Raw genomic sequence first — 53467 nt, forward strand, 5'->3', positions numbered from 1 at the left:
GAAATCTCATAACATGTGGCTATGATTTTACAGAACTTTATGCTATATGATGTAAGAGTACTTTTATATATGCTCATGATCTTTGATCAATGAAATGCTTAAATCTGTCGTTAAAAAAAATAAAAAATAGAGATATAATAAGGGTATAATATATAACATTTCTCTTGCTCTAATGGGAAAATAAACTTAGTATAATCATTCCTTTGCATACTTATATTACTAAACTTTAAAATATGACATTTGAAATCCTCCTACTACCATCTGTTACAACTTACAAGTTCCATTTTCATAAGCATTTGATGATAAAATGGACGAAAAAATATTGCACTTGGGCCACATGTCAATTCGTTTGACTTAATCTTCAAAAATACCCCTAAAAATTATTAAAAAAATAGAGAGAGAAAAAAAACCATGAAGGATTGGCCGAATTATCCCTCGGCCATAAGGGGTTGGCTGAGAGTGGTTCGATCACCCCATAGCCTGTGAAGGTAATTCGCCCGGCCTTTTTTTTTTTTATTGTTTTTATTTTTAATAATGTTTAGGACCATTTTATAAAGTTCAAGTAAAAATAAATAAATCAAGTGAGGCACATGTGCAGCATTTTCCATCAATTTTAATGCCAAATTTTAAAGAAATGTGTAACTTGTATAACAGGGTTGTAATTAGAGAAGGTTTGTTGGTTTAAGTGGCGAAGAGATGATAGTCTGTAATTGCTAAGTGTATCTTCTCCAAAGTTAATTAAACTTAATTAATTTAGATATAATATTATTCTATTCTCTCTATGAGAAAACAAAAGTAAATAGACGTATAAAAATGGACGAAAATAAAGAACACACGTCTGTGTGCCCTAACTTCCTGCCCCACCTATATATGGTGAAGGGGCACTCTCATTGTTTGTTAGCCAAAATGTGAACCCGAAGTGTTAAGGAGCTAGACAACAAGGAGCTCCATTAGCTTTGGTGAAATGTCACTTTCACAAATCATCTTTGTTTTGTGCTTAAACCCATCATTAATTGCCGCTGCGTTCCTCCTCCTTTCAAATGTGCTACGACAATGAACTCATTATAAAGTTTTAAGACGATTTAAAGGATTATTTCGGAGTTTATGTCGCTTATCGTGCTTCTTAATTAAAGAGGTTGAGGGATCATTTGTAGTTCTTGCTCCTTCTCGAGTTAAACCGTCATCAACGACAGCCAAGTATCAAGAATTTATGGGGTTGTGTCATTTATTTGGCATAAAATCTTTTAAATCATGCTTAACTGTGCTGATATATATGATTATATTAGGGCTTATTGTTGAACCCTTTAGTTTTTGTTTTGTTGTAATTTTTCCTTTTCTCTTCCCCTCATACTTGCTTAAGAAAAAAAAAAAAAAAAAAAAACCATCATTAATTTGCAGGTTTAAGTATGAGCTGTTGACAGGGTTGGCAAAACGGGTTACCGTGTTGGGTTTGGGTCGACCCGGTTGTCCCACCAACCCGTTTAAGTCAATCCAAACCCGGCACGATTAGCTAAATTAGTTGACGGGTTAAATTGTTTATAAACGGGTTAAACGCGTTGACGGATCAACTTGTTTATAACTCAAACCTGTTTAGCATAAACCCAAACTTTATAACTTCGTGTCGAATTTACAGGTCGTGTCAAAACTTGACAACCCTAACTACTATAGCAATCTTAAAAAAGACCTTTTTCTTTCTCTCTCTTCTTTTTTACACCGGACATGTCTTGAACCTTTTAAGTAGACATTTTGTTACTTGAGCTTGTCGGTCCTATAGGCCAATTTAGTTCACTTCAGAAATAGGGGACGAGGAGTTCAGCTCCCATTTTGGTACTCTTTTAATTAAAACATGTTGTTGAATCACGTAAATTTTACCGTGTATTATTTTCTCTTTACTTTTTACTCAATGGCATAATATCAATAATCCTAACATTCGTTTATTTGGTTTGATTTGAACCAAATCAGAAAAGAACAAACTTGTCACACAATCATTATTGATGAAGTTAATTGTAGTACAAGCTTCCTAAGACAGTGATCATATCCTTAATAGTTACTTGAAATCTTGTTAAGGCCTAATTAATATAAAGCATTTACGCATCCTTTTTGGAAGCAGTCTGGCATAAGCCCCCCAAAACAAAGGAGATCGATGGAGTTGAAAAGCTCTAGATTTTTTGAAACATAGAAAGTTATATTTAGAGCTTGAAAAAAAAAAACATCAAAACCGGACACTTTCTGAGATTTTATTTAAAAATACGATTTTAGCCTAATAGATTTTAGAACTGTATTGGGGAGCAAAAAAACTACTACTATGTTTATAAAAAAAAAAAAAAAAAAAAAAAAAAAAACCAAGGGAAAACAAAAGCAGACAATTTACACAAGCTAATTAATAATATTCCATTTTCAAACAAGAGGAGCCGTAAGAAATTACAAGAAAATTAAAATTAAAATGCAGACGATCAGTTCATGATATGTGAATCTTAGTTTTAGAAGCGACCACCGCAAACACGACGAACAACATGAACAACACAACTACCACGAATACCACGACCACTACCACCACTACTACCACCATCACCATGACCACAACTAGCTACCACCACCAACAACATCCACATTTAACCCTATGCCGTTTCTCTCCTCTGGAGATTCCTCCTCCTCTTCTTCCTCAAGACTAAGAACCTCCATTATTTGTAAAATAATCGCAAGCTCGTTAGAAGTAAGAACAGAAAACGCAATATCAAAACCAAAAAAAAAAAAAAACACAACAAATATCAAAATCGGACACTTTCTGGGATTTTATTCAAAAATACAGTTTTAGCCTACGAAATTTTAGAACTGAATTGAGGAGTAAAAAATTACTACTATGTTCATATCTATTCGTAATAAGTAGGAAAATTTAAAAAAACAAAAAAAAAAGGGAAGACAAAAGCAAACAATTTACACAAGCTAATTAATATATATTATCTGAGAGCCAAACAAGAGGAGCCGTAAGAAATTACAAGAGAAATTAAAATGCAGACGATCTGTTCATAATACGTGAATTTTGCTTTTAGCAGCGACCACCACCACGAACAATAGGAGCACGAGGAACACCACGAATACTACGACCACCACGAATACTGCGACCACCACGAATACGATGACCACGACCACGACCATGACCACGAACATGACCACCACCATGACCACTACCACGACCACCAACATCCACACTCAGCCCTACACCCACATCCAGCCCTATACTGTTTATCTCCCCTGGAGATTCTTCCTCCTCTTTAGCTTCTTCCTCAAGACTAAAAACCTCCATTATCTGTAAAATAATCGCAAGCTAGCTCGTTAGAAATAAGAACAGAAAATGCAACATCATACTTATAATGGCAATCATATTTTCTAGTCATATGGCTATCACACTTTAATCGGTGTATATTTCTTAAACAGTTAACTAAATAATTCAATTCCAAAACATCAATGCTACAATATCGCTATGTGCAAAAAAATATTTACAGATTTCTTTCGAATGTAGTGCCAAAACTAGAGAAAATTTAGATCAACTTGAAAGATGAAAATCTTTCAATTAAATGCACGTCCATAAAGACTTTTAGATTAATTATAAAATATATTTCATAATTATTTGAAAAACTATTTATTTATTTTAAATAAATCTAACAAGGCCTTACTTGTTGAGGGTACCTAACCGTTATCAAATATCCTTAATATTCAACAGTACGACGAAGTACTGTACATTAAATGGCATTAGTATTACCTGTAGTGCAAGTGTTTCAAAGCACTGCTTCACGTTTTCTCTATTACTTTTAGCACTAGTTTCGAAATACGAACATTCAAGCTCATTTGCTAATGCGATTCCCTCCTCCCGACTTACAGCCATTTCAGAATCCTGAAATCACATATACACACCATCTCTTACAACTTACTTAATGCTAAAGAATAAAATAATTAAAGCATATATATATAGTATATCACAAGATCGTTTATCTTTGAAATTAAGGGAAAAATAGACCACTAACCCTAATCGGAGTTCATTATCAATCTATTTCCGTTTACTAGTTGTGGGTTCGATCTCCTCTCACATGGCGACATGCAGCATCATAACCCATGACTTTTCTTTTACTGGCTGTGTCAAATTATCGGCAGAATGCATATATAAGATATAGGGAATATATATAGAACTTACTCTGTCTTCTGAATCAACTTTATTTGCAACAAGCATATAGACACAATCCGGATTATTCGTGTAGAGGTCCACCTCTTTAACCCAGAAATCTGATATGGCTGTAAAGGTGCTTCTATGCGTTATATCATAAACTACAAAACAAGAAAAGAAATTGGCAATAACTCTGTTTACCCAAATTAAACCCTGGGAATATAATATTGAAAAGGTTATGAACAAATATTGGAGTGGTACGTAATTGAATCTAATAGTTATTGTAGTAGTAATTATATATATATATATATCAATGTTAAGGTTCTATTTGTTTTGACGTAAAATATATTTTTTATATTTTTCGGTGTTTGCGAGATTTTTACCACGTTTAGTAAATATCCTTCATCTTAGCAATGATCAATCTGACACAAGATCGATCGAGCCATGTTGTAATACTTTTATAAATCATATTAGCACAAATAAGAAGATGGTAGCAAATGTACTAAAACACTGTTTAATTACAAGTACGTACGTTGCAACGGAGACATTTTCCGTAAACCAACTTAATTAAGATATATAGTAGATATTTCCATGCATGCATTGAAGAATCACATGAATATATATATTTTGTCGCTAGCATACCAAGAAGAATCCCGTCGGCACCTCGATAAAAAGACTCTGTCAATGTTCTGAACTTGTCCTGTCCAGCTGCAACAGACATCACATGCATTTCCTAAAACAGTGGTTCTTTCTTTCACATTCAGACACAGTCACAGATGTTTTAAATCTCAAATTGAAAGCATAAAGTGGGGTAATGGACTACTGCCACAGCTTACCAGTGTCCCAAATTTTGAGCAGCAATTTCTTGTCACCTACAGTGAGCAGCTTGAACTTCACATCCATATCTACGCATAATTACAATAAGAATCTCAACATATATATTAATTAACCCATCAAAGGGAAAAGATAAGGGCCTCTAAAACGTATTTATTTAGATAAATAAGACTGATTTTCACTGTCACATCATTTCTATTGTACAATAATCATATAGCAGTCTACTAAATAACATTAATTAGTATATATATTAAATATATAGAGTTTTGAAGTTATAGTCTTACATTGTTACTCTGTTTGATTGCTAAGAAATAATGGAAAAAGAAAAGCCACATTACTAATATTTGTGATCAACATAACAAAACTAAAAGTTGGCTTAAACGATAATAGTAATAAAAAAGAAAGTACCAACGGTGGTCGGAGGAGGTTCAATGGAGTCGGAGACGAAGCTGGCTATGAGGCTGGTTTTTCCTACTCCGGCTTCACCGATCAATAAGATCTTGAAGGAGTGATCGTAGCTGTCACTGCTTAATTGACCTGAAGACAAATCCATTGATTCCTCAAATCCAAGACTCTCTCTCTCTCTCTCTCTCTCTCTCTCTCTCTCTCTCTCTCTCTCTCTCTCTCTCTCTCTCTCTCTCTCTCTCTCTCTCTCTCTCTCTCTCTCTCGTGTTTGTCTAAGAAGTTCCGGGAAAGAAATGTATATATATATAAGAAGGCTACCGCCTACCTGAGAGCGCGCAACATCGATCTGGCAACCAATTAAGCAACGTATTTATTCTCTCCATTTGATCTCCTCGTATCTCTCATTTTTCTTGATGCTATTCCGTTTTAATGGAGCATCCTGCATGCATGCTCCTTGTAAGTTTAATTGAATGGCTTTAGATCATGGAATATCATTGTTAACGAATCATTTTTACTTTTGCATGTGACATGTTATTCTCTTTGAAAAATATTAACTGAATAATAATAATAATAATAATAATAATAATAATAATAATAATAATAATAATAATAATAAAATCCTTGTTATCAAATCATCGTTGTTTTGTGCTTAAACCCAACATTTGCATGCTGGTTTATGAGCTGCTGCTGCAATCCTAATGGCTAATAGACAATCTCTTTTTGTTATTGGGGGCAGTGGCTGTGGGAGGGGGCTGCTCGGGCAAGGAGTCAAGGACTATATATATGAGTATTTGTTTAGAGAATACTTGTATGATGATGTAGGACTGAGTGTTAGTTGTTCCTTAATTATTAGATGACTTATGACTATTCATGCCGAAATTAGAATGGTAATTGTCAATTATAAAAATAAAATGCAAATATATATATATATATATATATATATATATATATATATAAAGCTTCTATCACACTATTGTTGAAGTATTAATTAAATGTTAAATTAGGAATAAGTAAATTTAATCATTTATTCAATACTTTAATAACTACTTTCCTCATCATCATTTCGTCTAGTCAATTAAACCACTTTTGGTAATCGGTTCTTTTAGGTACTCGTATAGTTCCAAACTGTTATGGCCAATGTAAAGTTATTGCTTCGAATGACCAAAGCAGAAGGAGGCATAGTGATCACTGACCCAAGTTGACATAGCGAAAGCGATAAATGTGAATGGCAAAATTGTGTTTTCAATATACAAATCAACATTCATATTGACTGAGAAAACTTGAAATATAATTAGTGGTGGCAAAAAAAAAAAAAAAGAGTTGTCGTTTAAATATAATTACTCCCAAACTTATAGTGAAATTTTGAAACTAGAAAAGGTAATAAAATCTTGGAAAAACTTAACTTTAACCCCTTTATTTGTCATTGTTTTTGTAATTACTCTTTTAAACTTCAAAATCTCTCAATCAATCCCGTTGGTATTGGAAAGACCCGGTGGTACGTTCGTATTTATACAAAGATTTCTTCCAAACTGAGTTGGACGAACTTTCTTCAACCTAATTTATAAAAATGGCATGTGTCCCTTTTTTTTAATAACATGTGAGATGCACTTGATTTTTTTTAATAAAATGCATTTCAACTTTGTCCATATTATTAAAAAACAAAAAAACATGTTTTTCACATATTCAAGAGATACATGTCATTTTTATGGATTGAGTTCAGTTTGGAGGAAAACTTTGTCCTTTTTAATTACCCTAGCTTGCTCGGACAACTCGAGGGAGAAAGACGAATAGATAAAGGACATGTTAGATAACCATCCCTTAACCATTTTTTATCCTTCTCCATACAACTAAGTTTTAAATTCATCATTGAATTTGTAAGACTCAATGTCTCGATCATTTTCAAATCCATCATCATATTTATGAGACCTATATTGAATATTACAAATCCGATAGTGAATTAGAAACTTGATTATATGGAGAAAGGTAAGAAATAGATTTTTATCATTTTTCTCCGAATAAAAAGGAGAAGAGTAAAAGAAATTGATAGTCAGCGTAAAAGCTTTGCCACATCTTAATAAATAAACTTGAAAATATTGTGCACTAAAGTAGGATTTATATTAAATATTTCAATTTGAATACTTTGATTAATTATTGTGGGGGCAATGCAAGTGAGTGTAGACTATGTACTCAGCTGCAGGCTAATTGCGTCTAGTGACCCGGTCAATCTGGGAATAAGAGTAACAAATGCTGATAAAATCACTCATACGGTCTGTTTGGTTCGGCAGTTACAAAAAAATACAAATTTTAAAACAGTTACTAGAGATATTTGATTTCCACGTTCTAGTTAGCATTTGGTAAAATTTCGTTTAGACCTTTAAAATCGTGTATTTTGTAAAATAAATCCACTTACGTACTGCAGTTTGAAAATGTTAATTTTTAATGTTCTCAAGCTGTTAATTTTTTATTTTTTAATTTAGAAGATCCAAACCGGACAATTTTTTTGGAATTTTGTTTAAAAATAAGTTTTTGACTTATGAAATCGTAAGACCAAACGAACTCTAACGAAAGTACAAAACTACTAATAAGTAGAGAACTGTGTTAAAAAAAAAAAACGAAAATTAAAAAACAAAAGCAAACATTTTACACAAGTTAATATATGTTATCTGAGAGCCAATATTCCATTTTCAGTGGTATAATATTCAAGCAACTTGATGACAGCAAGAGGAGCAGTAAGAAATTACAAGAGAAATTAACATGTAAACGATGTGTTCATTATATGTGAATCTTGCTTTTAGCAGCAATCACCACCACCACCACTACCACTACCACCACCACCACCACCACCACCAGTCCACCACCACCATCACTACTGCCACCACCACCACCACCACCAGCATTCAGCTGTATATTTTTTTTCTCCTGTGGAGTTCCTTCTTCCACAAGAATAGGAACCTCCATTATCTGTAAAATAATCTCAAACTCGTTAGAAGTAAGAACAGAAAACGCAACATCATACTTATGGCAATCATGTTTTCTAGGCATATGGCTATCACACTTTAATCAGTGAATATCCTTAAACAGTTAACTAAATAATTCAATTCCAAAACATCAATGCTGCATCACTATCTGCATTTACATATATTCTTCTTCTTTTATTTTATTTATGCCAATAATCTTTAGCTCAAATGGTATTTCCTCCCTTTATAGCAAGGTGGAGGGTGAGGTTGTGCATTTACATATGTCTATAATTATGGCAACCATATTTTCTGTTTTCTGGTTTACAAACAACCACAATTTCTTCTATAAACCTTGTACCCTTTATCCTACCTTTGTCCTTATAGGATAAGCCCCTTAGCCACCATACCTTTCCCTTCATTTGGAATATGCCATTCCAACCAAAGGCTACCAGTCAAACAACCACACTTGAAATGGAACTAACATACAAACCCCATCACAGCTTGAAATGGAACTATCATATAACTCACCATATACTTAATTCAAATAAAAAGAGAAGGGGGGGGGGGGGGGGGGGGGGGGGGGGGAACAACCATATGGTGATTAGACGGATAAATTGATTGTCTAGAGTGGTTATTATTGAAGAATTAATTAAATAATTAAATTCACTATTTCTTATCAGCTTAAGCTTTTAATACAAGTGATTTAACATAGTATCATACTAGATATCCTGAATTCGAACTTTAACTCTACAATTTGCTCTAAATTTTATTTAAATATTTCAAGAATTAGATCTCACTTATTAAGGGTAACCGATATCAAATATCTTTAATATCCCAAAAATATGGAATGTTAAATGCCATAAGTATTACCTTTAATGCAAGCGTTTCAAAGCATTGCTCCACATTTTCTCTAGTTTTAACACTACATTCGAGAAACGAACATCCAAGCTCCTTTGCTAGTGCGATTCCTTCCTCTCGACTTACAGCTCTTTCAGAATTCTGGAACCACATACATGATCAACTATTATAACCAACTTAATAAATTGAGAGCCTTTAATTTAGAAAATTTATTTTTATAACTAATCATCAAATTTTTTTTTTTTAATTAACAACTAAAGAATAAAATCATATTAGATAATCACAAGAATTCATCTTTGAAAGGGAGAAATAGACCACTAACCATAAGAAAAAAATCCCATATACTGTGATGATAATGCATACTACTTGCATAGCATACTTTCTATGAATTTCCATGCCAATAGCTTATGTACCCACAAAGATGAAATTTATGAATTCAATATGAACCACCAACTACAGAAATGCTGTAAAATCATCTCCACAATAATATGGACTGATAAATTGTTAAGAGTCCTATTCATGTCAAGGCCATCAAAGCCTCAATCAGAAACAGGGCAATAGATACCTTGGTGCAGCACAGACGATGTTCACTGTGAAATAGATATATACCAATTGTGGCTTGCAGGAATGAACAACCATCAATAGATTTTCAGTACAATGTGACAATGAATCAGCTCTACACTCTTGCTAGTAAAATCTTTCCTACAAGAAACCACGTATGTCGAGAAAATCATGCCGAAAACATAAACTATGAATTTTCTTTTACTGGGTGTCTCAAGGAATGCAGAAGTGCATGCATATCATACCAGAAACAAATGTGTTAGCAGTCAGACTATAACTTGATCCATTTATTTTCCCGCAAAATTTGTTTACAGAGATTTTGAAAGAGCATGGAGATAAGTTTCTGTCAACTTATCAGCAGAATGCATATGGGGAATATAGAACTTACTGTATCAACTTTATTTCCAACAAGCATCTTGACACACTTCGGATTAGTGGTGTAAATTTCCACTTCTTTAGCCCAGAAATCTGATATGGATGTAAAGGTGCTTCTAACGGTTATGTCATAAACTACAATACAAGAAAAGAAATAGGTAATAGCTCTGTTTACCCAAACCGTGGGAAGATAGTATTGAAAAGGTTATGAACAAATATGGAGTGGTAATTGAATCTAATAGTTATTGTAACAATTATCAATATTAGTTTCAAGGAGCAAAAAGCTAAAAAGAACAGACAAGTGCTGTTTCGATCAAGAACGATGTCATGAATCTTTTATACATGCCTTTCAAACTCTGTAAAAGCCAAATCTCGGGTTAAAATCTGAAAATTAGATGTCATGTTTTAGCTCATACGATCTCATATACTACGGCATTGATCTTGGCTTAAGAATGAGCACATTATTTCAATGAGCATTGCCTTTCCTTAACGCCTATTGGGTCCTAACTTTCCTGCAGCATGTTAAATTCTACTCCCATCTTCCAAGTCCTCTTGGTCATCCACCTAAAGATTAAAAAGAAACTTTGTTTCCCTCTAACTGGTTCAATAGAAAAAAGATTCGAGAAAAAGAAGTTTCAAATTACCTTGTTTTTATGGTTCTCTTCTTGTTGCATTGATCTTTGTCATCAGTCAAATTTAGATATATAATAGATGTGAAAAAGATCAATAATATCTCTGGAGTTGAAACACAGTAGTTTTATGGAGAGAAGAAAAAAACAGAAGTTAAAAAAAAGGTGAGTTAAGTAGTTAACCTCAAACAGTGCAAGGATAAGTGATGTTTGCCAATATTCAAGATTTTTACTATGTTTAGTAAATATCCTTCCTCTTCGCAGTCAATCTGACACAAGAGCCATGTTCTAATTTTGTTATAAATCATATCAGCACAAATAAGACAATGGTAGCAAGTGTACTAAAACACTGCTTAATTACAAGTTGCAAAGGAGACATTTTCCATAAACCAACTTAAGATAGTAGATATGTCCATGCATGCATTGAAGAATAACATGAATATATTTTGTTGCTAGCTTACCAAGAATAATCCCGTGGGCACCTCGATAAAAAGAGTGTGTTAATGTTCTGAACTTGTCATGTCCAGCTGCAACAGACATTACATTTAATTTCCAAAGTCAGTAATAATTCGATAATGTGGCGAAACAATTTCTCAATGGATATTCTGCTATACAAGTGTACATGAATGAAATGGCAAAGATCATAGGATATGTTTTATACAAAGAAACCTAGAGTCAGTTCATATATAGTACATATATTTACCTTTACCTTTTAACTTCTTAACACAAAAAAAATTGCACAGAGAAGCGTAAAGAGCAAACTGAAAATTAAAGTTATATAACTTGTTTCTATTTTGTAAACTTGCCAAGGTCTTTGTTAATGAGCTTCAGAACTCAAAAATCTGCTGCTAGAAATCTCCAACGAAACATTACAAGGTTACCAGATTTACTAAATGCGTTATGACATGCATGCAGCATGTTTGATGCATTAAACTAACAATAACACTGAGAACTGGGAAATAGAAGACTTGTGCATTACAATTACAGATAAATACTCCAGATTCCATATGTGAAAATGAAACAATTCTCCAACAAAGGAGTCAGAACAAGTAAAGCAACCCTTGGCAGCTTTAGTTCAAGAATGTTGTTAGGTACTACGGCTTTTACTTCAAGTTCTTTACAAACTGACTTGATCTGCGTGCATGACACTTATTATGTCGACTACAAAAATGTGAACTGCCACATGTCACTTACCATGTTTACAAACCGACAACCGCATGAATTGTAAGGAATTGCAATAAAAGTTGCAGTACCCCGATCATTTTCCTTAGTTCAACAAAAAATTATCTCAATTTTTTATTTCTCATTCCACAAAGTCTGCTCTTGCAACTTAATATCCCCAAAAGGCGGCACGGTAATGAAGCAATAAACAAATTGTGAGGGGAAAAAAGTGAGGGAATGGTCTAGTGCCACAGCTTAATTGCCACTTACCAGTGTCCCAAATTGTGAGCTTCAATTTCTTGCCACCTACTGTGAGCAGCTTGAACTTCAAATCCATACCTACACATAATAAGAACCTCAACATATTACTTAACCCATCAAAAGACCTCCAAAGAGAAGTTATTATATATATTTACTATGGAGACAACATTTTGAAACAACTTATTCAGATAGACAAAGCTTTCAAGAAAAAGAACACCACATTTTTTAAGGTTTGGGCACTTTAAAATTCGCAAATTCAAGAAATATTTATAATTTGGGTACTGTTTAATGAGTCTCAAATATTGGTTAATAGCAACGATAGCATTAGCAACAACACAAATATGTAATTTTAACGGTCAAAAAACGTAGTCGTCACTAAAAATTCAAAATATGTAATTTTTTGCAACAAGAATATTGTTACCGAAAAATTGTATTAAATGCGATTTAAATTCTCATCTTTTTGTTCTTTTGATCCTAAACAAGGAATTCAAAGAACGAGCTTTAATATCTGTCCCTAATTTATTATTCCTCCCAAGTTGTCATATTACGTCATAGATTGTAGGATATACCATAGTCTTTGAAAAAGTAAACAGCCACTTTTATTCGGTTGGAATGGCCGCGCGGCCACCTTTATCATGTTGAAATCGTCACATGGCCACTTTTGATAAAGATGAAGGTGATCGTGAAACCACCTCTAAATAATTAGGTACCTGCGCTGCCATCCTCTCCTCTATTGAGGTGGTTCTACGACCACTTCTTTATTTATTTATTTAGCATCTACATATCCCTACAAAATAAACACATATTTTCTCATAATATTTCTATAAGAAAATGTGAAAAGTTTTCTTCAAAGTTTGTTGTGTTATGTTTTTTGAAAAGTACTATTTTATATTTTGCTTTTTGAAAAATATGAATAGTTTGTTAAATGTTTTGAGTAAAGTATGTTTTTATATTTTAAAATAGAAAAATTTCTATTTGTTAATGCTTTTTAAATGCTGCTTTTTTATTTTTTTTGTTTGAAAAGGTGTTTCGATGTGACATAAATGTAAAAATAGTCTTGAGTGTTTTATGATTTATTTATTTATTTTTTATTTTTTATATTTTTGAGTGTTTGTTAATGTTTTTATTTTATAAAGAGAAATAAAAAGGAAAATGAAAAAGTAATATCAAACAATATCCTAAAGGTTTTTTGCAACAACATAGGTACTTTTAGTGACTATTTTTGTAGCTGCTAAAACCTTATATTGTCATAGTGATTATAAACATTTCATAAGATAAAAATACCCCAATAAATTCGACAAAATAAAGGAAAATAAAAATAAAAAATTAAGAAATTGAAAATTGAAAACTACAAACTATTTTTTTTTTTTTTTAAAAAAAAAAAAAAAAAACCCAAAACAAAAAATGTGAAAGCAGTTCAGTCACGCCCTTCAACCATATATGGGGTAGCCGAACAACTCAAAAAAAAAAAAACAAAAAACAAAAACAAATTGTGGGGTGCCCAAACCACTCTTAATGGTTTTGAAGGTGGTTCGACCACCTACAAATATGGTCGAAAAGGTGATTCAGCCATCCCTTGGCCATTTTGGGTGGCCAAACCACTCTCATTGCCTATCGCTTTCTTTCCTTATGAAGTTTTTAGCTTCTTTTTTTCTTTTTTTTAAAATTTTTTTATTTAATAAAGGATATTTTTGTTATTTGAGGTACATTGCAAATTTGTGATGGTTTGGAAAATATTGATGCAATCTTTAAGTCAAAAATATTATAAGTTGAGCGTTAGTTTAAAAAGAATATGTATACTTTTTTTTTTTTTTTGACATGTACACACAAAAAGGGAGAGAGAGAATTTGAACTAGTTACCTCCACTTCATGAGACATAGTCCCTAACCGATTAAACTACCTCTTAAAAACATATGTATACTTTTTTTATACTTTTTTTCAAGTTTTAAAGATAGTCGTAGATCTTACATTGTTACTCAGTTTGGTTGCTAAGAAATAGTGGGGAAAAAAAAAAAAAGCTGCGTGTTATTATTTGTGAACATAACAAAACTAAAAGTTGGCTTAATTAAATTAAACAATAAATAATAAGACAAGTAGCAACAGTTTTCCTAAATCTCATTACATTCCCTACATATAAAGAAAACTCCTAAAAACTCTTTGAATCAAATTCTTTTGTTGTTCTCTAAACTAATGAGATATCAAGAAAATCAAAAATTGTAACCTGTATCTAGGGAAGCAAAAGTGATTCCTTTAGCATTATTCTAATTAAAAAAAAACTTTATATTTTCTCTCTCATTCCTTTAGCATTTATTTGAAATAATATCAAATGATTTCTCTTGTCTCTCTTTCTCTTAACATTTAATTTAAATAATATTTAAATGATATAAGAAGATGATAAAAGAAGCTATTGAAGAGTGCATTTAAATAAGAAAGTAAAAAATGATTTAATTCTTTAAATTGAAGAAAAGTTTAAGAAAAGCTACTCTTAGTGATCTAATAAAGAAGAAAGTACCAACGGTGGGCAAAGGAGGTTCGGTGGAGTCGGAGACGAAGCTGACGATGAGGCTGGTTTTTCCAACGTTGGAATCACCGATCAATAAGATCTTGAAGGAGAGATCGTAGTTGCCACTGCTTAGAGCTGAAGACGAACCCATTGATTCCTCAAACCCAAGACTCTCTCTCTCGCTCTCTAGCTCTTCGTGTTAATTTGCCTGATGATATATTAGTGCTTTTTCCGTGTGTCTCTCTCTGTGTCGTCTAAGAAGTACAGCGAAAGAAATGAATATAAAAAGGCGGGGGCGCGCGCTCGAGAGAGGGAGAGTGAGAAAAAGAATTAAGGCTACCGCCTAGCTACCTGAGCAACATCTGGCAACCAAACCGAACGTATTTATTCTCTCCTTTTCTCCTCGCAGCTCTCTTTTTCTTGATGCTATTCCGTTTTGGCGGAAAGCTTAATGGAATGGCTTTAGATTATATATATATATATATATGGAATATCATCTTGACGAATCGTTTTTACTTTTACATGACATGTTGTTCTCTTTGTAAAATATTAAATGAATAAACAAATAAAACATCCTTGTTCTCAAATCATCGTTGTTTTGTGCCTAAACCTAACATTCGCACGCTGGTTTATATATGATCGAGCTGCAACCCTAATCAATGGCTAATATATATATATATGGACCTCTCTTTTTGTCAATGGGGGCAGTGGCTGTGGGAGGAGGCTGCTGCTCGGACAAGGAGAGCCTCTCGCAGCCCCTACAATTTCTCGTCATCAATTCCTTTTAAGTTTAAAAGAATGTAGGAAATTCAAATCCATAATTCAAACAAATTGGCAAGTTTTAAATGAGATCAGTTTTACACATGGGATATGAGGATTTGTGTAGAGTTGTGTTATTTGCACACACCCATTGTGGGACAGATTTATAAGAAATTTTCTACGACTCACATATAAGATTGACATATGTCCATTGGCATGTGAGAAGCACATGTTATTTAAATAGCATTAATAAAAAAAAAAAAAAAAAAAAAAAAACATGTGAGAATCACATGTTTAAATAACACATGTCCTTTTTATACTTGGATTGTAGGAAATTTCTGTCTCCCATTGTAAGTGTATGTACAAGAAATATGTGTGTACAAATATCATTTTTCATTTGTTTATTGATTTGTTGTATGATGATATAGGACTGATCGAGTGTTAGTTGTTTGCGGTCTATCCATGCCAAAATTAGAATGACAATATTGGTAATTATATAAATAAGGGGTAATTATCTTTTTTCTTATGAACTACCAAAAAATGCACGATGCTCTATAAACTACCAACTTGACCAACAAAGTGCATCCAACTATTAACTTTACACATTTTGCCCCCTTTAACATGGGCGGAATATGCCGATTTTAGACGTTAATTTTGATTAAAAGACAAAAATGCCCTCAATTGATTAAAAAAAAATTGGTTTATTAATTTGGTTTAAATTTATTAATAAAAATATTAAAACTAATATGAAAAAAAAAAAAAGAGAATAAAAATGCAAAACAAAATATAAAATATAAAATATAAAAAAATAAAATAAAATCCAGGTCGTGAGGCCACCCCAGGTCCCAGGTGAACTCGAGCCACCCCAGAGGTGGCCGAGCCACATTTGAGGTGGCTCACAAGCCACCCCAAAAAAACCTAGGATGGCCGCGCGGCCCCCCATGTTGCGGGGTGGCCGCACCCACCTCTGGGGGTGGCTCGCAGGCCACCCCCTCCACCTAAGGGGTGGCAGCCACCCCTTCGGTAGCACCCCTTTCCTTTTTGTTTTGTTTTTTTTTTTTTTTTTGAAGTTGAGGGCATTTAGGTTATTTTTGAAATTGAGTGAAGGTATTTAAGTATTTTCACGAGTTAGGCTAACAAAAATGGGCAAAACATGTAACTGTGGGAATTGAATACTCTTTTTTGGTCGAATTGATAGTTCATGAGGGCGTCGCGCATTTTTTTGATAGTGATGAAAAGAAAAAGTAATTACCCTATAAATAAAATTCAAGTTTAAATAATAAAATAAATCCAATTATTAGCGACGATTACATGTCTTCGTGGTTCGTGGATAAGAAGGCGATAACATGGGGCGTCGTTGCTGATAACTTATTATCAATGACAAGCCTGATACTCAACTGTCCGTCACAGGTTGGTGCATGTTTCTTGGTGATTCTTTGAACTCTTGAAAAAGTAAGAAACAAGCTCGAGTTTCTAAATCTTCTACTGAATCTGAATATCGGGCGATGTCTGCTGCTTGTTCTGAGATTGTCTGGCTTCGTGGGCTTTTGGCTGAGCTTGGTTTTCCTCAATTTGATTCCACTCCTCTTCATGCTGATAATACTAGTGTCATTAAAATCGCTGCTAATCCTGTTTATCATAAGCGTACCAAGCATATTGAAGTAGACTGTCATTCTATTCGGGAAGCTGTAGACACTCGTGTTATATCTCTTCCTCATGTTTCTACTAATCTTCAGATTGCTGATGTTTTCACAAAGGCTATGACCCGGCAACGTCATCAGTTTCTTGTGGGCAAATTGATGCTTCTTGATCGACCAGCATCAATTTGAGGGGGGATGTTAGCTAGCATATATTTGATGACTCAGCACATATATTTAGCCTTAATATCAGCTGTAGATATTCTGTAATTATAGGTTAATTATTCTTGCCTTATTTGGTTTCCTAGAATCATGTAATCGCTGATTTTCAGCATTGTAATTATCATTCTATTTTCTACGTAAGATGCGAACCCTCACAAAGGGATGTATTGAATCCAATTGACATTTTGTTTAAAAATAAGTTTTTGACCTATGAAATCGTGAGACCAAACGAACTCTAAAGAGAGTACAAAACTACTAATAAGTAGAGAACTGTGTTAAAAAAAAAAAAATTAAAAAACAATAGCAAACATTTTACACGAGTTAATATATGTTATCTGAGAGCCAATATTCCATTTTCAGTGGTATAATATTCAAGCAACTTGATGACAGCAAGAGGAGCAGTAAGAAATTACAAAAGAAATTAACATGTAAACGATGTGTTCATTATATGTGAATCTTGCTTTTAGCAGCAATCACCACCACCACCACTACCACTACCGCCACCACCACCATCACTACTGCCACCACCACCACCACCACCAGCATTCAGCTGTATATTTTTTTTCTCCTGTGGAGTTCCTTCTTCCACAAGAATAGGAACCTCCATTATCTGTAAAATAATCTCAAACTCGTTAGAAGTAAGAACAGAAAACGCAACATCATACTTATGGCAATCATGTTTTCTAGGCATATGGCTATCACACTTTAATCAGAGTATATTTCTTAAACAGTTAACTAAATAATTCAATTCCAAAACATCAATGCTGCATCACTATCTGCATTTACATATATTCTTCTTCTTTTATTTTATTTATGCCAATAATCTTTAGCTCAAATGGTATTTCCGCCCTTTATAGCAAGGTGGAGGGTGAGGTTGTGCATTTACATATGTCTATAATTATGGCAACCATATTTTCTGTTTTCTGGTTTACAAACAACCACAGTTTCTTCTATAAACCTTGTACCCTTTATCCTACCTTTGTCCTTATAGGATAAGCCCCTTCGCCACCATACCTTTCCCTTCATTAGGAATATGCCATTCCAACCAAAGGCTACCAGTCAAACAACCACACTTGAAATGGAACTAACATACAAACCCCATCACAGCTTGAAATGGAACTATCATATAACTCACCGTATACTTAATTCAAATAAAAAGAGAAGGGGTGGGGGGGAGGGGGGAACAACCATAAGGTGATTAGAAGGATAAATTGATTGTCTAGAGTGGTTATTATTGAAGAATTAATTAAATAATTAAATTCACTATTTCTTATCAGCTTAAGCTTTTAATACAAGTGATTTAACATAGTATCATACTAGATGTCCTGAATTCGAACTTTAACTCTACAATTTGCTCTAAATTTTATTTAAATATTTCAAGAATTAGATCTCACTTATTAAGGGTAATCGATATCAAATATCTTTAATATCCCAAAAATATGGAATGTTAATTGCCATAAGTATTACCTTTAATGCAAGCGTTTCAAAGCATTGCTCCACATTTTCTCTAGTTTTAACACTACATTCGAGAAACGAACATCCAAGCTCCTTTGCTAGTGCGATTCCTTCCTCTCGACTTATAGCTCTTTCAGAATCCTGGAACCACATACACGATCAACTATTATAACCAACTTAATAAATTGAGAGCCTTTAATTTAGAAAATTTATTTTTATAACTAATCATCAAATTTTTTTTTTAATTAATAACTAAAGAATAAAAGCATATTAGATAATCACAAGAATTTATCTTTGAAAGGGAGAAATAGACCACTAACCATAAGAAAAAAGTCCCATATACTGTGATGATAATGCATACTACTTGCATAGCATACTTTCTATGAATTTCCATGCCAATAGCTTATGTACCCACAAAGATGAAATTTATGAACTCAATATGCACCACCAACTACAGAAATGCTGTAAAATCTTCTCCACAATGATATGGACTGATAAATTGTTAAGAGTCCTATTCATGTCAAGGCCATCAAAGCCTCAATCAGAAACAGGGCAATATATACCTTGCTGCAGCACAGACGATGTTTACTGTGTAACAGATATATACCAATTGTGGCTTGCAGGAATGAACAACCATCAATAGATTTTCAGTACAATGTGACAATGAATCAGCTCTACACTCTTGCTAGTAAAATCTTTCCTACAAGAAACCACGTATGTCGAGAAAATCATGCCGACAACATAAACTATGAATTTTCTTTTACTGGGTGTCTCAAGGAATGCAGAAGTGCATGCATATCATACCAGAGACAAATGTGTTAGCGGTCAGACAATAACTTGATCCATTTATTTTCCCGCAAAATTTGTTTACAGAGATTTTGAAAGAGCATGGAGATAAGTTTCTGTCAACTTATCAGCAGAATGCATATGGAGAGTATAGAACTTACTCTATCAACTTTATTTCCAACAAGCATCTTGACACACTTCGGATTAGTAGTGTAAATTTCCACTTCTTTAGCCCAGAAATCTGATATGGATGTAAAGGTGCTTCTAACGGTTATGTCATAAACTACAATACAAGAAAAGAAATAGGTAATAGCTCTGTTTACCCAAACCGTGGGAAGATAGTATATATTGAAAAGGTTATGAACAAATATGGAGTGGTAATTGAATCTAATAGTTATTGTAACAATTATCAATATTAGTTTCAAGGAGCAAAAAGCTAAAAAGAACAGACAAGTGCTGTTTTGATCAAGAACGATGTCATGAATCTTTTATACATGACTTTCAAACTCTGTAAAAGCCACATCTCGGGTTAAAATCTGAAAATTAGAAGTCATATTTTAGCTCATACGATCTCATATTCTAAGGCATTGGTCTTGGCTTAAGAATGAGCAGATCATTTCAATGAGGATTGCCTTTCCTTAACGCCTATTGGGTCCTAACTTTCCTGCAGCATGTTAAATTCTACTCCCATCTTCCAAGTCCTCCTGGTCATCCACCTAAAGATTATTTTCATAGCTACAAAAGAACAAATAAAGCTTTAAAAGAAACTTTGTTTCCCTCTAACTGGTTCAATAGAAAAAAGATTCGTGAAAAAGAAGTTTCAAATTACCTTGTTTTTATGGTTCTCTTCTTGTTGCATCGATCTTTGGCATCAGTCAAATTTAGATATATAATAGATGTGAAAAAGATCAATAATATCTCTGGAGTTGAAACACAGTAGTTTTATGAAGAGAAGAAAAAAAAAAAAGGAAGTTAAAAAAAGGTGAGTTAACCTCTATTGCCAATATTCAAGATTTTTGCTATGTTTAGTAAATATCCTTCGTCTTAGCAGTCAATATGACACAAGAGCCATGTTCCATAAACCAACTTAAGATAGTAGATATTTCCATATATGCATGCTTTGAAGAATAACATGAATATATTTTGTTGCTAGCTTACCAAGAATAATCCCGTGGGCACCTCGATAAAAAGAGTGTGTTAATGTTCTGAACTTGTCCTGTCCAGCTGCAACAGACATTACATTTAATTTACAAGTGTACAAGAATGAAATGACAAAGATCATAGGATATGTTTTATCCAAAGAAACCTAGAGTCAGTTCATTTATAGTTCATATATTTACCCCTAACGTTTAACATCTTAACACAATAAAAATTGCACAGAGAAGCGTAAAGAGCAAACTGCAAATTAAAGTTATATAACTTGTTTCTATTTTGTAAACTTGCCAAGGTCTTTGTTAATGAGCTTCAGAACTCAAAAATCTGCTGCTAGAAATCTCCAACGAAACATTACAAGGTTACCAGATCTCCTAAATGCGTTATGACATGTTTGATGCATTAAACTAACAATAATACTGAGAACTGGGAAATAGAAGACTTGTGCATTGCAAGTACAGATAAAAACTCCAGATTCCATATGTGAATGAAACAATTCTCCAACAAAGGAGTCAGAACGAGTGAAGCAACCCTTGGTGGCTTTAGTTAAAGAATGTTGTTAGGTACGTACTACGGCTTTTACTTCAAGTTCTTTACAAACTGACGTGATCTGCGCGCATGACACTTACCACGTCAACTACAAAAATGTGAACTGTCACGTGTCACTTACCGTGTTTACAAACCAACAGCCACGTGAGTTTGTAAGGAATTGCAATAAAAGTTGCAGTACCCCAATCATTTTCCTTAGTTCAACAAAAAATTATCTCAATTTTTTTTTCTCATTCCACAAAATCTGCTCTTGCAACTTAAGATCCCCAAAAGGCGGCACGGTAACGAAGCAATAAACAAATTGTGAGGGGAAAAAAGTGAGGGAATGGTCTAGTGCCACAGCTTAATTACCACTTACCAGTGTCCCAAATTGTGAGCTTCAATTTCTTGCCACCTACTGTGAGCAGCTTGAACTTCAAATCCATACCTACACATAATAAGAACCTCAACATATTACTTAACCCATCAAAAGACCTCCAAAGAGAAGTTACTATATATATTTACAATGGAGACAACATTTTGAAACAACTTATTCAGATAGACAAAGCTTTCAAGAAAAAGAACACCACATTTTTTAAGGTTTGGGCACTTTAAAATTCGTAAATTCAAGAAATATTTATAATTTGGGTACTGTTTACTGAGTCTCAAATATTGGTTAATAGCAACGATAGCATTAGCAACAACACAAATATGTAATTTTAACGATCAAAAAACGTAGTCGTCACTAAAAATTCAAAATATGTAATTTTTTGCAACAAGAATATTGTTATCAAAAAATTGTATTAAATCTTTCGGCGATTTAAATTCTCATTTTTTGTTCTTTTGATCCTAAACAAGGAATTCAAAGAACGAGCTTTAAGATCTGTCCCTAATTTATTATTCCTTCCAAGTTGTCATATTACGTCATAGATTGTAGGATATATCATAGTCTTTCAAAAACTAAACAACCACTTTTGTACAGTTGGAATGGCCGCGCGGCCACCTCTGTCATGTTGGAATGGTCACGTGACCACTTTTGATAAGAACAAAGGTGATCGTAAAACCACCTCTAAATAATTAGGTACCCGCGCTGCCATCCTCTCTTCTATTGAGGTGGTTCTACGACCGCTTCTTTATTTATTTATTTAGTGTCTATATATCCCTACAAAATAAACACATATTTTCTCAAAATATTTCTATAAGAAAATGTAAAAAGTTTTCTTCAAAGTTTGTTGTGTTATGTTTTTTTGGAAAGTACTATTTTATATTTTGCTTTTTGAAAAATATGAATAGTTTGTTAAATGTTTTGAGTAAAGTATGTTTTTATTTTTTAAAATAGAAAAATTTATGTTTGTTAATGCTTTTTAAATGCTGCTTTTTTATTTTTTCTTTGAAAAAGTGTTTCGATTTGACATAAATGTAAAAATAGTCTTTAATGTTTTATGAATTTTTTTTTTTTTTTATATATTTTTGAGTGTTTGTTAATGTTTTTATTTTATAAAGAGAAATAAAAAGGAAAATGAAAAAGTAATATCAAACAACATCCTAAAGGTTTTTTGCAACGACATAGGTACTTTTAGTGACTATTTTTTTAGCTGCTAAAACCTTATACTGTCGTAGTTATTATAAGCATTTCATAAGATAAAAATACCCCAATAAATTCGAGAAAATAAAGAAAAATAAAAATAAAAATAAAAATTAAGAAATTTAAAAAAAATTGAAAACTACAAACTACAAACTACAAACTATTTTTTATTTAAAAAAAAAAAATGTGGAAGAGTTGTCCCTTGGCGAAATGGGTTGCTTAGCCACTCTCTTTTGGCCAAATGGGGTTTGGTTGAATCACCTCCAAATGGTTGGGAGTGGTTTAGTCCCCCCCTTCAAGTATATATGGGGTTGGCTGAACTACTCAAAAAAAAAAAAAAAAACCTAACTGTAGGGTGGCCAAACCATTGCCTGTCGCTTTCTTTTCTTATGAAGTTTTTAGCTTTTTTATTTTATTTTATTTTTATTTAATAAAATATATTTTTGTTATTTAAGGTACATTTCAAATTTGTGATAATTTGGAAGATATTGATGCTATCTTTAAGTCAAATATATTACAAGTTGAGCGTTAGTTTAAAGAAAATATGTATACCTTTTTTCAAGTTTTAAAGATAGTCGTAGATCTTACATTGTTATTCATTTTGGTTGCTAAGAAATAGTGGGGAAAAAAAAAAAAGCCACATGTTACTATTTGTGAACATAACAAAACTAAAAGTTGGCTTAATTAAACAATAAATAATAAGACAACTAGCAGCATTTTTCTTACATCTCATTACATTCTCTACATGTAAAGAAAACTCCTAAAAACTCCTTGAATCAGATTCTTTTGTTGTTCCCTAAACTAATAAAATATCAAAAAAATTAAAAGTTGTAACCTACATCTAAGAAAGCAAAAGTGGTTCATTTAGCATTATTTTAATATAAAAAAAAAACTTTATATTTTCTCTTTCGTTCCTTTAGCATTTATTTAAAATAATATTAAATAATTTCTCTTTCGTCTTTTTATTCTCTTAACATTTAATTTAAATATTATTTAAATAATATAAGAAAATAATAAAAAAAAACTATTGTGGAGTGCATTTAAATAAAGAAGCAAAAAAAAAATGATTAAATTCTTTAAACCGAAGAAAAGTTTAAGAAAAGCTACTCTTAGGGAACTAATAAAGAAGAAAGTACCAACGGTGGGCAAAGGAGGTTCGGTGGAGTCGGAGACGAAGCTGACGATGAGGCTGGTTTTTCCAACGTTGGAATCACCGATCAATAAGATCTTGAAGGAGAGATCGTAGTTGCCACTGCTTAGAGCTGAAGACGAATCCATTGATTCCTCAAACCCAAGACTCTCTCTCGCTCTCTCTTCGTGTTAATTTGCCTGATGATATATTAGTGCTTTTTCCGTGTGTCTCTCTCTGTGTCGTCTAAGAAGTACCGCGAAAGAAATGAATATAAAAAGGCGGGGGCGCGCGCTCGAGAGAGAGGGAGAGTGAGAAAAAGAATTAAGGCTACCGCCTAGCTACCTGAGCAACATCTGGCAACCAAACCGAACGTATTTATTCTCTCCTTTTCTCCTCTCAGCTCTCTTTTTCCTGATGCTATTCCATTTTAGCGGAAAGCTAATTAATTGAATGGCTTTAGATTATATATATATGGAATATCATCTTGACGAATCCTTTTTACTTTTACATGACATGTTGTTCTCTTTGTAAAATATTAAATGAATAAACAAATAAAACATCCTTGTTCTCAAATCATCGTTGTTTTGCGCCTAAACCCAACATTCGCACGCTGGTTTATGATCGAGCTGCAATCCTAATTAATGGCTAATATATATATATATATATATATGGACCTCTCTTTTTGTCAATGGGGGCAGTGGCTGTGGGAGGAGGCTGCTGCTCGGACAAGGAGAGCCTCTCGCAGCCCCTACAATTTCTCGATCGTCTTTCCTTTTAAGTTTAAAAGAATGTACAAATTGGCAAGTTTTAAATGAGATCAGTTTTACACGTGGGATATGAGGATTTGTTTAGAGTTGTGTTATTTGCACACACCCATTGTGGGACATAAATTTCCTATTAGCAACAACTTGTTTATAGGTAACTCGGCAAGTACGTACTATTAGCAACAACTTTGTCGTCATTGCAGTGACATGGAAATTGCTTCTTATTTCTTGCCATGCTATATCTCCCCTTGCTCTACCACCTTCTCACCACTGTTAAGCTTCTATTTTACCACCTCTGTCATGTTGTTTCGTTGCACAAAATAGCCAATTAAACCAGTTTTGGATGACCGAACCGCCACTTTAGCCACTACATGCATGTTCATTTGCGGAATCTAATTAGTTTAGTTAAGAGGGTCTACATAATGACATCTTAGTAAAATGGATATAAGTTTCGACTCTTAATTATGAAAAGGGCAACTGTGGTTGATTTATGGTTAAATAGCAATTAACATTAAAAGGTTAACCCAACATCCAAATTAGTTTTGGAATAATTTTTGCCTAATATTAGATTCATATTCCGTGCAATGAAACTTTCCTTACATCATGCAATAAGAAGCCTCGTTACACCCGATTCCGATCTCATTGGAACCATCACGCCGTACTTGCGCCCTACCCACATATCAACCTTCATGTACCTCCGTTACCCTTTTTTTTGAAAAAAAAAAAAAAAAAAATACTATATACCACATAATTATCTCATAATACTAACGTGCACGTGCAATCCTAACTAATTCTTAAATTTTTTTTCTTTTTAAGTAAGGACGGGTCCAAAGGTTAGTTGAGATTACCACATAAACATTGTAAAATAGTTATGAGATAAAATTGTAATTTATAATATTATTTTTTTAAAAAATAAATAAACAGTAACCACCCTTAATACTTTTTTTTTTTTAAAAAAAAAAAAAAAACTCTCGTATTTAACTTAGAGGTTCTACTTGACTGATCGAAATTCCCAACTTACAGTCTCTTGTAAAAAGAAAAAAGAACAAAGGAGAGGACAAAAGAATAATATAAAGCCCATGTGAAAGGGAGTTTCTTGTCTGAGACTTGATCGATTAATAGTAAACTCCATGCTCGGGCATAAATTCTAATTTTGAAGCATATCATTAGTTAGAGGAATAAAATGTCTCATAGCAGCTCTATTTAGCCGTATATTAAGATTCATTTTAAGGGTACGTTGGAAAAGATTTACCTACTTAGGGCATAATTTTTTTGGGGATTCCAAGATCTCCATCCCGATAGATATTATAATAATTTTGTTACTTGAATTGCTGGAGTCCATTACAAGTCTCAAACAGTCTATATACTTATTCGGTATATAGACAAATAAATCATATAAAAATTTCTTATACATTTTACATTTAGGGTAAAATACTTTCTGAAAAATATTTTCCACATTTTTTTATGTTTGGTGCAATTGAAAATAATAGTCAAACAAAAAATATTTTCAAGTTAACCAAAAAAACTTCTTTAGTTTCGGAAAATAATTTATATTTTAAAATTTCGTAAATCATTTTTCGAAATTAAATTCCTCCTTCTTAGACCGTCAGATCACTGTTGGACCAGCAACAACTCTTGTCGTCATTGATAATAACATATTAGCACCGACACTAAAACAATCGTTGATCCTTTTTGGCGAGGTAACTTAGCAAGTATTAGCAACAATTTTGTCGTCATTGATGACCAAATTTCTTGTAGTGACATGAAAAAAAAAAATGAAAGTAAAAGTTGACACTTGAACAAAAGTGATCAAAAAAAAGTGATAATGTATTATATCTCTTAAAAATGTTAACCACATTAAAGCACCAAACATTGGATAATATTTTTTTTCAACAAAAAATATTTTCTTAAAAAATAATTCTTTTAAAAATATTTTATCCGGAAACAAAACCTAAATTATTAGCCATCGGAACAACAAACTCTCAGATGAGATTCGGATCTCTACTTGACGTAGTTGGAGAGAGCGAAGGCTAAGAGAAGAGAGTTTGTTTATTTTTTAGTTAAGTCTTTTTTAGATAGGCCTAAACGCACCACCCTGTAATTAGTAATTAAAGGGACAAGCCCTTGTTCAAGCCTATAGTCCTCGACCCACTCTAAGGCCAAACAATCACAAGAGGCCTCGTGAACAGACAATCTCGTCGACGCCGGAGCCGGAATGGACAGAGAATGGGGTTCGAAGCCTGGAAGCGGAGGCGCCGCCTCCGCCCAGAACGAAGCCATCGACCGCCGTGAGCGTCTCCGAAGGCTCGCCCTTGAGACCATCGATCTTGCCAAAGATCCCTATTTTATGCGCAACCACCTCGGCAGGTATCCCATTCTCTCTCTGTCTGTCTCGCTCTTTCTCTCTCTATGCATATTTGATTTAGGTTTTTTGGTTCTGATGTTTTGGTTTGGGAGTTTTGTTGTAGTTATGAGTGCAAACTTTGCCTGACACTCCACAACAACGAGGGTAATTACTTGGCCCACACACAGGGAAAACGCCACCAGACTAATTTGGCCAAGAGAGCTGCCCGCGAGGCCAAGGAAGCGCCGGCGCAGCCTCAGCCCCACAAGCGCAAGGTCTCCGTTCGCAAGTCAGGCAAGCCCTTTTTTCCTTTTCCATTTTTTCCTTGTCTCTTTTTCGACCCCGTATATACTACTGTTTTGTGCCTTTTCCGCTACCAGGCTTTGTGATCTGTTGTGTGCCAAAACGACTATGTTATGTTATTGTCCCCAGAGTATGATTTCGTCGAACGTGTAGTGGGCAAAATTGTGTTAACGAAGATAATTGATTTGTGTTGGAGAATTTTTACTGGTTGATAGTTTGTCTGCCTCTGAGTAAGATCACCTCTGAGTAAGATCACATCTTTGTGTGTTTGTAGGTGGTTTTGTCTGAATTATTCTGTGAGAAAGAACCTTGAGTGGGCATTTGGGTCAGAGCTATTGCCATCAGTAATGGGATAAGCTCATTTTTAGTAGTTCATGAGAACGAACCTTGTTCAGGTTTTTCCTTAATTAAATGGTGGGTACCAGTTCAAAGTCCCTTAGGATTGATTATTATGCATGATGTACAATTTCAATTCTTGCAGTACAGCTTATCACCCAAAAAAAAAAAAAAAGAAAGTTGTGAATAGGAATCAAAATATTGAGCTTTTAGTGTGTGTGTGTGTGTGTATATATATATATATATAATAAGTGATTGACAAATATCATTAAATACGTAAGGTACCACTAGGTACACATGAAGTATACCAAAAGAAATACCTAACTAGAAGGAGCAAAAAGAATAAGGAAATCCTTATAACTAATCGTCAAAGGAGACACATAAGCAATTGTCCACAGATACAAAGTTTATAAGAAAAAGGTTTTTATCTTCTCCAAAGTCCTCTCCCGGTTCTCAAAACTTTTGTCATTCATTTCCTTCCATAAACACTATAAAAGGCACATAGGCACCATCTTGCACACAACAACACTCCGCGGACTCCCAGAGGTCCACCAAAAAGCATGCATATCGACTCGAAGTCTAGGCAAAACCCAAGACAGTCCAAAACAATTGAAAAAGGCAATCCAAATGCCATAAGTCATTTCACAATGAATAAGGAGATGATTCACAGACTCCCCATTCTTCTTACAGATGCAACATCTGTCCACCGTCCACGACAATAATGTGCCGCTTCATGAGGTTATCCATGGTAAGCCTTAGTCTGCCACACACTCTTCCAAGGGAAGTGGCATCCTTCACTACAAACAAGGGAGCAATAGAAGAATTTAACCTTAAAACAACCCTCTTTTGGAGGGGATCCACCACATCACTTCCTCGTCTTGCTCTAGCTCAGTGGATATATTTGATAAGTGAAATACTTAAAAGGTTGAAACTAGGGGTTGAAAGCCACAAAAATAGGATTTTGTTATGATTAGTTGCTTGACTAGTTCAGTTAGGTGTAGATCGTATTTGAAATGTAACATGAGTATGAAATAATTGAGGGAGGAGGAAATGATATATGTCTTGGCTTCATTTGTGGCAAGACGAGGTGATGTCTAAACAATACAAACCTCCAGGCTTACAAATAGCTCAGATAAAGAAGATTTAGAAGAAAGGAGCTTGTGCAAGTACTACCAAAATGACTTGTCAGGGTTAGAGTTACCATCATATGACATTATGGGTCCATGCCAGAAGTTAGTGTCATTTGAGTGTTGGATAAGTGTTAACTAGTGTATATTACAGTTTCCAAGAATGGGTTGTCTTTCTTGTGGACTAGAATGGTTTGAACTTTTATCATTATCCCCAAAACAAGGAAAAGTTCAAATGCAAGAGTTTACCTTATAATAGGTAGGTCTATGGTGATTCTGCTAGTTATACTCTTAAGAACCTGAATGTCTTGCATCTTTGATTTTGTGGTTATTATTCTTGTTGATTTTGTATGTCTTTATTTTCCTTTTCCTTTTCACTCAGAACCTTTAAGAGAAGTATTCCGTTGATAATTTTAGCTATATTGTTATTCTTGACTCATGAGTAAACGTCCATCTGCTATACTTGCAGTCAAAATTGGAAGGCCTGGGTATCGGGTAACAAAGCAGTTCGATGCAGAGACGAAACAGAGGTCTCTTCTTTTCCAGGTGCGTGTTTAGTTATTCCTTTTTTATTTTCTCTATTGTGTTTTGATTGTATACAGATTCTCTTTCTTGCCGGTAAATTGGTAATGAAGAATTTTGTTTATGGGTACAATGGGCAGTAAGAGAAAGATGATATTAACAATATTTTTCTGGTAACATTATTGTGTCAAGCAGATTGAATATCCTGAGATTGAAGACCTTGCAAAACCAAGGCACAGGTTTATGTCTTCTTATGAGCAGGTTGGCTCTTTGTTTCTTTGAACTAGATTCTTACCTGAAATTTTTCACGTGCTTCTGTTGATTTATTTATCTATATTGCAATGCACTTGACTAATTAATGCTAAAATTAATTGTTTTTTGAAGACTAAATGATGTTCTAACTTCTTTTTATCACATCTCAATGGATGCAGAGGGTCCAACCCTTCGATAAAAGATACCAGTATCTTCTTTTTGCAGCTGATCCATATGAGATAATTGCTTTCAAGGTAAATCAATCATATAATTGTACATGCTTTTGACCTGAATCTTATTATTTAAGTGTAGATGTAGCTATCCACCCTAAACTATAGGGTCATTTGCATTCTGCGCTTAAATAAAATAATTTTGCAATCAACACTTAACTCTGGATTAATATATGCAATGTCCACTTTAGTCTCTCTCTCTCTCTCTCTCTCTCTCACAGGCTACTTAATCTTCTTTTCACCGTAGCAGTGGGGCGTACAGGCGCGTCCCGCTTGGGGCTCTATCTCTCTTAGCTATCTGTCTCTCCATCGTTCTCTCTTGCCTTTTCTTAGAGTTTCCTGGGTGTTGGGTTTAATTTTTTCGTTCTGTTGGAAGGGATGCTTTGCCTGTAGGGGTGTCGGTTTCGGCCTGATGGAGAGCCGATTCTTTGCGGAGGCGAAGTCCTTCCGATTCTCGGTGGAAACAGGGTCTGCCGAGCTTCGGGTGGAGGAAAAGAGGAAATGGTTTTCAGGTTGAGCTGCACTGCGTGGATGCTGTCGAGGGTGGAAGAAGTTTTGGGTAATCCTGGGATCGAGGATTTCGTTAAATCCTTTAGGGAGGGGTCTAAGGCGACCATCACTCGGAGAGGTGAAAACACGTCTGGGCGGTTCTTGGAGGTAGCTGTTTTCAATGGAGGCCGAAGAGGACGTATTCTCTTTCCTGAAGGTCGGGACGGGAGAGGGTGGAGCCGTGTTTTCGGGGAGCTGAGCAAAATTCTGGATTTTCTGGGAACCACGGTTGGGTCTTGGTCTACCTTCCTCTGGTGGTTTTCCGTCGGGCGTTAAGCTGGGGAAAGGAACAGGGCGTCCGTCGTTTGCGAAGGTGGTGAGTTCAGCAGCAACAGTCTCAGGAAATAGGGTTGCGGCAAAGATTGATGGAGATTGGCCTTTGCCAGTCAGGTGCAACGTGGAGAAGACGCAGCTGCGGGGAATGGAGATGGGCGGTCCGTCAGGTGAGAGATTGCTCCGTTCTGGAGGAGCAAGCGGTTGGCCCCTCGGGTATGGGCCATCGTGTAGATGATCATTTCAGGTCTCGAGGTTGTGTCTGTAGACCGGCTGGCGTGTCCAGGGATTCAGCTGTTGAGGGTGACGTTTCTCTGCAAGGGGATGGCGTGTTTGGAGTGTTCGAGAAGGTTTTTGAAATTCTGGGCCACTTCTCCAAGGCGCTGGTTTGGGCCTGTGGCTTTTCGAAAAAGTTGGGCTCTAAGTCTTTGTTTGGGTTTAAACGTAGGGTGGGTTTTGTGGCGGGCCGGGTGCTTAAGAGGGTTAAGTCTGTTTTTAAAGGGTTTCGGGTTGGGGCTAAAGTGATTAAGCCCAATACCAAGTTGGATGCTGTTTCGGGCCATAAGCTGTCTTCGGTTTTTGGTGCGATTTCGGGGCAGGGATCGGGTCCGAGGTGTCTTCAGCATTTGGCGGAAGTCCATGGGAGCGCTCTTCGGCCGGACATGACGTCGGCGGCAGATCCTGGGGTGGATCTGGGTCTATCACATTCCGGGGCTGGTTCTAGGGATCGGCAGCTCGTTCCAATGGTCGAGTCCGTCAATCAGGCTACCGTTCTTCCCCCCATTCCTGTGCCGGTGTTGCGTCCTCTTGTGCTTATGAGTGATCTTCCTTCTGGGGTGCGGTCTTCTATGGTTTCAAGTTTTTCCGGTTCAGGGCTCATCCATCGGCAGGCAGTGGTTCTTCCGTCGGCTGGCTCTGTCTTGGTGAGGTCAAGCGTTGAGGAATTTCAGTTTGGTGAGCCTGGTGCCTCGTCAAGCGGTGCTGGGCATGCTTCCGTTGGCGTTGCTTCTGGTGCTCCTTCAGGATCTCTCCTTCGACAGGCAGTGTGCATTCGGATGCCCTTGCCTTGGTAAGGAGTTTTGGTGGGGTTCCTCTTTTTGGTAAGTTTGGAGGTCCTCCTGGGGTTTCGGCTTCCATTCCCCCTTTTCATTGGGTCTTGTTTCCTTAGTGGCCAAGGCAGTTCTCCTCTGTGTTTGGGTGCCCCTAGTTACCTGGTTTGTCATCTGGGGTCTTTGAGGTGGGGGAATCTTCAAAGGGGATTGATCCGAAGGAAAGTGTTGTTATTTACCCCAGGGTAGTGAAAGATAGTAGGTCGTGTTTTCGCACGATGGGGGTTACGTTTGTGGGATCTGATCAGAAGGGATTTCTGGATTTTTTGACTTTGATTGAGGATGAGTGCTATGCCTCTAATTCCCCTCCTAAGAAGGTTAAGGAGATAAAAAGGAAAAAGGGGAAAAGAGAGGTCAAGAATCTAGAATGTTCTATTAATTTCGATGCTAGGGGAGTGGGTTCTAGCCGGGTTAGGGGCAAGAAGTTGGGGGTTTGATGTAGTATTCTTCTTTTGGGTTTTTCGGGTGTCTTTTTTTTTTTTTTTGTGGTGTCCTTTTTGTATACTTCATGTATGCTTAGGGACGCCTTTTACGCTTTTTAATGCTATTTTGTTTATTACCTATCAAAAAAAATATATGCAATGTCCACTCCACCATCCAAATTAGGGTTAAAATTAATGTAATAGTGGGCAGATGCATGGTAGGGCGCACTAAGCTGTCAAAATTAATGGATTAGTGCCTTTTAATTTGCAATGTCCTCCCTACATCGTCCCCCAACTAATATGTTAGTTTTGACACTCATTTGGGGAAGGTAGGTTGGATATTGAATGACCCCATAGTTTTGGGTAGATAGCTGAAATTAACTATTTCGTTTTGTTTCAAGAAATTTTATTGGTTGTGCTTGTGTATTTTCATTTCAGGTTCCTAGCACAGAGATTGACAAAACCCCTCCCAAGTTCTTCACACATTGGGATCCAGACTCTAAAATGTTTACGGTTAGTTTATTTAATACTTGCTCAACTGCTTCCTATGTTTTTAGATGTGATTTGGCACAAAGACTGACAGTTTGATTGAACAGTCTAGATGGTCTGAGTTGCTTATAAGTCAGTGGACTAAAAAGCTTGTGTAACCTAGACATGTCATTTGATTTGCCTGTGGGTCAGCTCTTGGTCTTAATTCTCGTTGTAGCTCTCCCTGTCTCTCAATTTATTTTGGCACCTAATGACGCAACCAAGTAGACCAGCTTACCTGCCGGCTGAATTGCATTGGACAATCTTTTCTTTCATAGGCCACTTGCTAGTCTGGTTAAAATACACTGAATTTTATTTTTTCAAGTTTTTTTGTTGGTCTGTATCTGCTAATGGTAACTTATCTGACCTTTTTTTTTTTTTTTTTTTTGTGACTATCAATGTGAAGTTGCAATTATATTTTAAAATCAAGCCACCAGAGGCAAGCAAACCTCAACCTGCCCCTGCAGCCAACGGCACAGCGGCCCCTGGTGTCCCAACAAGGCCTTTGCCACCACCACCCCAAGGTCCACCCCCACCACTTCCTCCAACACAAGGAGGGCCACCTGGTGCACCTATTGGAAATCCTCCTAGAGCCCCTCCTCCAATGTCTGCTTCATTCCCCCCACCACCTCCTACAGCAAATGGCCCTAGGCCTATGCCTCCTGGTGGGACTCCACCTGTCCCTCCCCCACCTCCTGTTGGTAGTGGCATGATGGCGAATTTCACTCCTGGTACTAGGCCTCCAATGCCTCCCTCACATGGTTTTCAAGCTCAACATATGCAGGGCCAAGGTGTTCGTCCGCCACCGCCACCTCCTAGCATGGGGCAACATGTCCCCAGGCCACCTGCGTCTCAGTAAGCAATTATCTATATGGTAGTTGTGCGAGAACGGTGTTCGACTACAGTGCATTTATTTTCTCTAATTTGAGGGGAATTATATGAGGGATAAAGATGCGGTTATCCATATACTTTAGCTGAATTGAAGCTCGATCTGGTTAGCAATATGTAAGATATTTGAGGGTTTCAGTTGATTAACTTGTCATTTTTCCAGAATCAATACATTTTTTCCCTTTTTTATTTTTATTTTTATTTTTTGGAGATACCTGAAGTCTCCTCGTGGTTGTTGGATCGATTTTTCTACTTGTTTGTTCCATATCAAATGCAAAACATAGCTTCAATATGCTGCTTGGTGTTACACCTGTAGTGTCTCATAGGAAATGTTGTTTTTTTCTCCTGAACAATCGATGGGAAAAGGGAAAATTACCACCGGGGGGGGGGGGGTGTTGTGAATGTGCTTAAAATGCGCTGACAGAAACCAATAGAGAGAAAGGTTATGCACGTACTTTGAATTGCTACCAATTCTCGGTGTAAATGATGGCATCAATTTTGTTGATATCTGTGTTGGATGGGAAGTCAGGTGCACCACAGCAGTTTATGTGCAATTGGCAATTGCTCTGGAACAGGGCGGTGCCATTTATCATGTAGTTTGTAAATTCAATGTGGTTTCAGTGTTGTATATCTAATCAAGTAGATATTCATGATTTATTGGAGATGGTGGAAAGGCATTTACTTCCATGAGCAAAAGGTTGATAATGGCGTAGAAACGTAGGCAAAATATACAATTTAAATGCTGTAAAACTTAATTTGGATTATGAAATGATTCATTTCCATTTTACTTGTAATTGAGAGGATCTTTTTTCGATATGGCATTGTGGGTCATAAACCAAGTTCTTAAGGGAGCCGCTCTTCTCTCCATTTCAAATGGAGAAGCCATATTTCATGATACATATTATATTTTACAAATTTAATAATTGTGCATACATTGTGACATGGGAAATATGTTACTACATTTAAAAATTTTAAAGGACTTAATATTATATACATCGTTAAATGCAACAATATATATATATATATATATATATATATATATATTCCTTTGTAATGCCCATAATTTCATAGAGAAACGCAATTTATCATCCGGTAAGTTAAACGCTATTGTAGTTAGTCGTGAGAAAGCCATTTCCCCTAGGCTCTATATCCTTTGGAAATGTTGTTTAAAATGCTATATGATAATATAGGCCTCTATATATATTCCTTTGTAATGCCCATAATTTCATAGAGAAACGCAATTTATCATCCGGTAAGTTAAACGCTATTGTAGTTAGTCGTGAGAAAGCCATTTCCCCTAGGCTCTATATCCTTTGGAAATGTTGTTTAAAATGCTATATGATAATATAGGCCTCATAGAGGTGAAAGGCTTCTCTTTTCAACCTTTACTAAGAAATAAATAAATAAAATTGGCCACGGCTACCAAACCTTCGAGTTCGAGCCATGAAAATCAAGCAGACGTGTAGGAACCGAATGTGCTACTAAAATTGAACACATGCCCGATACATTTTTCTCTATACTTTAATTTGGAGATAGGGATTCCACGCAATTCGAGTAGCCCTCACAAAGGGAAGCTGCCCAAGACAAATGGACTTTATAGTCCCCTCTTCATTTGAACTGCCTGAATTGCATGCGATTCAGATATCTCAATTTGGATGTATTTCTACCTAGGGGTCCATGATATCTCAAGGTTTTCAGTGAATGCTCTCATCAGATCTCTAATATGGTAGTGTATTAATATCTAAAACGCTTCCTTGATTTTCTCCTCCAGAAGCCTGTTAATCTGTGATATTTTCGCCACATCCTTCAAGCTCATATTGTGAACACTAAATCCACGAATGAAAGACTAATTGAATACAACAGGAATGAAAGAAAATTGACTTAAACTTGATGTGCTCTGAGAGATAACCAAATAACCATGAGAACAGAAAATCAAACTCACTCTATCAACAACATTTTGATGTGCTAAGACCTGACTTTGCCCATTTCACAATACTTACAACACAAGTTGACGCTTCTTCCCATTAATTACCCTTGCATGAAAATGATCACAACTGCCAGAAGAAGAATGTTGTGTATTTAGAACCAAAATTTTAACTTGTTAATGCATTTGGAGGGAACACCTTTTGAATGAACTCCAAGAAGCGACTTGAGTAGAACGTAGGATCCACAGCGGAGATGGACAAGGAATCAAACTGAAGAGATTTATATGCATGTTCGATCTTCTTAGTCGTGTTGTACTCTTGCAAAATATCTATGATACCCAGGTAGAGAACAACATCGTATGCCTCATGGAACATTTGGGTTTCCTCATTTCCTGGAATCCGCTCTGCCCTTGCCGGCATGTTCACACCAAGCTGGATTTGGAACCTGCTTATCGAAGTTGTAAAGAAAAGTAAATTCAAATGCTGCAGAAATAGGGTAGTAGCTATTCCATGGGTCTACAGGGAGGCCTTCTCTTATTCTGATATTTACCTGAGTCGCCTAAATCTTTGAAGACGTTCTAAGATAGAACATCTTTCTAGTGATGGCATTGATGAAGCATGTAAATATTTTACAATTTAGCTGTCTACTGCTCTGGGGCATTCCTAATTTTCTTCAAACAATCATATATCTGATTCATTTTAACACACACCTAGGCGTTTCAAGAAATCATACCTTGCTGTACCAGGAAGAAGGAGATCAACTTCCTCATCACCAGCAGCTGATGCTCGTAATCGGCTACCCCTGATGTGAGGGCCCACAACAACGCTATCATCATCTGTTCCACGAGGGACCAAAACAAGGCCTTGGGGGTAATTGGAGATCTCATCCTCTAGAGCGTCTGAATTGGAACATAAGCAACAGAATTTTGATATTAGTCCTGTGTCTTAATGAACAGTGTAACTATGAAGTTGTGGACAAACGATAAATAACCAGAGCAGGTCAGAATTTTTGCATGCTACAATTCAGATGGGTGTAGGTCATATACCAAGTGCAAGAATAGGATTCAAATCCTTTTTTTTTTATAAGTAAATAGGATTCAAATCCTAACTGGTTAAATACATAGGAAATATGAAAAAACTTATCACAATACATATAACAAGAACCAAAAAGGACATAAACCAATTTGTCGTAAATGTTAAATAAAGAGGGCGCTAAGTTTTCAAATTGGAACTTAGCCCGAATACTTGGATTATCAAGCTATCAACATAGGAACTGCTACATGTCAACCCTAATCCCATTAACAAATGTGATTCTAAAATTATTCCAGGATTACTTGTACTACATCAAGATCATAACGACAATACTCAACATATTGATCTAGTTCAACTTAAAATAGCTCAAAGATAATCTTTCTCATTACTTAATACTTAATGAGTGTATATTACTACCTACTAGTAACTCTTCACACTAGTTCTGTCACAAGTTTCCTACTGGTTCTCATTTACCTTCTTTTTTCTTTTTTTAATTTCCGTGTAACCTTCTAATCATGAAAAGACACCAGAGAACCGAATCAAATTGCTTCCTAAAATTTCATGAACAGATTATGCAGGAGCACAAATTTTAAAAAATAAGACATTATACAATACCTACCTTCTTCTGCAAGCCTTGCCAATCCATCTGCTGTCATATTTCGGTAGAACATAAGAGAGCGCAGGTGCTGGGGAGCTCGATAATGCACACCTAACAAAAGGCTGTAATCCATAATGTGCTGTGCTTCCAAAAATTTACTGTCAATCTCAATCTGCCTGAGTTAAAAATAAAAAACACATTTGAGGAAAGTGTGGCCAATATCTGTCGTAACAATAAGCACTACAGCTAGCCAGCATGAGATGGATACCACAGTTCAAATCCTATCATTTAAAATAATAATAATAATAATAATAATAATTGGAACTCAGAATGTTTACAAAAATATGGCATCCATACAGAAACTGTTATGGTTTTCAATTAACTAAGGAAGAAAAAAATTATTTGCTTGGGATCTTCATGCCCTCGCTTACCACATCAGGTTATATAACCAGGGGTCCACTGGTATATTACTTAGTTTACAAACCTCTGACAGGTGAACCCCAAAGTAGCAAAGAAGTTTACTGAACATCTTTGAAAGTATCACTTACTTCAATAAAGCCTCCCGCCAAGAGGGTTCCAAATAAAAGCAATAGTTTAGATCCAAATCTTTAAGTGTTGTATTCTCATCAATTTCAACCTTGTCTGCTGATCGTCCTAGGGATGAACCCTTCAAATCAAATCTTCGATGGATCCTTAACTCTGTGCAGAACATATTTCCCATCACTACAAAACGAAACTGCAAGGTAAGAATTAAATTAAAAATATTAGCTTCTTGTGAAAAAGGAAAAAAAAAAAAAAAAAAAAGGAAAAGCATCTCACGTTATTGAAGCAGGTTTAATGAAAGAAAACATGAGAAAAAGTCAGAATCAGCTCTAAAACATAGTAATATCGCTGGATTGTAAATATTAAGAGTAACTTATAACCGGCCACGACATTAACATACATCATACATGCAAAAATGCTTCCGTACAGAAACAAACTTCACTGTGCTGATTACCTTTTGACCACTTGAAGGCTTGATTCTGTGAAGGCCAAAAAATTTTGTAATGAGTGTGTTCTCATACGTTCTCACATGATGATAGTACTTTGGAAGCATTCTTAGAAGGACCTACACATCAAAACTTTGGTCACTAGAATTTAGAGGTATATAATGAGAAAGAAACGGAAAAGAACATATATATGTGTGTGAGTGTGAGTGTGTGTGTGTGTGTGTGTGTGTAGCAGATGAATCACAGTTCATAACTACATTCTTGGTGAAGCATGATTTTTTCTATTTCAAGCAGAAGCATATGAAAACCGGTCATATCAGCTCCTGAAAGTGAAAGGTGTATTAATCACTCAAAAGTAGCCTTTAGTATACTGAATCCTGAACAAGGTATCATCTAAACCAGAATATTATCATCCAAGCTAGCCTCTGATGGCATCTGATCAAAGATGATAATATAAACAACAGAATTGTAAAGATTTTTGGTAAAGAAGGAAACGGGGATTTGATGGCAATGAAAGTTTGACACACTATTTGAAAATTGGAACCCTGTGATGTTACAATTTACTAAGCAATATCCATAAGTGAAAAGTGGCTATCTTTGTACCAAAAATCCAGTAATTGAAAAACAAAAAGTTAATACCTGTCAAACATTATTAATCTTTTATCTTAGAGGATGCACAAACCTTTACTTCAGATTTTCGCAGTGTCTTAATCATGAAACGATCATCTTGAGACAGGAAAAAAACACTACCACTTTTCCCAGGAGAAGAAAGTTCCCTGAGAGCATCATTCCCACAAATGGACATCATGTAATCTGCAGCATCAATCTTGAACAATTCCCTCAAATTCCTACAATGAATTTTCACAAGGACATCAGTATCAATAACATCTTCTTTCCTTCTAATGGATATCAACACCATGAGGAGAGGGGGGGGGGGGGGGGGGGGGGGGGGGGGGTTCAAAATCCCCCAAGCATGTGTCAAAAGGCATTATTACTTACCGGCAATTATATTTGCAAGACAAGGGTTTTCCAATTTTGTTCTTTTATCCAAAAGAATAAAGACATTTGACTATGATCTCCATTTACACTTTACAAACTGATTGACTTACAAAATGATAGCTAAATGCAAAGTATCCCTGTCATAGATAAGGAACAGCACAAAGTCAAGAATTCAACCATTCTCAGATTAACAGTGATATCATTAAGATGTACAATTTGAATGGTGCATCATCATCTTGTAAAAGTGGTTACAGAGGGCGTGGAGAGGGCAACTCGTGAAGGCTAAGCAGGAGGTGGATATGGCACCTTCAGATTCTAGGTTGACCTGCAAGCCCTTTTTTCTTGGTCGGGTTATGTTCGGTGTTGGGTTATTTGGGTTTTTCTTTTGCTTGCCTAGTTAGGTGTTTCCTATTGTATGCTGCCTGTGTATTTTGGGATGCCTCACACTTTTAATCAAATTTGAATTAATTATTTTTTTAAAAAAAAAAAAAAAAATCGATGCTATGGAAGATATTTTTTTCAAATGTTTATTATGCTCATCATGGGCACTGCACCTACAAGGAATAACAAGTAAAAGAAACACTACAATCACAAAAATTTCTGAAACATTATATATATACAAAAATTGAAAAGTGAAATAATTATGTTAATCTGGTATGTTGCTAATTAAAGCATAAGAGTTCGTCAAACACTAGGATTAACCATAACAAGTATGCCGTATAAATGCATCATACAAAATAAATCGGCCCCACACAAGATTCACCAAAGCATATTGAAAAATTCAACTACTAACCTGAAAACCATTGGGCAATAATCTTTCCACTTAAAATCCTCTGATTGATGTGGTGGCGTCAATTGGGACCCTTCTTTGGGAAAATTCATCCAAAAGCTAGCCCGGGGACCAAAATCTGATGCCCGAACTTCTCGCTTCTGTATGGGCGTAATTTTCCCCACAGTATATCTGTTCATATTCTAATGCATGGTCAACATTAACCTTCTAAAACAATGTAATGGAAGATGAGATAACAACAAAAATAATTGTAGATTTTGACTGTCTTTCCCAGGATAGCCAGATATTTTCTATCTATCGGGAGAAACTCTAAAAGCACACATGAGAAGCAAAGTGAAGGAGAAATATGTTGTGGCTCTTTGACAATTCTTGTGGAGTCATACATTTCTCTCTATTTTTTGTAATTATTTTCTTTGTTTCAATGCAATGAGATAATTATCATAGGAGAGAATAAAAGATTACTGCAGTGAATAATAATATTTTTATTTCAAAAGAAATGATAAATTTAAAGGCTTATTTTTATCAAGAAACCATGCAGAGTAAATTAAAAAAAAAAAAAAAGAAAAAAAGAAAAAGAGAGAGAGAGAGAGAGAGAGAGATGGATAGAGCAATGTAATGAAGAGTCATAATTGCAGCAGCCTAATTACGGGAATATATTATGAGTCAGAAACTTAAAAGCACCTGATTCCAAGCTGTAAACTGAGCATTAGGTCATAACTCCTGTGACCTTTAATGATAGCTTCACCGGGCCTCTTAACCTCCTTTTCAAGTTTCTTTTGAAGTCGTTTTGCTCTTCTAGATGATGGCGAAAAACTACTATTTAATACAAGCTCACTGATTAATACTCCTTGCATATATTCTCGTTCTAGTATTGGAGCATTCGTCTCAACCTCTTTTTCACCATCTTCTTGCAAAAACTCAGTTAATCCTAATGATGATTCATGTCCAATCACTTTTTCAATAGATACCTCAAGACTCCAGCGCCTTTCCAGGGAAACATTTCTGCTGCGAGATTGCTCTAAATTTAGCAGGCTTCCTTTGGAGAGCTTATCAGATGAATGACGGCGAGATCTCTGGTTTGCACCAACCTTAATATTTCCCATATCTACAGAAGCAGCATGATGGATATGTGAAAGGTTCTGCTTTCTCAAATCTGGCAACAGCCCTCTTTTCCTCAAAGCAGTGAGGTAAAGTTCTTGTACAGCAGGAAGCCGGCTACCTCTTGGATAAAATGATCCCTTTCCATCCTTCAAGCCCCGTGTCCAAGTTCCAACATAGCAGCCCCCATCACTCCATGTGTATGCGCCAAATCCATGCATCATGCCATTTAACCAGCTTCCTTCAAATGAGTCCCCATTTGTCCAAGTAAGAGTTCCTTTCCCTGACATTTTCCCACCTTTCATGTTCCCTAGATAAACATTTCCATTAGCCCATGCGTACTTACCTGGCCCTTCTGCTGCACCCTGCATCCAAGAGCCTTCAAAGACATCTCCATTAGGATAATTTTGAATTCCTAATCCATGTTTGACATTAAACCGCCATCGTCCTTTGTAGGTCAAACCATCAGATCCAATATGTGTCCCTGTACCATGCATATAACCACTTGAAAATTCACCCTCATAAACCGCTCCAGAAGGCCATTGCAGTTTTCCATTCCCATGCTTCATCCCCCGTCTCCACTCCCCCTCATATATGCAACCATCTGACCAGACATACTTTCCCATACCCTCAGGGATGTTGCCGAGCAATGACCCAGAATATGATTCCCCATTGGGAAGTAAGAGCTCTCCAAATCTAAACCCAGCAGTTTCAGAAGTATGACCAACTTCACCATTAGTTAATATGGATGTGCTGTCTCTATCGGAAATGGCATCAAGAGATTTTGTTCTCTCTGCAAAAGAAACTGCTTCTCCCACGTTATCAACAATGGCCACAGGGCCAGACATGCATAATGGCAAAAAGGAAACAATTCCTTAAAAGATTTCAAGTGTCTTATAAGTTCTCATAAGCCATATGACAAGATGGGGTATCACTAAAAGATCTTACTGTGGAACTGTAAAAACAACCTCTCAAACTCCTTTTCCTTTGATCTATTAACAGAAGAGAGATTAGAAACTTAATATTAGCTCAAGATAGCTTATTGGAGCAAAGAAGGAAGTAACATATAAAGCCTTAAAAGGCAAAGGAATTCACATAGGAATCCTATATATTGGCAAATTTATACAACTAAAATATGACCTCCAAAAGACAAGACTTGGAAAAGGAAGAGGTTAAAAACAGAAACAAGATGCATAGACAGAAATGAAGTAACTCAGAATAATAAGGAAGCAACCAGTTATCAAAATGCTAACTACCTGCGAATATGAAAAGCAGGGCACATATCCAACTTTTGAATCAGCATTTTCAAATTACTTTATCGAGTTAGAAACCTCTTTTGAAAATGTCACTATCCAATTATTCCACTTAGAGAAAAACATACAAAAAGGAAACGAAAATAAACCTTCAAGAAAAATTTAATTCGTGTTCTTCCATCCTTTTCATGTTCTAGGTTTTGAGAACAAAACAGAAAACCCATTTTCTTTATTCAGACCCAAAACTCGTCCTAAATTTTATTTTTTTTTTTGGATGAATAAGCTTTCATTAAAACCAACAAACGAGAATACACACCAGAATTAACTGGTTCCCATCTCAAACATTACTCGTCCTCAAATTTAACAAGCAGAATTAAGAGGTAGCCAACCTATCACAAAATCAGTCAACCAAACCCTAAATTGTCACATAGTTGGCAAATAATATTTCTATTTTTGATCTATTAAAAAAAAAAAAAAAAAGGTTTATAGTAATTTCCATTTCGGCTCCGGATTCAACTCAAGGAGATTTTTCAAAAACTAAACAATTCAATTCTCGAGAACTCAAGCTACAAGCATATAATAATAAAAGGAAATAAAACTGGGTTCAAATCACAATCATTTTTCCATTCTTTTTAGCCGACTTTCTTCAATCTGAATCCCAAAGAATCACATATTTCAGCTAATTTCTGCTACAAGTAGTGGATATCCTCAAAACCAAAATCATCAAAATAATTTCTTAAACTTAACCGAAACTCAAAGAGAAACCAGCTTCAAACCACTACATACCTCGCAAACAAGAGACATCACAAATGAGAATCAAAGCAAACGCAACCTCTACAATCACACACACACACACACACACACACGTATATATATATATATATAGAGAGAGAGAGAGAGAGAGAGAGTATATGTATAGACCTTCAATGGAGAGAGTTAAAAAGAGCTGTTGAAGATTGATGAAGACTGAAGACGCGGTGGTAGTTAGCGACTTTTGAAGCTTTTCTTTTCTCCGTTTTCGCTTTTGAACCAAATATTTTTTACGGTTACGAATCCCAAGCTGAGTGAGAAGTAACAACTACGTACGCTCTCTTTCATTTTTTAAATCGAAATCTTTCAAAATTTACCTGCCTTTTTTGTTTATATATCACGCCCTAAATACAAGAGGATTATTTCTATAGATTTCTCAAAATAATTTCGCAGTAAAATTTATATAATTTTAATAATTATGTTTATCATTTTAATATATAACTTACTGATATATAATAATTAAAATAAAAATAATAAATTTTCTTTCAGAAATAATACATCTTGAAACAAAAATATTTGAATTATTTATTAAAATAATATAATTATTATTTTGAAAAATATGCTTGGAGTTTTTTTTTTTATTATTATTTTTTAAAAGGATGCGTGGAGTTATTAATTCAATGTATAAGTTTTTTTTTATATATTTTATATTTATATTTATATCTTTTTATTATGAGTGACACGTGTCGTTATTTTATTGATGCTGATGCGGCACACTACTAAAATTCATTAATTGTTTGACAAAATTTAATTGCAATGAGTAATTTGTTTTTTTTTGCATACCACGAGAATTATTGAGTTCATTTTGATACTACAAGGAACTACTTGTAAATCAGGTAAACCCAGAGATTGATTTTGCAGTTTTTTCCCATTTTTTTATTATGAGCTATCCAAAATTTCATCCCAACTAAAACCCTAATATGTGTAATCTTCCCATTTCATATGCACCGTATAATTATCTAGTTCGTCTCGTAACGCTTTTTGATTGTGATGTAACATAAATATGAAATCATTTTTAAATATTTTGTCCGTATTTTGTTTTGATTTGTTTATTAATGTTTTACCTTTTTGCTAAAAAGCAAAGCGCTTCCTTAAAAGGCATTGTCAAACGTCCTTCAAATCGGGTTAAAAAAATTCTTCTAATTCAGTATATTAAATTGATATATATCAATTGAATATATGATTGCGTTTTTTATTTTCACATGCATATAGAGAAATTTTTTTCGATCTAATTATGTTTTTGTTTTTTATTTGTAACACAAATACATTAACAAACAATTCAAAACACAAAAACTGTTTTCACCTTTAAATCACATTAAAACACGGTTTTGAAATTCGAGAGTTAATTAGTCTAATAGTTGAGGTTTTATTCTTTATTTTGTATTAGTGAAGTGAAGTGCCCGTAGTTAGCAAGAGGATTAGTGCCAAAGCTCAAAATGTGATTTGTTATTTGCATTATATGGTAAAGTAATTAGTAATCGCTGGATTATCATAACCTCCTCAACCATTGACTCATTTTTGTGCGTTGGATGCTACCTTTTCATTTGTATTAGGCACCGACATGTGTAATCATTCTAATTTTTCAATTATGTTAGTAAGAATTAAGAAAGCGATAAAGTCATTAAGATGTCGGTTCCGGATCGGCTGTTACTCACGTACGACGACGCTCCGTCTTGTAGGCCGTTGGGTTTGTTTGACCTCCGGACTCCGGTTGATAGAGACATGGGCCCACGGCCTTCGTTTTGGTGGTACGTCTCAAAGGCGATTACCTTTTTACTTTTTAGGTGTCTAAAAGGTTGAAACTTGAAAGTTGAAAGTGTGGTACAACTAATTATTGTCTGGTGTGTCCAAAACCTTTTTGAAGGACTTGGGCGCCGTTTGGCAAGTGGTCAACCCCTTCCCCTCTCCTCACTTTTTTTTTTTTTTTTTGTGTTAAAAAAAAAAAAAAAAAAAATTCTTTTCACTTTTCCATATAAATTATTTATACTTTATACCACATTGACCACTCCTTATTATTACTAAAAAAAAAAAAAAAAATCCACCTCAAATATGAAAGGAAAGGGTTACCAAACGGGGCCTTAAAAGTTTGAGAACTTTATCTAACTATTTTTTTTTTCTTTTCTCCCTTTCATATTTGTATTTCATGTAATACAAGCACCTCACATGAGAGAATCCTCGAATCCCATCTAGTCGGATAAATGCCAAAATAGTTTGAGCAAGTGTCTTAACTCTATGTTTGAGTACTTGGAATTCGAGTACCATCTCACATGAGTTGTTCATGCAATACGTGCAGCTAATAACACCCGTCCCCATTCGAATCCCACCTAGTGGGGTAGATGCCCAAATAATTTGAATAAGTGTCTTAGCTCTATGTTTGAGTAGTTAGAACTCGAGTATCGTCTCCCATGAGTTGCCTATGCAATATGGGCAGCTCATTACACTTGTCCACTCCTTTAGCTTGTAATGAACCACCATGTAATTTCTTGCGCTTATTGAGATATGCATCTTGTCGATCGAGTATGTGAAATCTTTTATTATGAAAAAAACACAGATTGAATCTTGTCTGTACGAAAAATAAGATATTTGAAAAATAGAGCCCTTTGTGTAATTCATGGATTTAATAGACCTCTAAGAAACAACAAAAAGTCATGTCCTTTTCCTGAATAAAAAGATGTCTCCTTAGATTACAATACATATTTTTTTTTGTGTCCGGTGGAGGTTCCTACAAATAAACAAATAAATAAATGTGTTTATCTTTCCTAAAAAAAATGTCTCATTAGATTTGTATTGGCCGGTGATGCACTGAAAAATAAAAAATAAAATCTAATTAAATTAGTTGGTACTGAGATGCATGATTGGCCATTGATTAGCTATGTCTCACCTGATTAAAATTTTGGATTAATGGGATTTCGAAGAATGAACCATTGACCCATCTAGAACATCTTTGCTATTTTAATAACAATATATGAAAGCGACTCTCCAATATGAGCCAATTGTTAAAAAAGGTGAAATATATAGAGTATAGACACTGCCATCCTGAAATTTATGAGAGTGAATGGGTAGATAAGAAAAATAGATGTAGATCGTGCATGTTTCAGATTTAAATCATGTTGAGGTATGACTCTATGAGTATAAAATTATATAAATTAATTTTTATTTAATTAAATGAATTAAATCTCTTCATTCTAATTCATTAATTTCGTATAAAAACTAATTAATCCTAAATAAAAAGCTTAAAAATAGTCCTTATATTTATCCCAGTTGGGGGTGCTCAGTGGACGGTGACAAAGAAATTGTACAGAAATTTTAAAAAAGCAATTACAAGTGGGTCGAAGCACGCATGCATTTGGACAAAGGGAAAAGGGAAGAATATGGGAGAAATGAAGAAGATGTTCCCGAAAGGACGAATTTTCGATTTTTAAAAGGAAGTTTAGTAGGTCCTACACCAAAGAAAGTGGAAGAAGAATATAGCCGATAAGCAACTTATTACTGACACAGATATTTTTTAACTCTTCTTTTTTTGTGGTGGCAAGTGTATGTCCCCGTCGGCCACAACTATATATTATCCTTCTCATCGTCAAAATGCACTATTTACTTTATTACCTATTTATGTATTTGCTTATAATAATGATTCATTTCTTCTCTGGTTTTAATTGTTTCCTTATCTCACTTTTATTAAAATATCATTGAATTTGTGGAACATATTTAAATTTTACAAGTTAACCCCACATATTTAATGATAATTTTAAAAAATAAGAAAATAGAATAAAAACCGATGGATAATATATAACACGTCTCATTTGCTTATCACAAGCAATTGTAATCATGTCTTAATTAAATTGGGTTTGAAAAATTAAATTTATCAAATTTATTCTATTAAATTGATGTCTATTTTTAAGCATGTAATTAATTTTTACAAGTATTTTTAAAGTTTATGTAATAATCATATGTTCTAAAAACATATATATATTTAATAACTTGAATTGAAGAAATTTTCTTTCACCCAATTTATATATAAATATTCTGATAAACTTTTTTTCTTTTTGTGCGAGTATGCAAACCCAAGAACAATTTCAAAGCATTTTGGAGATACTTCCACCCCACCCCTTACGATTAATATTTTAGACTTTAATTTGAGGAGTGTATGCCCGAATTGGTGAGTTGGCCTTTTTCTCGTTGGAAGGAGTTCCCCGATGTCGATTCTCTAATGAGCAAGAGATTTGATTCTCTGTTATCTAAATGTGCAATTTTTCAACACTTTGTCGAGGTATTAAGGTGGTCTCATATTTTATTTTATTTTATTTTTTTTTTTAAAAAAAAACCTCTAAAACTAGTGGGGAACCACCTTGCTACATACAGGGACGGAAGGAGGAGGAGGCTGGCTGGGGCCATGGCGCCCCCCCCCCCCCCAAATTTCCTAAAAAAATAAATTTTTAAGGTGGGAAAAAATAATAATCTAAAAAATTAAAAAATGTAAGGTAAAAATAAAAATTTAGTTTACTTGGCCCCTACCAAAAAAAAATTTCAGCCATTGGCCCCTGCCTATAAGAACTTCTGGTTCCGTCCCTGGCTACATAGACAATGTAGTGAAAAATTATATATTTATGTGGTAGAAAAGCATATCTCATTGAGCAACGGGCCATAATGAGACTGCAAATGATCGTCCCCAACCATCCCCCTAGATGGCGTCAAATTGTTAATTAGTACAATTGACTGCACACCGATGAACCAATTGAGAAGACTTGCGTTAAGATAAAAAAACACCCAAAAATGACTTGCTTGGGGTACTTGACACGTGACACTCTAATGCCTAAGTCAGTGAGAAAATCTTGGAGAAGAATAAGCAAATAAGGTGTGAATGAGACCCCAAAAAAAAAAAAAAAAAAAAAAAAGCTTAGAAATGCACTTGCTACAATAGTCACCTATTTAAAAATGAGAAATGTTATAACTCATTCTACCGTATTTCTAGTGTCCTTCTGAATGACGCGAATTTAATTTTTTTGCTTAAAAAATTTCATTTTGTAGATCAACTTTTGAGATAATTTTTTATATTTTATTAAATCCGTATCATCTAAAAAAACGTTAAAATAAGCTCTAACATTTCTCTTTATAAAGATAAGGTCGTAAGTTTGTAACAACCTTAGCCACATTTCATTATCTGGCTAGGGAGCACCCCGTTGATACGGAATTTCTTGCATGGGCATGGGGCAAACATGGTTGATGGTACAGAGCTAGTGGCTGGCAAATATTCCTTAAACAAGCGGTTGTCGAAGTGGTCGACTACATTGTTAAAGTTTTAATTAAATAATTAAACTTTAATATAATTAATAATTTAATATAATATTAAAACAGTGGTAATGAGTTGTCCATTGATTGCACAGTTTATATATCCTTATCCATAAATTACGTGCTTAATTTTGAAACAAGCTATTTAGATAAAAAGCAATTTGTGAAAAACGTATCGGAGGATGAAGATGGCCGTCATAGTCAATCTACAATCTATGGTAGCGAGATTGATTGTTTCACCTTTTATTGACGACATACTCACGGAATTTATCCTTGCAACTCTACTTTAACAAGCATATGGGATTATATATATATATATATATATATATATATATATATATATATATGAGACTAATGAGAGAAAATTGGCCAGTGGGTAGTGACTAGGACAACTGAGATAGGACAATTAACGGTTCCTCGCTCGCTACCACTTGCATGACTTGTCATTTCATGAATGCTATTCTTCACGTCTATTTATTAAATTCATTTTATATTGGTTGAAGGTATGATATGTTTTAAAGGGTTAAAATTTTTATTTTTTTGAATTGACATAAAAAGTTATTTAAAACATATATGGTAGCAGATATAAAATGTGTGTGAAGAATAGCATTAATACTCATGCATAAATTAGTAACGCTACTTTAGACACGCATTTATCACATTAATTTCACATTGAAGGATGTAATATGTTTTAAGTAGTGTGTTTTTTTTTTTTTAAATGGTTGAATATTAATGCCAGTACTTTTTACACACACTATCATTGTGTCATGCACGGTAGCCCGTATGAAATGAGTTTGACGGTTTATAATTATTTAAACAATTAAGAATGTATGGTTGACAAGTCTATCAATCATGCACTAATTAATTGAATTATGGTAGCTCAATCGGCTTAGGACTACGCCTCATAAAGCGGAGGTTACTAGTTTGAATTTCTCCTCCCCTCTTGTGTGGACATGTAAAAAAAAAAAAAAAAAATTGAATTGACAAATAAGATTTTTTTGCTTAATTAGTCCACCAATTATAAAATATTACATCAATTTTTTAAAAAAATAATAATAAAATCTATAATACTCATAACTGTACGCAAAAGATAATGCACGAGTGGTCGGTTAATTACTAATTAAGTAATTAAAGTTGGCGGCCATCTTGTCACTTTCGAAATTTCCAATCTCCAATATTTCTAAGTTGATCACCTAATTGCCACCGACCATCGACCATTCCCACCACCGGCCGATTCAGTTTTCTTCTTCATTATATTATTTTTGTTTTGTTTCCAAAATCATCTCTCTCTCTCTCTCTCTCTCTCTCTCTCTGTATAGATGGTGATATGCACAGTCATCTAAGTAGAGAAAATAATTACAATATATATATATATATCAAATGAAGAGGATGGTTATTTTTTTAATATTCTCAAAGACAGCTCCATCTGTCATCGACCCATCATCCCATGTATATATACGTACAGGTCGTTCTCGGAAATGCTTTTGTTTCTTTCTCATTGGCACATGCACTTTGGGCAACTAAGTTTATGCTGTCTATTATCTATTTTTAAAAAAAAGAAGTTTATGCCGTCTATCTCTCTCTCTCCCTGGGTTAGCGATATACTGACAGATCGAGTTCATCCTGTAACATTTTTGTGTCCAAGAATATTAATATATGATTGTTTTCTTTCTTTATGATTACTTCCTTGTCAGTTGTCATTGAAGCATGCCTATCATCATTGGGAAAAGAGTTTAAACATGTAACACTTATTAAAGCAATTTATACAAGGTGGTAGGGGGAGGGGACAAAGATCCTCTCATTTTATAAAATTAGGTTCAAAATTTTATTTTATTTGCATTTGACAGTGCATGTCATGATATTTAAAATTTTTAAATTATGTGATAATATATTCAAACACAGTTAAATGTAATAAAACAAAACATTAATCATAAAATAACTCATCTAATTCAATTATTCCGAGGGGTTAGCTTTATTAATTCCTCCCTTGTGTGTATTATGGATGGCCTTTGTTTTCTTATCCATTACCTTATTTATCAGCAATTACATTAATTAAATTGACAATTAGTACTTAGAAAAATCACTGATACAGTATTTATTAATTCTAGAAAAAATCACAATCCCATATTGATATAGCCATGGTTCTATCAATCCTGAGGGTTAATTAGCTTTATTAATTCTAGAATAAATGTGCACGGATTATAATTGGGATTAGACAATAAATATATATCATATATGTTGAAGGAGTTTCCGACTAGTGACGTGGAGATCCCGTCCTCAATGAATGCCTCTGAATAACCTGCAAAGATGACAATAACACATTGGGGTTTCCCCAGTGGTTCTCCTCCGACGCCCAAATTAGACGGATGTATCAAAGAGAGAAAGAGAGAGAGAGAGAGAGATCGTTTTCTAGAGAAAGTCTGAAGACCCCCGCTTAATACCTGGATCTTGCTATTTATATACGGTCGTAATTATGGCTAGGTAAAGTCATTCCGGCTTTTCAGGGACATGATCTCTTCTGGCATGAACAGTGTTCGGATACACTCCAAATAGTGACTGACAAATTGACTTATCACTGATGAAATATTGGCTCCCAGTGAATCCCGAATTTCCAAGCGTTCAGTTACCTAATTGTGTCATTTAGTCAGTCTCACTACTATTGTCCCCCCTGTCGGTCAATGAAATATCTAACACTCAGACTGCTCGGATTATTCTTGGTCGGTGAATGCCCTTGTCGGGAAAGGTGGATTTCCCAACAATATATACTTGAACAAAGGAGCATGAAAGACACTGTGTTATAGCTATACTTACAAATTATAATGGAGCTTGCCAATATTGTGCTTGAAGTACGTCTTTACAGTTGTCAGCAACCAAAAATTGTAACAGGTGCCCCATGCAACTGGACTTATAAATTTATAATGCCAACTATCATGACTACTCGCAGACCAAAACCAGCAAATTTAACTTCTAGGTTGATATAATTTCTGCCCATATTGCAGGAAGCATGTGCCATGTGATCTGGCCGGCCTCAAATCCACACGAACGTACCCACATGTTTTTAAACCATTTGTCTACTCACATACATACATAACTTGAAATGAGGTGAAATCCTTGAGCAAAAGTGATGTATGATGGACGTCATAGCAAGTCATGAAAAAGTTATGTATACATTCATCATTTCAGACCAGAAAACAGTGATCACATGCATTATGAAAAATTCTACCAAAGAAAAAATATGTCATGAACACGGACGGAACAGAAGTTCTCATTTGGTGGCTAAAATATGAACGATGGATTCTGTTGAAATAGTTCCTCTTGTCGAACACAGATCAATTTGATGGAGCACCTAGAAAAGAAAAGGAAAATGACCGAATCAATATAATAGAGACAGACGGTTGAGGATAACTCTGATATTTAAATCATCATATTAAATATTTAACTTAAAAACGAAAACTAAAGCCTACGATGATAGTAATTAAATAGGTTGATTAATTAGCTGACTACTTCTCTTTCTTGTGAAAAGAACGTCCATTACAAACAAAGTGAAAGGGATTGTGAAAATAACACCAAATTAAAGTAGTATTATCCTATGTTAAGGGGGGTAAAGTTAATGGGTACCTAGTTGTTGACTTCTGAAAAGATTATTTCTGTCAGTTTCCATTGTCTATATATATGCATCACTCGATCACTCTTTTCCTGGGTGAAAAGATATAATAATCCAATAATCCAATGCAATATAGTATCAATATTTTGGAACTTCAACTAGCTAGGCAAAGTGGTAGAGAAGTTTACTAGTTTGATCATATTAATTAATTAAAAAAATATCTATGGATTGAATCAGTGGAATGATCGAAATTGATTTGATCCAAATTTGACCTAATAACAACTAGTTTATTTCTCAACGAGATAGGCCTCTAGGCAGGGTTCTCCATAAGTGGAGGAACTAATGTGCATGCAAGCTATTAAATTAAACTACCTAGCTAGTGCGCTAAAATTATAATTAATAACCAAGATAGGCCACTTAATTTCTAAAATAAAAATACAAGATAAGCTTGTTAATTTTTAAGTGTCCATTTAATTGGTTTAGTGGTTCAAAAAAATAACAACTTCAAAACACATTTTTAAAAAATCATTGGTAAACACACTTTTAAAAATCGCACTTAAATCTACTTTCTTGCCTGTTTTAAACTACCCAACATCATGGACGGATTTAGGGGTGACCAGTATAGGCCATGGCCCACCTTTAAGTCCAAAAATAAAAATAAAAATTAGGTAAAAAGTAAAAATTATAAAGTAAAAAAATAAAAATTTAGCCTACTAATCTCTACTAACAAATTGTTTTGATTACTGACCCTTGCTCATAAGAGGTTCTGACTCCGTCCCTGCAAAAAATGACTCTTTCAAAGTTTCAACCATTTTGTATAAAAATACAAGTTTAGACTACAAAATCGTAGGGCCAAATGTGCTTGATTGAGTTTTAGGCGGCTCTATTCGCATGCCAAATGGGCTAATCTTATGAGAGATGAGTGATGGGCTTCGGCACTCTACCTGACGTGAGGCAAAGTGACCAGTTGTTTAGTGTTTTTTGTTTGTTTATTTTTGTGCCTCATCATTTTATATTTTATATTTTGCTTAGATGCAGCTTATAACGTACAAAAAGATATTAGAATATTCATATGCAAGTAAGTGCTGTTCTAACATCATATATAAATCATAAAGAATGAGTGGTTCATAAATATAACTTAGTTAATTTTAAAATAATAAAATAAATAAGATATGTGAGAGAAGTCGAAGCAAACAAAAATAAAGAGAACACAGAAAATTTAGGTTGGTTCAGCTTTAGAAGCGTATGCGGTATGCCTATCACTAGAAAGCGCATGATATAAGTACCTTTTTATTAAACGACTAGATGATACAGTTATATTATCTGGTCTTTTTAGAGGTAAAATATGATGTGTGAGGTAGGCTAGAAAATATACGAACAACTATAATGAATATCAATATAAAAAAAATGGATAAATACAAATAAGTCAATGTGATTGTCCATAATTATAATGAATAATGCTAAAAAAACATCAGTT

The 53467-nt window shown here is 34.8% G+C and overlaps 5 protein-coding genes across 7 annotated transcripts; 1 reads left to right on the plus strand and 4 right to left on the minus strand.

Moving 5' to 3' along the window:
* Window positions 1-2925: 2925 nt before the first annotated feature.
* Window positions 2926-5683, minus strand: LOC133873508 (ras-related protein RABC2a-like). Its single transcript, XM_062311217.1, has 6 exons — window positions 5402-5683; window positions 4996-5064; window positions 4802-4867; window positions 4190-4320; window positions 3761-3892; window positions 2926-3307 (listed from the first exon to the last, which is right to left on the minus strand). Exons 1-6 carry the CDS (start codon window positions 5544-5546, stop codon window positions 3047-3049), a joined length of 804 nt encoding a protein of 267 aa, XP_062167201.1. The 5' UTR covers window positions 5547-5683; the 3' UTR covers window positions 2926-3046.
* Window positions 5684-8094: 2411 nt separating this feature from the next.
* On the minus strand, window positions 8095-15029 carry LOC133873509 (ras-related protein RABC2a-like). Of its 2 annotated transcripts, none has more exons than XM_062311219.1 (6): window positions 14713-15029; window positions 12210-12278; window positions 11240-11305; window positions 10163-10242; window positions 9226-9354; window positions 8095-8359 (listed from the first exon to the last, which is right to left on the minus strand). In XM_062311219.1, the coding sequence occupies exons 1-6, from the start codon at window positions 14852-14854 to the stop codon at window positions 8171-8173; spliced, it is 675 nt and encodes a 224-aa protein (XP_062167203.1). In that variant the 5' UTR covers window positions 14855-15029; the 3' UTR covers window positions 8095-8170. The 2 variants fall into 2 exon arrangements, with proteins under 2 accessions (XP_062167203.1, XP_062167202.1); XM_062311218.1 differs by having other exon boundaries at window positions 8099-8359; window positions 10163-10284.
* Window positions 15030-17650: 2621 nt separating this feature from the next.
* Window positions 17651-24252, minus strand: LOC133873818 (ras-related protein RABC2a-like). Its single transcript, XM_062311588.1, has 6 exons — window positions 23964-24252; window positions 21622-21690; window positions 20721-20786; window positions 19724-19845; window positions 18789-18917; window positions 17651-17931 (listed from the first exon to the last, which is right to left on the minus strand). The coding sequence occupies exons 1-6, from the start codon at window positions 24103-24105 to the stop codon at window positions 17785-17787; spliced, it is 675 nt and encodes a 224-aa protein (XP_062167572.1). The 5' UTR covers window positions 24106-24252; the 3' UTR covers window positions 17651-17784.
* A 2486-nt stretch (window positions 24253-26738) lies between these two features.
* On the plus strand, window positions 26739-33898 carry LOC133873637 (uncharacterized). Its single transcript, XM_062311367.1, has 7 exons — window positions 26739-27090; window positions 27192-27361; window positions 29303-29379; window positions 29551-29616; window positions 29787-29861; window positions 32629-32703; window positions 33125-33898. The coding sequence occupies exons 1-7, from the start codon at window positions 26939-26941 to the stop codon at window positions 33575-33577; spliced, it is 1068 nt and encodes a 355-aa protein (XP_062167351.1). The 5' UTR covers window positions 26739-26938; the 3' UTR covers window positions 33578-33898.
* Window positions 33899-35472: 1574 nt separating this feature from the next.
* On the minus strand, window positions 35473-43367 carry LOC133872608 (phosphatidylinositol 4-phosphate 5-kinase 9). Of its 2 annotated transcripts, none has more exons than XM_062310176.1 (9): window positions 43212-43367; window positions 40621-42029; window positions 39943-40110; window positions 38833-38998; window positions 38159-38269; window positions 37710-37897; window positions 37183-37337; window positions 36265-36430; window positions 35473-35976 (listed from the first exon to the last, which is right to left on the minus strand). In XM_062310176.1, exons 2-9 carry the CDS (start codon window positions 41883-41885, stop codon window positions 35700-35702), a joined length of 2496 nt encoding a protein of 831 aa, XP_062166160.1. In that variant the 5' UTR covers window positions 41886-42029; window positions 43212-43367; the 3' UTR covers window positions 35473-35699. The 2 variants fall into 2 exon arrangements, with proteins under 2 accessions (XP_062166160.1, XP_062166161.1); XM_062310177.1 differs by lacking the exon at window positions 43212-43367 and adding an exon at window positions 43077-43206.
* Between the last annotated feature and the right edge of the window lie 10100 nt (window positions 43368-53467).

Source organism: Alnus glutinosa, chromosome 7, assembly GCF_958979055.1.
Source record: "Alnus glutinosa chromosome 7, dhAlnGlut1.1, whole genome shotgun sequence".
Lineage (NCBI taxonomy): Eukaryota > Viridiplantae > Streptophyta > Magnoliopsida > Fagales > Betulaceae > Alnus > Alnus glutinosa.

Bases quoted from the DNA above. Each gene is read 5' to 3' on its own strand.
- LOC133873508 (XM_062311217.1), bottom strand. From the start codon at position 5,546: ATGGATTTGTCTTCAGGTCAATTAAGCAGTGACAGCTACGATCACTCC. The intron at 3,893-4,189 runs GTAAGTTCTATA...ATGTGATTTCAG, and splicing joins AAGTTGATTCAGAAGACAGA to GATTCTGAAATGGCTGTAAG. The intron at 3,308-3,760 runs GTAATACTAATG...ATTATTTTACAG, and splicing joins TTGAAACACTTGCACTACAG to ATAATGGAGGTTTTTAGTCT.
- LOC133873509 (XM_062311218.1), bottom strand. From the start codon at position 14,854: ATGGGTTCGTCTTCAGCTCTAAGCAGTGGCAACTACGATCTCTCCTTC. The intron at 10,285-11,239 runs GTAAGCTAGCAA...CTTGTATTGTAG, and splicing joins TGCCCACGGGATTATTCTTG to TTTATGACATAACCGTTAGA. The intron at 8,360-9,225 runs GTAATACTTATG...ATTATTTTACAG, and splicing joins TTGAAACGCTTGCATTAAAG to ATAATGGAGGTTCCTATTCT.
- LOC133873818 (XM_062311588.1), bottom strand. From the start codon at position 24,105: ATGGATTCGTCTTCAGCTCTAAGCAGTGGCAACTACGATCTCTCCTTC. The intron at 21,691-23,963 runs GTACTTTCTTCT...TATTATGTGTAG, and splicing joins ACCTCCTTTGCCCACCGTTG to GTATGGATTTGAAGTTCAAG. The intron at 20,787-21,621 runs GTAAGTGGTAAT...TGTCTGTTGCAG, and splicing joins GCTCACAATTTGGGACACTG to CTGGACAGGACAAGTTCAGA.
- LOC133873637 (XM_062311367.1), top strand. From the start codon at position 26,939: ATGGACAGAGAATGGGGTTCGAAGCCTGGAAGCGGAGGCGCCGCCTCC. The intron at 27,091-27,191 runs GTATCCCATTCT...GTTTTGTTGTAG, and splicing joins ATGCGCAACCACCTCGGCAG to TTATGAGTGCAAACTTTGCC. The intron at 29,380-29,550 runs GTGCGTGTTTAG...TGTGTCAAGCAG, and splicing joins AGAGGTCTCTTCTTTTCCAG to ATTGAATATCCTGAGATTGA.
- LOC133872608 (XM_062310176.1), bottom strand. From the start codon at position 41,885: ATGTCTGGCCCTGTGGCCATTGTTGATAACGTGGGAGAAGCAGTTTCT. The intron at 38,270-38,832 runs GTTTGTGCATCC...TTTGATGTGTAG, and splicing joins TGCGAAAATCTGAAGTAAAG to GTCCTTCTAAGAATGCTTCC. The intron at 37,338-37,709 runs GTAAGTGATACT...TTTTTAACTCAG, and splicing joins TGGCGGGAGGCTTTATTGAA to GCAGATTGAGATTGACAGTA.